Source organism: Curcuma longa, chromosome 8, assembly GCF_044706935.1.
Source record: "Curcuma longa cultivar G26 ecotype Majalengka, Jawa Barat chromosome 8, ITB_CL_G26_1.1, whole genome shotgun sequence".
NCBI classification, from domain to species: domain Eukaryota; kingdom Viridiplantae; phylum Streptophyta; class Magnoliopsida; order Zingiberales; family Zingiberaceae; genus Curcuma; species Curcuma longa.
In genome coordinates this window covers 11951388-12022686 of record NC_133868.1, presented here as the reverse complement: position 1 = coordinate 12022686, position 71299 = coordinate 11951388, and the positions used below count along the sequence as shown (strand labels likewise).

The window sequence follows — 71299 nt, the reverse complement described above, 5'->3', positions numbered from 1 at the left end:
AGTCCAGAGAAGAAGAAACTCATCGATAAGTCCTATTTCTTATTTTTTTCTTAGATTCTTAGAATAGGATGTATTTTTCACTTTCTTCTCTGTATTGTACACTCTCCGCTATAGAGTAGTCCTCCAGATTCTAGGATGTAGGAGGAATCGGGGTTATTGGATGATTGTAACTTGGATTTGTTAATCTACCATGTTCTATTATATGATTGTGTAATTGCTTTGTGGATTTGTGTCTTATACTTGTTTGATGATATGCTTGTGAATGGTATGAATCTATAAGGGTAGAGATTATTTGTGATTTGAGGAATTCTTAGGATCGTACACCCGGGACGCCTCATGACAGGAGGAAAGTCTTTAACCGGACCTTCTGAGAAATTGCTTAGGCTATAATGAGTCTTTATGAGGGATAACAAACGGTTACTCATTGTTGGGGAGAGGTCTTTAAACGGATACCCTGTGACAGAGGGTAGGATTCCAGTAGTATGCTGGGGCGCCTGAGTGATAGCGGAAAAGCCATTAACCAGGCTATCTAGAGTCATCTCAAACCGACAATAGTAATATTAGAACACCATTGATTTATTCCGAGAAAGCCTGACAAGGTCTAATTGGATAATTTGGTTAGAATCCCAACAATTGTGCAATTATTGAGGAATGATAGAGGATCCAAGTCAATCAATCAATACCTCTAGGAATCCGAAGTCCTAAGATCGCCTTCTCACATTCTGTCACAATCGAACTCTCTCTCCGAATTAAGGATTAGGAGCTCTAGAACACTCTTTCTCCCCTACACCAAATCAATTCCTATAAACTCTCCACTCTTATTGTGCTAGATTAGTAACTAATTCCACGGTCCCTATGGATTCAATCTTTTTATTACTTGACGAAATTTCGTATACTTGCGGAACACGCATCAATAGGGAGGTACCTGACCTATGGAAGGAAGCTTGGCTAGAGGGGAGCTTGAAGAACCCTCACTTGGACGACGACAACAAGTCTACAAATTGGTGGGTGGCGGCAATGGAAGAATTGTGGCTGGCAGCTAGAAGAGAAGAGGTGGGGATTTGAAAACTTAACCCTTATGTTTTTAATCCATTAAATATTTATTCTTTAGAGATGTATTTATAGATCTTTAACGAGTTTGATTTGCGAACCAAAAATCCGTATCCGTTAACTCAAAATCCAAACCGATAGCCTTAAGTTTGGTTCAAGATCAAACCGTGTTGATTCAAAATCAAATCACCTTTTAATTAAAATTAAATCAATTTGGTTTATAACACACCACACCTAAGATATCCATATGCCATATAGCTAGCTTGCAATTTCTCAAATATATGTGCCTTATCATGGAGAACAATTTTGATGATATTATATTAAGTAGCACTCAACGCTGATCATCCATATGCCATACTATGACTGCCTAGAGCATATGCCTATACTAGTATATTATGTCATAGTGCCTTGCATTTAACTTTTTTTTTCATTTGATGGGTTTAGTATTTAAGTTGCATAAAATTCCATATTATATAGAAATTATTTTTTAATATATTTTAATACTTTCAGTGTTGATTATTGATTATCTATCTAGGGAAAGGTATTACTCATAAAATTTATTGGCAATAATAAAAAACATAAGATTAATAGCCAAGGCATCACCATGGATGTTACCATAAAGTTTTCCCATCAGTGATATCTGACCTCCTTCATTGTTTGCTCATCGACATGAATATTAGTGGGTGATGACTAAGGTTCTTGTAGTGCTAATTAAGATTTTAATGTTTGCAATATCTTAAATAATATTGCTTCATTTATAAATTCGCTAATCTTTCAAGGATGTTAACAATAGCAATCTTATTCATCATTAAATTAAAATAAAGCATATGGTTACAATCAAACAAATGAAAGCAAATTAATTCTCACATGCATAACACTCATTATTTTTCATGACCATAGCTTATAATATCAAATGAATTATAAGAGGGAATTAAAAAAATCATCAAGAGTAGTTGATAACTCTGCAATTGGCTCGTACATTTCCTTGTTTCCCTGTGAGCACACCAATCTTGCCCATCTTCACCATGGATGTGGCGAATTTCTTCTTGAACAAATTGGGTTTTTTAGCATATTGAGACACCTTGTAAGCAGTTGCAGGCGTTGACATCAAAGCCTGGTCTGAGGTGAAGAGACCACGGTGCGTTGTGACAGCCTTATAGAAGCTAGAGTCAAAGGTGAGGGAACTTTGTGGGTCCATATCCACTTCATTGACAGTGTTCCCTGGAGGGCATTCACGCTTCAACTGTTTAGCATATCCGTAGTCCAAACTTGGATCACCTTTTAGAGTTCCACTATAATTGTAAAGCCTGTCTGCAAAAGAAGGACAATGTGCGACGCCAATGGTGTGTGCTCCTATGCAAACAACATAAAATGTTAGCACTTTTGTATCAAAATGGCCACCATATATGATTAATTAGTATCATATATAAAACAATCTTCTTATCAATTACCTGAGAGAGCAACTAGGTCATCTCGGTTTAGACCTTTGCTAGCAAACAAGGTAGTGAGTTGATTGAGGTTGAATGTTGGAGGAGGGAGATCCACCGTTTCTTTAGCTATCGACTTTCTTCCATCTTTTCTACCTGATGGAACACTGTAGTACTTTCCTCCATACTGCACTCATGAATTTCCATTATCATATAGTTAAAACAATTTCAATAAATAACAAATAAACATACTATAAATTTTGAATTTGTTTACATGCACAACACTGTCTCTAGCCGCGAAGGCAATGATGTCAGCGCAAGAGACTGTTCTTTTGCACGTAGCTTCCAAACGTGTTTTGATAGTATCGATCACATCAAATACTTCATCCTCAAAGGTTTCGTTTGGTGGTGCATCTTTCTCTGCAATGTTGCCCTTTGTTGAGTCGACTAGAATGGAAGCTTCACAACCCTATAATGCAACATTATTGTCAATTGATGTAAAAACAACAGATTAATGATAGTAAGTATATCCATGTATACTAACTCCAACGAAGCAGTCATGAAAATGCAACCGAAGGAGGTCAGCGCCAATGCCAGCACTGGCCTTAAAAGCCTTGTCGAGCTCCTCCTTCACAATGTACTCCGCTGTAGGGCAACTCTCCGAGTAGAACCCTACTTTGATCTCAGAAGCTGAGCCTGCTAAGCTCATGCACAAGACAACAGCCAAAGAAAGCAACATCGAGCCTCCTCTTCCCAAATCCATCTCCTTCAAACTCTCTCTCAGTGATCTAATGCCGATCTCGTGTTGTTGTTGTGAAGGCCTTCCCCTATCCATATTTATAGTCACCAATTTAATCAATCAACTATTAATCTCATTGCTCCAACAACTCCCATATGGTTGCTGTGGCATCCACGCCCACTTGAAAGCAAACCCCCCCCCCCCCCCCCCCCCCCCCTTTTTTATTGTTATTGTTGCTGTATTTCTTTTGACTTTCTTCATTGAAGCGATGCTACTAGCGTGCAAGCCTGTATCCGTCCAACTGGTGCTTTATTCAAAACTGGAACAGTAATAATCCTGATTATTTATTCATCATCTACTACTTGTGTCCTTGTGCACACCAGCTAAAATGCATTTAAAATTTTAATGCAGAGTTGACATTCTGGCATATGGGAACTGGTCAACTTCTTCGTGGCAAAAAAGAGAAAAAAAAAGAAGGAAAAGCTTATGTTAACATGATAAAGCAGCTCAACTACATAAATGATTGTTTCATAATAGTTAAACAAATTGCCAAAGGACTGAATTCCCATGTGATGTTGTATGATGAATTGCAAATTTAATTATATTGATTGACTTGGAATGGTATTATATCAGTTTCATACAATGTTCCTAGCTTTGTGCCCATATATACAGACACCATAATTTCTTTGAAGCATCCTTTTGAAATGTTGGATCAAAATATTAGTAATATATCGATACAATTGATTTACAAACTATGCGTTCAAGTTTTGATTTGCACTTAATTCCCTCAATTTGACAGGCTGAAAGGGTTTCACCGAGTTTAATTCTTCATGCATGTAAATCTTCTTTATATAAATGTTAGTCCTAATAAATTTAACTATTCGTCAAATATTCATATTATATTATACACGAGCTTATCCAAAATGTACTTGTTTAAGTTATTAAAATCCTCTTAATTATTTCTAATGTACCCCTCTTAATTTAATTATATAAATTATCTCTTAATTTTAGAATTGAACTCTTAATAAATTAATTAGCTTTTCCATTAATTAATGATTTCAATTATTTGAAGGTTAATTAATCTAATTAACTTTTAATTTTCTCTTATGCTGTATGCTGTAATTATTTTATCCGCTCCTAAAAATAATAATGGTATACCTAAATGATTAAACTATTCAATCTTGTTAGAAGAATTTTCTTCATCAATTTAGATACAAAATGTTAATTTTTTTAGCAAGACATCAAAATCAAGATTATCTAATATTCTAAAAGTGATCAATACCATAAAAGCTTCCATAACAACTTACTATGCAATTCAATCTTCTTATCAACTTATTTCATAATTTATCCCTAAAAGTTAGACTATAAGATGATTAAGAACTACCTTTGTAAAAAAGGGGTCTCATATCAGATTCAATAGAAAATAATTTTACGACATGATTACATCAATCTACCCATCCTCATTCTCTCCTCGCATTGACGTTGGCATCCCTTACCGCACCTTGGTTCTAGAACAAGAAGGAGCTCAAGCTATAAGGATGAAATAGATCTCAAGAATATATGTCTCTTATATGATTTCTACAAAGTGTGTGTCAAGATTCAAAAGTTTTCTTTTATCTATTTTGGTTTAATCTAATTAATTTGATAAGAAGAGGGAATCATACATGACAAAGTCAAGTTAATAGTCAAACCTAGGTGGAAGTCAAAAGTCAAGACTAGGTGGAGGTCGAAGTTTGGTCAAAAACTTTGATTCCTCATTAGTTTCGGTCAAGAACCCTTCATCCATCAACTCGGTCATCCCCTTTAGACTCCAGAGGACACAACCTTCTCGACTCCTTCGTCGACTCGATCATCCGACTCTAAAGGGTACAACCTCCCTGATTCCTTTGTCGATTCGGTAATCTCGACTTCAAAGAACACAACCTCCCCAACTCTTTTGTCTATTTGGTCACCCCAACTTCAAAGGACACAACTTCCTCAACTTGGCTACCTTGACTCTAAAAAACACAGCCTCCTCAAGTACTACCCCATCGACTCAGCCACTTTGACTCCAAAGGATGCAAACTCCATGATTCCTTCAAAACTTGGTCATCCTACATGGGCCTATTGTCGGTTACTATGAATATTTCTCAACACAACACCACGCGCGAGAATAGAAATAATCATATGAGTATTAAAGTTGGTCCCTAAATGCCCTCCTACATACACGTGGCATGCAATGAATAGAGGAGCAGGTAACGACTATTGGATCTGATGTCTCAGGATTACGGACGTGGAGATGCTCTTTTAGGCAATTATATAAACTCTAGAGAAAGCATGCAAAAGGAGGAGCTAAATTCTATTTTCCTTCTTCTTCTTCCTCCATTATTCTATTGTTCTCACTTTCTCTAAGCCTGTATGCTAATTTGAGCGTCAAAGTGGCCACGCCGAGCTCTCTCAGCACCCATCTTAATTCTTATCAGAATATTACAGGTATCTTTGGCGACTTCCATCTCTCCAGGACCCTCAACATCACCACCTCCGTTGTTCTATCTTGCTGACTCACCAGATAGTGGTCTCAGATAGAAATAAAATTGACATCGCCTATGGAAAAGTTTTCTCATATGAACTAAGACACTAAGATGGTGGAACAGAAAAAAAAAACTATTGAAGGGCCTAGTACTGCAAGAGACGGAGCTTGTGGTGAAGTTATCACCATGTCACGAAAAGATTTCCAAGCATTGGTGTGTCAAGTAGTGCAACAACTTTTTCACAGACTTCCTCCTATGAATCTAGCTCCAGAAGTATCTAACGTCTTGGTCGAGGCACCCCTTTTCCCCAATCGAACGCCCATTGGTTTGATGGGGCCTCTCCCCACTGCCTTCGTTAAACAATAAAGTAAAGCTATAGCCCTGCCTGAGGAGCATTCTATAAGAAATCCATGGCCGAAGAAACTCCAACACCAAACAAAGACAAGGGCAAAGAACCAATACCCGATGAAGTCACACCTTTCTCCACCCAAATCTTAAACAATAAAGTACCCAATAATTTTCGGTACCACAACTTGGGAAATATAATGGGTCAACTGACTCGAAGATCATCTGGGCCTATTGGAGAAGAATGTGATGTTGCATCGCTACATGAATGGTATCAAGTGTACGGTCTTCATAACAACTCTATGGTCTTCTCAGCTATGGTTCAATCGATTATCATCTTCATCGATCCACACCTTCACCGACTTCAAGGTAGTTTCCCTATAACATTTTGTTAGCAGCAAATGGTATTATAAAATGCCCCTCAATCGATTAGCCCTGAAATAGGCGGCTAGGAAAACTTTGAGTTATTACATCCACCAATTCAACAAGATATTTATGGATGTGCCTTCGACCATCTCGGATGTACTCATCAGTGCTTTCTCCTAAGGATTGCAAGACAAAAATATCTTCCGATCCTTGGTGATGGATCCCCCGACGACTTTCGATTGCCTTCTGAGTTGTGCTCAGAAACATATTACCGTAGAAGGAGCTTAGGCTATAAGAAGGAAAGAAGTCTTAGCGTCATTAGCTACACCTACCCGACTTGAGCGAAAGGCTCCCTCTCCGCCTATTTGACACAAGGAAGTAGTCCATCATCAATATGCTCCGGTCCCAAAGGGATGCGGATGGTACAAACTATGGAGGCAACCCCGATTCTCGACTCAACATCATACAGGTCAAAGGGAGGGGAGTAATATTATATCTTCCATCGCTCTTGCAGACACTTTACCCATGAATACCGATAGTATGCACATGAGATCAACTAGATAACAGAAGAATGTCTCCCCGCTCAGATATCACCTCTGAGACTGACCCGACAACCACCCATTTACTACCCTCAGGGTGGGAATGCGGAGCTCCGAATCAACACTCGAAGCGAGTCGCCACACTGACAAGTTTGTTAGCAAAGGGATACACCTCCCTGAAGAAGATCTCGATCTCGAGAGCCAACCCGACATCAACCTACTGCTGGTGTCAATAATATCAGAAGAGATCCTCCACTCCGAGGAGAGATTAATATGATAGCGGGAGATTCAACTAATAAGAGATTCACATTGAGTACGCAAGGCTCACACCCAAAGGCTTGAAAGCTATGGTATCAGAGCCAAATCTAGATTAGAGTTGGGACCTTTTATCAGCATTGGTCCCCCCTATCTAGAGGGGGTCGACACACCCCATGAATGTGCATTAGTGATATAGGTCGTCATCACCAACTATAATGTCGCCAGAGTCTTCATCAACACTAGAAGCTCTATAAATGTTCTTTTCAAGGCAGTGTTTGACTAGATGCAGATAAATTGACATGAGTTATGACCTATCTCAATGGCACTGTTTGGATTCACGGGGTACGAAATTGAACCACTAGGATAAATCAGCCTCCCGATATCCTTGGGAGAAGAATCCTCATGACAGACCCGTATTGTGATCTTTACTGTGGTCGATGCATCATCTAGATATAATGTATCTTTAGACGACCTACATTAAGCTCTTTCTGAAAATGGTCTCCACTTATCATCAAAAGATGAAGTTCTCCGTGGGTGACCAAGTTTAAGGGCGATTAGACGATCTTCATAAAGTGTTATGTGGTAAATCTATTCCTGTCATTGAGTAGACAAGAGAAGTCACCCGGTAGGCAAGGCAGTACACAAGGAAGCCAAAATCAAAGGAGCAGAGACTCATGACAGGAAGCAAGGGAAAGAGGCGACTAGAAGGAAGACACTACAAGGAAGATAGACGTCAGTGCCTGAGATCCGGGAGAGGAAAGCAAAGTAGGTCAGTGGGCTCAGAACCAAACCATTGATTCACACACGTCTCTGAGATACATCTCATCCACTATGGCCTTCCAACTTGACCAACTGAAGGGCACGAAGACGTGTCGATAGAACAATATGGATTGTGGCTAACCTTCTCCCCAAGCTAAAGGAAAAGGTAATCACCTATTTTATCACAACCAAGATATCTTTGCCTAATCAACTAAAGATGTCACAATCCCACCTATTATCATGGAGCATCGACTTAATATCTGCTCAGAGGTCAAGCCTATTCAGCAAAGAAAATGACATGTCAGACCCGAAAAAGATAAGATCATCAGAGTTGAAATAACTAAATTGCTAGAAGCTAGCCACCTTCAAGAAGTCCAATTTTCAGCTTGGTTGGAAAACTTAGTGGTCATCCCAAAGTCTGGAGGCAAATGGAGAGTCTATGTGGACTTCAGGGACCTTAATAAAGTCTGCTCGAAGGATTGCTATCCTCTACCCCGTATCGATCAACTGGTGGATTTGACTTCGGGATGTGAACTCATTTGCATGTTGGATGTCTTTTAAGGCTTTCATAAAATTTCTTTGGCAATGGAAGATCAAGAAAAGGTCAACTTCATCACCTCTGATGGAGTTTTTGTATACTATCATGCCCTTTGGACTAAAACATGTAGGGGCACTTATCAAGGGCTAATGGACTGGGTGTTCAAGTAATAATTTGGGAGCTAAAGGAGTGAATAGCTCCAATCGCTTTGATGATATTGCATAGCAAAAAACTTGAAGCAAAGACAACAAAGCAAAACACAACACTAACATGCTTGATTTTACTTGATTCATTACCTCCTAAGGCGAATATGTTCAAGGTCTAGTCCTAACTATTGATGCAATCAAATCCAAAGAACATAATTTTGATGTTTGATAACATTTTAAGTTAAGGCCAATGAAATGAGATTTCACTTGTGTGACGAGTGTGCATAGAAAAGTCCTCGCAGGTTGGAGATCGGATGTAAGGTAAGAAAAGTGCAAGAAAGTTTAGGATCAGATTCTTGGCAAGATGAAGTCCATGCAAGTCGGAAGACCAGATGTAAGACATGAAAAGTCCAAGGATGTCATAAACCAGATTCTTGGCAAAAGGGGGAACCCCGAGCAGATAGCGGATTGGATGTAAAGGTAGATGAAGTCTAAAAATGAGGAAGCTCCAAAAATGTAAGTCTAGTAGAGAATAGAAGGTTCATCTGACATTAGGTACTTAGGAACGAGAGTAGAGGAGTTTATGCAAATTCAACCTTTAGAATGGCTAACAAAAGAGAATCAGTCGATTAATACAGATATCAATCGACTGATACTCTAAAAAAAAAAGAAGGTTTCTATTTCTATTTCTATTTCAGATCAAAGTATTAGTCAACTGATGGTTACATCAATTGATTGATATTAATCAGAAATCAAATAGAAGCAAGTCAATTTGATTATTCAATTCGACTGATGACATCAGTCAATTGATGGTTGACAACAATCAGCTGATGTTGATTAGAAATCGAATAGAGACTATTTGATTTGATTGTTTGATTCGACTGATGGCATCAGTCGATTGATGATTGACATCAATCAACTGATGTTGATCAGAAATTGAATAGAGGATTATCGATTCAGTTGTTTGACTTGACTGATGATATTAATTAGTCGATTAATGTTTGATATCAATTGATTGTTGTCGATCAGGAGTTGTATAGAAGCAGGTCGATTTGATTGTGAGATTCAAATGATGGCATTTAGTTGATTGCTCGAATAAATCAGTCGATTGATGTTCAAATTATTAATAAAATTAGATAGATTTTAGAAGGTTTAGAAGTCATTCAACGGTATGAATAATTATCAAAGGTCATATCAATCAACTGATGTTGTGTAACAGTTAACTGATGAGTGAAAAGAAACTTGTTGTTTAGTTCGAGTCAAGCATTAATTGTTGTAGAAGGTTTCTCCGCCTTTGAATTTGGTCCAAGAAGGAGGAAATCAATAAAGATGGTAGAATGCTAGATTAGCTTTAGTCGTAGTCACCTTAAGGAGGCAGTGAATCAAGTAACCAACTTGTTATCGTTGTGTGTGTGTTGAGTTTTGTTTGTCTTCAAGTTTCCATTGTGCAAGTTCAATCAATGAAGCGATAGGAGTTATTCAAACCCCCTTCTATCTCGCAAGGTCCCAACAACTTGTATCATAGCAAGTTCGCACCGAAGGACTCATATCCAAAGGAGCAAAAATTTTGAGCTGCAAAAATATATTTGAAAGAGGGTCACAACACTACTCGACCATCTTACTTCAAAAGAAATAACTTTGCCTACTTGAAGAGCCACATCGAGCACTACCTCATGACCAAAATTGATATGTGGTTCTCCATGACCAAGGATTTCAGTGCACCAACCTCGGAAGATGGAAGAATTCTGGAATCTGCAAGATGGGCTACTAATCAAAAGTGGAAGGCACAAGCGAAAGCCAAAGCAATTGTCACTCTTCAATGCGGACTATGCTTGGAGCAACTAAACAAAGTTGGTCCATTCAAAAGTGCTAAAGAGCTGTGGGATAAGCTAATTAAGTTGAATGAAGGCACCAAAGACTCTAGAATTGCAAAGAGAGACCTTCTCATCAACCAAATATAGAATTTTATGATGAGAGAAAGTGAAATGGTGAGTCAACTTCATGGAAGGGTTCAAAGAACTTCTAAATGAACTCCATTCCATCAGAGAAAGGGTAGAAGATAAAGACCTCATCAGGTATGCACTTAAATCCTTTCCAAGAAACTAATTGTGGTCATCAATGCATGGTTGATGCCTATAAGGTTTCAAGGGATTTATCTATTATCAAATTAGATGAATTGTTTTATGAATTAGAATTGCATGAACAAGATAATGCAGACCATAAGGAGAAGGGTATAACTTTGGTTGCAAGTGATAAAAACCAGAAGAAAAACAAAGAAAAGAAGAAGGAGAAGAAGGAAGAGTCCTCTTCCGATTCTGAATTAATAAAGAAGTGATAGTGACGAGGAGCTATCATCCAGTGAGATGGCTGACTTTGTTCAAAAGATGATGAAACACTATTGAAAGTACAACAAGAAGGATGTTAAGAAAATGTGTAATGACAACAAAAGAAGGAGTAAGTCTCCAGTAAGGTCAAAATCAAAATCATAAAAATGTCACTTATAATTTTGATGAGCTTAAGAATAAAAATGCACCCCTAAAATTGTAAGTAGGTGATCTTAGAAAGGCATTTAAAAAATTTTCTTCAAGCTCTAAGTATTTAGACATGATTATAGGAGCTCAACAGGTTGTTTATAACAAAGCAGGATTAGGATATAAGCTAAAATAAAAGGAACTTAACTTTATATCCTTAATCAATAGAAATAATCTTCTAAAACAAAAATTGTGCAAGCTTGGATACCCAAGCAATTTGTTATTGATGCTTCTGGATCTAAAATTTGTGTGTCAAACATTTGGTTCATCGTATTTGAGGAGGCATGCGCTGAGGGGGAGGATCCAAAATATGGTTTATCGATTGTGGATACTCTAGGCACATGACGAGGGACTCATTAAAGTTTTCATCACTTAAAAACAAAAGTAAATGTGCCATTTCCTTTGGTAATAGTTGAGAACTCAAGGTAGTAGGAATAGATGACATTGAAATTTCTGAATAATTTAAGATAAAAATATCTTACTAGTAAAAGACATAACTTTTCATCTTCTAGTTATTAGCCAACTATGTGATTCTGGATATAGAGTTGAGTTTAACTCATCTCAATGTCTAATCAAATATAGTGAACTAAACATTACCATACTCATAGGTCATAGAAAGGAAAATATTTATCAAATTGAATTATATGGTGTTATTAATGTGTTTGCTAATTGTTTCATGTCCAAAGGAGACTTGTCTTTGACACCGAAGGCTTGCTCACACCAATTTGAGGAACATCAAAAGATTATCAAGGAAAGAGTTGGTGCATGGATTGCTAAAGTTGAAGTTTCAAAAGGATAAATTATGTGATGCATGCCAAATGGGTAAGCAAACCAAAGTTGCCCACAAAGGTAAAAATATTGTGAGCACATCAAATGCATTAGAACTTATACATATGGACGTGTTTGATAGTAGTAAATATAAGTCTCTAAATGATGGTAGATATTATTTTGTTATAGTTGATGATTATACTAAATTCACATAGGTATTTTTCTTAAAGTATAAGGATCAAACCTTAGATACCTTGATTGCTTTTTGTAGAAGGGTAGAAAATAAAAAGAATTATAAATAAATCATATAAGAAATGATCATGGAGGCGAGTTTAAAAATGATAGGTTTTCTGAATTTTATTTAAAGAAATATTATAAACATGAACTTTTAAACCCTAGGACACCACAACAAAATGATATTATGGAAAGAAATAATAGAGTTTTGCAAGAGGCAACTAGGAGCATGTTGAATGAATAGTCACTTCCTAGTCACATCTGGACAAAAGCAATAAAGACAACATCTTATGTGCAAATCAAACTTTGATACATAGGTTTTTAGATAAAACACCACATGAGTTGTGGTTTGAAAAAATCTCCACAAGTAAACATCTTAGAGTATTTGGATGTAAGGTATACATTCTAAACACCAAATATCATTTAGAAAAATTCTCGACTAAGGCTAATGAGGGTATTCTTGTAGAATACTCTAATCATAGCAAAGCCTATTGAGTCTACAATAAGTGATCTCTAATAGTTGAAGAATCTCTAAATGTTATCTTTGAAGAAAATTCACCATCAAATCCAACAAAGACAACTGATGTTGAAATGCAATTTGAATTAGAAAAATTAACATTAAACTGGGGAAACGATCAAGGAGGAGAAAATTAAGAAAGTCAGAGCGAAAGGATAAAAGGATCACCTCTTGAGCATGTGGTCACTACAACTCAAGAACCAAGATTCACTAGGACAAATGTTAATCATCCCTTAGACCCCAAGTCGTGGGAGACATTACACAAGGGGTAAGAACTTGATCATATTTTCAAAATGAAGGAAGTTAAGTAGCATTAATCTCCTAAATTAAACTAAAATCTATTAACAATACTTTATTTGATCTGAACTGGATTTTAGCAATGCAAGATGAATTAGCTCAAATTGAGAGAAGTTAAGTTTGGAACTTAGTTCCTAGATCTGAAGAAAACTTAATTGTTGATACAAATGGGTCTTTCAAAACAAACTTGATTATAAGGGAGTGGTGGTAAGAAACAAAGCTAGATTAGTTACTAGAAGTTTTAATCAAGTGGAAGGATTGGATTATGATGAAACATATGCACCCTAGCTTGATTGGAATCCATTAGAATAATGCTAGCATTTGCTGCTCACAAGGGTTTTAAATTATATCAAATGGATGTGAAGTCAGTATTTCTTAATGGATCTAACAAAAAAGAAGTTTATATTGAACAACCACCAGGGTTTGAAAATTCAAAATTTCCAAACCACGTGTATATGCTTAAAAAGGTCCTATATAGGCTAAAACAAATACCTCATGCTTAGTATGAATGATTGCCAACCTTCTTAGTGTCTAAAAGATTTTATAGAGGGTAAATTGATCCTACATTATTTCTAAGAAATTGTGAAAATAATATCTTTGTAGCCCAAGTATATATGAATGACATTATTTGTGGGTCAACAAATAAAGATTATTTGAATGAGTTCATAAGTCACATGGAAAGTGAATTTGAAATGAATTTGGTATATGAGCTAATATTTTTTTTCTAAGACTATAAATTAAGCAAACAAAAGAAGGAATATACATTCATCAATATAAATATGCAAAATAAATCTTGAAGAAATTTAGAATGGACAATGCAAAAGAAATATCTACCCTCATGGCCACTAATACTAAATTAGATAACAATCTTGAAGGTAAAGTAGTTGATCCAAAGTTATATCGTAGTGCTATAGGTAGTCTTCTGTATCTCATAGCTAGTAGATCTGACATCTTGTTTAAGGGTATGTATGTAAGATATCAATCTTGTGCCAAAGAGTCACACTTATGTGTCGTAAAATAAATTCTTTGATACTTAAAGGGAACTCAAAATGTAGGATTATGGTATCCTAGAATCAAAACTTTTGATCTTGTGGGATACTTCGATTCAGATTATATCGGATGCAAATTGAATCAAAAAAAAATACTAATGGAGAATGTCAATTTCTTAGATTTTTCTTAGTTAGTTAGTCAAGTTAAAAATAACATTGTGTAGCACTCTCCACAATCGAAACTGAATATATCGCTATGGGAGAGTATGTATCACAATTGTTATAGATGACTCACACTTTAGAGGACTATGAACTTATCTATAAAAACATACAAGTCCTTTATAATAATGTGAGTACCATAAAGTTGACCAAAAATATAATCTATCATTCAAGAATAAAATATATTAAAGTAAAATAACATTTTATAATCATGTGGCTTAAGATGATATTGTACTTAACTATGTTAAATCAAAATCAAATCTAATCGATATTTTCAATAAATCACTTTTCAAAGCTGAATTTAGCTATTTAAGACAAGAATTGAGAATGAGCTTTATAGAATAAACAAACAATCCTCTACAATCACTCAAGTAAAATGAAAACATTAAAAAATATATGAACTCAAATGCATCTCCCAAGAACTTAAAGAATATATTGCTTGTGTATTGAGGAATATAGATGGGGGTAAGATGCTAAAATCAACTTCTTGGTTCATAATACTTGTTATGATGCATTACCTTGTGTTAAAAGTTGAAAATTCTTCATGAATCATTAATTTGATCAATCATAGGGAAGACCAATACATAATTCATGTATATTTGATCTGAAGATCATGATTTGGCATCCCAACACAAAACACTAGATGGTGAATTGAGCGAAGAATGATCTCCAAAACCTCTGAAATAAGGTTGGAAAACCAATATCAGAACTATGAATTGATTGTGAAACTATGAATCGATTGTGTCAGAAACACAATTGACTGATACATCAATAACCCTATACATTGAGTTTAACAGTCGACTAATATCAAGCATCAATTGATTGATGAGGTTAGGATCAGACATAGAAGTGGATTGGAAAATCGATTGCTCATTAATAGTTGACTGATGAATCACATTAGTTGATTGATGGCGTCGATAATTAATGTCCAATGGCCTCTTATCATGACTTTTAAACCTGCCCGAACCACAAAATCATGGTTTCTCATTATTTCTCCTTTCCAAAACCCTAACTCTTGATTCCTTTATCAACACCATCTCCTCCTTCACCAACTCTTTCCCAACACCATCTTAGCCCTCGTTAACTTAGGTAAGTTGGTCCTCTCTAGTGGTTCGTTGTCCAAAGATCTTCCAGTCGGTGCCATTTCTGCCTCTCTGGGTCGTTGGTACAGGTCTTTCTTTCCAACATAATTTCTAGATTTTTTATGTCTTAATTCAGTGTCTCACCAACGACTAGCATTTCATCTCTGATTTATCTCTAGTGATCTTCCCCTCTCTTAGACGAGTAGCATAGTATTCATTAGTGGCTCTATTTTTGACAATTAAACTTCATCCTCTCTGACGAGTACGTAGAAGACCAGTGCTTAATACCTGCATGCTTCATTTTTTGTACCTACTATTTGGATGTGGTTGAAATCATAGCATATTATCAGTTAGACAAGTTAGTCTATTGTAACACGACATCAACATTGACTTGATAATTGAATTTTATGACAACCTCAGACTTGTCAATGATGGACACATTTATAGGACTCGCATAGCTAAACACGATCTAGATTTCACACCTAACATACTTAGGGTATTTCTAGGATTTAGGCCCTCATATAGCTCATTCGTCTGTTATCCAAATACTCTAATATTTAAGTTAAAGCTAATGAACTTAGATCTCACTTGTGCGACGAGTGTGCAAGGGAAAGTCCTCGTAGGTTAGAGATCGGATGCAAGGCAAGGAAAGTCCAAGAAAGTCAAGGACCAGATTTTTAGCAAGAGGAAGTCCATGTAGGTTGGAAGACCGGATGCAAGGCATAAAAGTCGTCCAAGAAGGTCAATGATCAAATTCTTGACAAAAAGAGGAAACCGAACAGATTGTGGATCAGATGAAAACATAGGTGAAGACCAAAAGATGAGGAAGCTCTAGACACGAAAGTCCAGAGAACATGAGGTTCATCTAGCATCAGGTACTTGGAAACGATGGTAGAGAAGTTTATGCGAATTCAACCTTTAGGATGGCTGACAAAAAAGAATCATTCAATTAATATAGGTATCAATCGATTATACTCTAAAAAAAAAGAAGGCTTCTGTTTCTGATTCGGATCAAAGTATTAGACGACTGATGGTTACATCAATCGACTGATATCAATCGGGAATCAAATACAAGTAAGTCGATTCAACTGATGGCATCAATCAATTGATGGTTGACACTAATCGGCTGATGTCAATCAAAAATTGAACAGAGGCTAATTGATTTGATTGTTTGATTCAATATGACATCAATCGATTGATGGTTTACATCAATCGATTGATGTCGATCAGAAATTGAACAGAGGCTTATCGATTCAGCTGTTTAACTCGATTGATATTTGATATCAATCAACTGATGTCGATCAGGAGTTGAACAGAAGCAGGTTGATTCGACTGTGAGATTCGATTGATTGCTATCAGTCGATTGCTCAAATGAATTAGTCAATTGATATTCGAATTATCGACAAAATCAGACAGATTTTAGAAGATTCAGAAGTCATTCAACGGTATGAATAGTTGTCAGAGATCATATTAATCGACTGATGGTGTATAACTATTGATTAATATCTGAAAAGAAGCATGCAATTTAATTCAAGTCAAGCATTCATATAAAATGCAAAAGGATTTTGTTTCAAGATAGAACTCTCATCTTAAGTCAAAGTTTTCATGCTAACTCTTTGTTGAAAAGTTCTTGAGCTCATCCTCTTTCCTTGGAATAAGCATTTGAAGAAGAAGTCAATATCTCTTAAGAAATTATTGTAACTTTTTCTTGCTTCATCTTTTTTGTATTGTGTTGTAATATTGTTGTAGAAAGTTTCCCCGCCTTTGGATTTGATCCGAAGAGGGAATCAATAGAGGTGGTAGAACGCTAGGTTAACCTTGGTCGTAGTCGCCTCGGGGAGACGGTGAACTAGTAAAATCAATTTGTTAGCATTGTATGTGTGCTAAGTTTTGTTTGTCTTCAAGTTTCAACAGCACAAGTTCAATCAACAAAGCGATAGAAGCTATTCAACCCCACCCCCCTCTAGCTTGTAAGATCCTAATATTAACGACTACCACTATTAATTTTCTCCTTTTCGGATACCTTTCGAAGAAGGAAAAACCTTTTACAATCTTTTCTTGCAACAAATACAAACAATATGAAATACAAAAGCAAATATATAAAAATAAACTACTTTATAAGAATCCTACTTTGGATTTTTTTTTTTTTTTGGAATTGTCTCTTTATGATCTAAAAATATAGCAACACTTTGTAATCTTCTAAAATTAGGAAGGCTTAAAATTTTGGCTTTCATATATAAACCTTCTAATCTTTCAAACATGCATGCAAACAATAGCATTCTTATTCATCATTAAATTAAAATAAAAGCATACAATTGCAATCAAACTAACTTAAATACGACACTCACCCTTCATGACCAAGCTATATAATATAAGTTTGTATCAAATGACTTGTGAGGGAATAATAAAATCACATCAAGATTGGTCGATAACTCGACAATTAGCTCGTATGGTTCCTTGTTTTCCAGTGAGCACACCAATCTTGCCCATCTTCACCATCGATGCGGCAAATGCCTTCTTGAAGGACTCGGGGTATTTTGCATATTGAGACACTTTGTAAGCAGTGGCAGACGTTGACATCAAGGTTTGGTCCGAAGTGAAGAGACCGCGGTTCGTTGCAACATCCTCATAGAAGCTAGAGTCGAAGGTGAGGGGACTTTGTGTGTCCATGTTCACTTCATTGACCGTGTTCCCTCGAGGACACTCGTGCTTCAACTGTTTAGCATATTCTACATCCAAACTTGGGTCACCTTTTAAAGTTCCACTAAAGTTGTAAAGTCTATCTGAGAAAGAAGGACAATGTGCGACGCCAATGGTGTGTGCTCCTATGTAAACAACATAAAATATTAACGCTTTTCTATCAAAATTACCAACACATATTATTAGTATCGTATGGATTTTTTTTTATCAATTACCTGAGAGAATAACTAGGTCATCTTGGCTTAAACCTTTGGTGGCAAACATGGCTGTGAGTTGACTGATGTTGAACGTTGGAGGAGGAAGATCCACCGTTTCATTTGCTATTGACGCCTTTCCATCTTTTCTACCTGATGGCACATTGTAGTACGTGCCTCCATACTGCACTCAAGAATTTCCAATATCATAATTAAAATAATTTCATTAAATAACGAATAAAAATACTGTAAATATTAAATTTATTTACATGCACAACACTGTCTCTAGCCGCAAAGGCAATAATGTCAGCGCAAGAGACTGTTCCTTTGCAGGCAACTTCAAGACGTGCCTTGACAGTATCAATCACATCAAATACTTCATCCTCAAAGGTTTCGTTTGGTGGTGCATCTTTCTCTGCGACGTTGGCTTGTGTTGAATCAACTAGAATGGAAGCTTCGCAACCCTATAATGCAATATTATTATCAATTGATGTAAAAACAACAGATTAATGATAGTAAGTATATATCCATATATGTATACTAACTCCAACGAAGCAGTCATGAAAATGCAACCGAAGGAGGTCAGCGCCAATGCCAGCACTAGCCTTAAAAGCCTTGTCGAGCTCCTCCTTCACAATGTCCTCAGCTTTAGGACAGCTCTCGTAGTAGAATCCTACTTTGAACTCGGAAGCTGAGCTCGCTACACTCATGCATAAAACAACAACCAAAGAAAGCAACATCGAGCTTCCTCTTCCCAAAGCCCACTCCTTCAAACACTCTCCCAGTGATCCAATGCAGATATCGTGTTGTTGTACTTGTGAAGGCCTTCCCCATCCCTATTTATATTCACAAATCTAATCAACTCTATACTAATCCCATTACTCCTCCAACTATGGTTGCTGATGGCTTACACGCCAACTTAAAGGAAAAATCCTTTTTTATTGTATTTTAATTTTGTGCAAGCCTGTATCAGTTGAAATGGTGCTTCATTCATAACTGAAATAGTTGCAGTCCTGATTGTTTATTCATCACCTACTACTTGAGTCCTTGATGACGACCAGCAAATGCATTTGAAATGTTGATGTAGAGTTGACATTCTCGCGCATGTATGGACTGCTCAACTTCTTTGTGGCAAAACAAAATGGTTATATGGTTAATTATGTCAACATGATAAAACAGCCCAACAATATGAACAATGATTGTTTCATATAAAAAATTAAAGGGACGTTTGGTTGGGGGTTATCGTTGATAACCTTGGCAATTATCTAATTAAGATTATCAATGATAACCTTGTTTGGTTTAAGTTATGATTGATTGTTAAATAATACAGGATCACCGCCACATAAACAAATGAGTTTTAACTTGGGAACATGACCTTGGCAACCTAAGGTTTTCTATAATTATGGAGGTTAACAAAAAAAATTTTCATAATTACCCTTCGATTTTAAAACTGAGTTTATTGAAATGTACCATGAAACCTAATTGAAATTAAATTAATTAATTTAATAAATTTTAATTTAAATACTTATAATTTAAAATTTTAAAAAATAAAATTAATGAATTATATTTATTATTTTAACAAATTATTTTATTAAAATAATTATTTTAATGAATTATTTATATTAAAATATATATAAATTTATTTTAAATTTTAAAAATAAAATTAATGAATTATTTATTAATTTAATAAATTATTTTATCAAAATAAAATTAAAATTTATTTTAATGAATTATTTTATTAAAATAAAATTAAAAAATTATATTTATTAATTCAATAAATTATTTTAGTTAAATAATTATTTTATTAAAATATTTATTTATTTATTTTAAATTTTAAAAAATAAAATTAATGAATTATATTTATTAATTTAATGAATTATTTTATTAAAATATATATAAATTAATTTTTAATTTTAAAATTAAAATTAATGAATTATATTTATTAATTTAATAAATTATTTTTTAAAATAATTATTTTAAAAAATTATTGAATTATATTTATTAATTTAATAAATTATTTATTCAAATAATTATTTTAAAAAACTATTTTATTAAATATATATTTTTTAAAATTTTAAAAAATAAAATTAATGAATTATATTTATTAATTTAATAAATTATTTTATTAAAATAATTATTTTAATGAATTAATTTTATTAAAAAATATATAAATTTATTTTATATTTTAAAAAATTAAATTAACAAATTATATTTATTAATTTAATGAATTATTTTATTAAAATAATTATTTTAATGTTTTATTTTATTAAAAATATATAAATTTATTTTAAATTTTTTTATTTATTTTTATATATTATCAATTTATTATCATCATTAATATTATTAATTTAATTTAATTTATTCTAAAAATAAATTGAAATAAGGGTAATATAGTACATGTTAAACTAGTTATTTTTTATTTCCTCTAAATAAATAAGTTGAACTAAACAATATTAGATTATATTTTATACCCTATAACCTTAGTTATGTGATTATCTAGTAATCATATAATTAAGATTATGTATGATAACTTAAACCAAACATACCTTTAATAGCTAAACAAAATGTCTATGGATTGAATTCCCATGTGATGTTGTATGATTACTTGATTAATTGTCAGCGGTCATGTATTTAGGTCCTAATATTCTAGCTACTTTGCCCATCTGTGTGATAGGATACAATTTCAAAGTTAGAACCCTTTTGACTAACAAATCTTATATTATATGAAGAAAACAAACACCATGATTTTAATGAAGAATCCTTTTTGAATACCAATGATTAATAAATTGTGTGTTCACATTGAATTGCACATAATTTTAGGACACAGGGGAAACTATTGCTTCCGTTAATTTGCAAACGAATATCGGAAGTAATCATCTAAAATCTATTAATTTTACATAAGAATACCAAGATATAGGCATCCAAAACTCGAAGCTTTTGGGAAAAGAATGAACAGACGGGTTCATCCAAAACTCAAAGATTTGGCTAGTAGATCGTCCTATGGTTCATCTCAGTCATATATTATAAACTCTGTTGTTGGTGCAATCTTGCCCCAAGTATCATTTGATTTTAATGTTTGGCTAAATGAGTTTAAGTTAGGCAATGTTGGTGATCTAACATGTGTGAATTGAGTATACAGGAAAGTCCAGGTTTGAAGTCTTGGCAAATGATGAAGTCCCGGAGGTGCAGCCTCTTGGCAAAAGGAAAGACTTAGCATGATGAAGCTGATGGAAACATCTCAAGCAAGTGCAAGGATGAGAAGCCATGGGCTCGAAAGCATCCAAAGAGGGCACGAGGCTTGTGGAAGATGTTTGAAGGTGTGAGTCTAGGCTAAGGGATGAAGAAGGAAGCTGAAAGGTGAGTTTCAGCTTCATCAATTGACTGGGATGATATCAGTTGACTGGTGTTCTTGATCCAAAACACACAGAAAGTTTAGTCGAGTGAAAGGCAGAGACCAGTCGACTGATCAGTCGACTGTGTATCCCAGTCGACTGGTATTCGAACGTTGGGGCTGACAGCTGGAGAAATAACACAATCTACAGTAGTCGTTGGAGCCCACCAGTCGACTGGTCCTAAGACAGTCGACTAGCATCGCGAAAATATAAAAAGACAGATTCAAGATTGAAGACGCAAGTGTTTACACTTTTTCATCTTTGCAAGATCTTCAACTTCTGTCAATCTCTCAAATTCTTCCTCCAAACCTCTCTATACATCTGTAAGAGGAAGCGATCAAGTGTTAAAGTTTTTTCACCTTCAAAGTTGCTTTGAGAAGGAGAAAGTTCATAGTGAAAAGTTCTGGTGTGTGTGTGGATCCTTGGATTAATCACCTCGAGGAGGTGGATACCAAGTAAATCCTTGTGCTTCCGCTAATAAAATTGTAGGCAAGAATTAAAAGTTGCTATTCACCTCACCTTTAGTAAATGCAACGGTCCCAACATCTATAAGTTTCCTCTATCATCCCGTATCATTCTTCCCAAGGAAAAGAAATTCACTCTTGAATTATTGATCACATCATCATCAGAAGAATTACCATAGAAAAGAATCAATTGTACCAATAATTCCTCATGCTCACGCAAGTTCATTCTATAATGTGATCTGTTTGGCAGTGTCAATCTTAGCTCCAAATCAATATGATGTTGGATATCACATAAGAGAGATAATTCATCTGGTAACTCTTTAGGAAAAATACCAATTGATGTAGCGAAAGTTATTGGTTCTGTTCCTAATCTATCATAACTAGAGCTTTCCTAATCTATCATAACTAGAACTTTTAGTATGGAAATCATCTGAAAAACTCCTCTCCTTAGACTCTGCATTTACTTTTGAAAGTTCTAAAGAACATCCGCAAATGGAGTGTCAAAATATGATCGGATCCTAACCAAACAGAAGAAAAAACATCCTCATACTTCACCGATGATGAGTTCTTAAAGCCCAACGCCCTATCAAATATATCATCATCATATACCGACTTATCATAGACAGGTATAGTCGATGAGATATTTATAGTGGAATCTACGAGGTCATCAAATAGGCGTCCAAGGATGTCGATGATGAAGAAGTAGCAAAGCGACCACGAGATGATGAATTCAACGATCCCAAGACACAAATGAAGACATAATCATCCGAGATGTTAGCTCCACTATCACTGACAAGGGGGTCGTTCATCAAGGTTGGATTCCATCCGGACCTTACCATACTCCGGGAGGATTTCACATAGTAGGATCCTCCTTGTAGTCCTACTGCCTCAATTTTGGAGGCATACATGGGGATGAACTTATCATATGGTCGGAAACTGAAGTCATAAGTAAATTTATCAGATGCTCTGTGATGCCTATAGGGAGCCTCATCATCAAAACCTTTTCTTTCTCCTTCGAGTTTGTCTAGTGATTATTGTTGCATTGGATAGGACTTCCTCTATTCAAGGGTTCCAACATCGTCGTCATCCTCCCTAGAACTAGGTCAACCGTCTATCAACCATCTAACATGATTCCACAAGATTAATTTAGCTATGATACCAACTAACACAGTGGGAATTATTAATCTCAGTGATTTATGCATGAATACCAAAAGTAATTTTCTAACATCCATTGATTCAACAAAAGAATACCAGGAAATAGGCATCCAAAACTCAAAGCTTTGGGGAAAGAATGATGCAAACGGTGGCCGAAAATATTATTGATTCAAAAACTATCTAAAAAATAACTAAACAGATGTTTAAATAGACTCAAACTCTAACCCTGCGAAAGATGAAGTACCCCTAAATCCTAGACCCGTAAGATAATAAAAATAATAACAAAAAAAATTAAAAAAATATTCTAAGTAGAACAAGCTTTGATTTAGCTGGTAGACTGCCTCGTTGTTCATTCCGAATCATTAATTATGGGCTCTGCAAGTTTGTTCTATTGTCTCACATCAATTTGCTTAATTTGACAACTCGAAAGGGTTTCAACAAGTTTGTTCATGCATGTAAGTCCTCTTTATAAATACGTTGGTTCTTTGATAAATTTAACATTCATAAAATGTTGATCAATCAATGTTATATTCATTAAATTTAGACACAAGCTTAACTAAAATGTACTTTAAGTTATTTGTGACTTTTCTTTAATGTCACAGAATTAATCCTTAATTAATTACAAGGTTAGATTAATTAAAAGGCATTTAAACTATACTATATAATTAATTTAAAAGGTTACCACCTAACGCTAGCAATGCTCTGATTATTCTAGAGACGGAAGATTGGAGGAGAATTGAGGAGAGAACAAGTTCGAGAAATTGAAAAAACGGATAGAAGGTCGTGACGGCGCCGCTTCTAGGGGTTTTTGCCAAAAAAAATATATTAATCAACCAAACTGCTTCTCCCCTAAACATCAACTCATAAGATGTTTATATAGACCCAAACTCTAAGAAAGATTCCTAATAAAAAGAAAATTTTTTTAATAAATTAAAAAAAAATCTGAATAAAAAGGAAACTTTCTTAACAAACTCGAAAAGAAAGATTCCTAAGAAAAATAAAAAATTTTTAACAGACTTGAAATCCTAAAAATCCTAAATGGACTTCAAATATAAAATCCTAAGAAAAATTCTTAATAGACTCAATCCTAAAAATCCTAAACAGATTTTTAAAAAATTCTAAAATTAAAAAAATATGACTTTCAAAACTACTCTAAATACCAAAAACTTAAAAAATTACTAAAAATAAAAATTATCAAAATTAATAATAAAAATTTTTAAATCCTCCTACATTAGTCACCTCAGGTTGAAAAAAACTCATTCTCGAGTTTAAAGTAGCATCAAGGAGGAAGATCCTTTGACATCAATTCGGTAGAATCCATCATTATCTCCATTATCATCGTGTCCGCTACTTGTTGCAACTTCGAAATAGGCGAAGCGGCCTGTTCCTCAAGCTTCTTAATCACCGCAATGACCAACAACCACAAACTCGAACTCCGTATATGGTGACGCACAACGAGCACCACTACTGTGCATGCAATCATAGAGCTCACCACCATCTTTATCACTGCCACTTTCCGCATGATTACTAGAGTCGGGCCTAGCGGATCCGACGAGCCGCTATCCACTTCCTAAGTAACACAACAACCAAGGTTTGGAGCTCCGCTTTCCAAGATCCTTTCGCAGGAGGTCAAAAAAGAAAATGGAACAGTTATAATAATTGAAACTGACAAATTAGTTGACATGTAATTTGAGAAAAAAGATTGGCAAGACATATGTACTGAAGAGGAAAATATTGTTGAAGTGATAGTTGGCTTCCCTTGATTTCCTTCGTCCATAAGAATGCCTTCATTTAAATCACAATCATCTGCAATGTCTTTGGTTCCATTAGTTAAAACCTTTATTTGCATTTGCTCATGTCCTTCTAATATAATCGAAGTATATGTATTTTCTATGTCCTTGGATAAATCTGTTTGATGTGACATCATATTTGTTGAAGTTAAATCATCTGAATGGTCAACAAAGTTCTGGACAAAGTTTGGTGCTTGCTTTGAAGGAGAAGCCTTCTGTGCAATGGAAGCGTCGACGCATCCAGAAGTATTGACAAGGGCTTGATTGAGCAACTCAAACATCGACGTCGAGATAAAGAATTGGATCACCGATTATTTCATCGACAATTTCATCCTCGTCGTATATTGGCTCACTAGTTGACTGAGTCTCATCTTCATCATGATGAATAAATTGGAATGTCGAATCAATACAAGGTGAGACGATGGAGATTGGGACTTCGTCGATAGATGAACTAGGCTATTGATTGTCGTCGAACAAAGTGGGCTTCTGGTCTTCGATCAACGCTTCGTCTAGGTCTATCTCCTCTTCGTCAGCATCATCATAAACTGGATCACCAAATATTTCGATCTTGTCGTCATCTTCATCGTGTCTTGTGATTGGACAATCGAGAGAGTAGGACTGATCGTACTCGATGTTGTCAATGTCTTCATCCTCAAGGTTGTCTCTGTTGTAGGAGAAAGGGGCAACGTAAAGGAGTTGTGGAGCCGGCGTTCTCTTGAAGTTGTAGGTGATAGGGTGGTTGATCCCAAATCCCTCAATCAACTAGTAAAACTCCTTCGTGTGATCATTGACTGATCTTGTATCCTGCCTCAACGTCTGATATCGTTGAAACACAGTCTGAGTATAGTCGAATGGAAGAAAGTAACTCTTCATCTTCTTCTTCATCTTCTCCCAATCGGTGATCTTGATCTTACCTTGTTTCTCTCATGAGCGTCGTAGTTGTTTCCACCAGGCGGATGCTCGGCCCTTGAGTCGGATGGCAACCAACTTTACTTTCATCCGATCGGGCATCTCCTTGTAATCAAAAATGTTTTCTATTTCGTTGAGCCAATCAATGAATCCTTCTGCTTATAAGGTTCCTGAAAACTCAGGTAGATCAATTCAAAAACCGAAGTCTACATACCGTTCCTCTCGATTTTGATGCTCCGAGACCCTATCGGGGTGGTGGTAAGGGTTGTCGAAGGTGGATGCAGAATCACGGTCATAGCTCCTTCGATCTTCAAAATCCCGCGTTATCAAACGCTGGGTTAGTTCTGCAACTTGCCTCCGCAAATCCTCAATCGTCACATCTTGAACGGTACGAGCACGGTATTGGGCTTCCTCCATCAGAATTTGATTATTGCGACCGCAACCGCTACGATCACGACCACGACGACCTTCCATCGGATCTGATGTGCTCTGATACTAACTGACGTCGGACGGGATAGCGATTATCCTGCGAACAATGCTCTGATACCAACTGACGGTGGACGGGATAGCGATTATCCTACGAGCAATGCTCTTATACTAATTGACGCTGGACAGAATAGTGATTATTCTAGAGGTGGAAGATTGGAGGAGAATTGAGTAGAGAACAAGTTCAAAAAATTGAAAAAATGGATAGAAGACTGCGACGGTGCCACTTCTAGGGTTTTTGCCAAAAAAAAAGAAAAATTTTTATTAATCAACCAAACTGCTTCCCCCCTAAACATCAACTCATAAGATGTTTATATAGACCCAAATCCTAAGAAAGATTCCTAATAAAAAGAAAAATTTTTTAACAAACTTGAAAAGAAAGATTCCTAATAAAAAGGAAAATTTCTTAACAAACTTGAAAAGAAAGATTCCTAATAAAAAGGAAAATTTTTTAACAAATTTGAAAAGAAAGATTCCTAATAAAAAGAAAATTTTTTAACAGACTTAAAATCCTAAAAATCCTAAACGGACTTCAAATATAAAATCCTAAGAAAAATTCTTAACAGACTCAATCTTAAAAATCCTAAATGGATTTTAAAAAATTCTAAAATTAAAAAAATAGAACTTTCAAAACTACTCTAAATACCAAAAACTTTAAAAATTATTAAAAATAAAAATTATCAAAATTAATAATAAAAATTTTCAAATCCTCTTGCATCACAAAACTTCTAAAACTACTTATAACTCTTTTAATCAATTTTAAAAATTATTTCTTTTCTAAATCAATTTTTATATTTTTAAAAAATAATTTGAATCTCAAAAAAAGAAAATTATAAACTAAAATGATCTTATTCAATTCAAGTTTACCCCTCTTAATTACATTCATTTTTAAACCTAGAGCATTGAGTAACTTTATTTTCTTCCACCTAGAGCAAAATACATTCATTTCTTTTTTAGACAATTTTTCTTGAGGACGTAATTCTTTTCTAATTTTTAAGTGCATCAAATTTTTGTGAGCATTAACATCATTTTTGAATTTTTTACGTTTAACAATGTGCCTATAATATTCTCGCAGATATTCTTTTCAATATACATCATATCTAAGTTATGACATAACATAAAGCTCTACAAGTAACCATCAACACATTTCATAGATTAGTTCAGGAATATAACAAATTATTAAAAGCTAATGAATAAGAACAAAATAATTCTAATCATCCATATGTCATACTATGCCCATTGCCTAGAGCATATGCCTATACTAAGTATATTATGTCATAGTGCCTTGCATTTACCATTTTTTTCTTCATTTGATGGGTTTAGTATTTAAGTTGCATAAAATTCCATATTATATAGAAATTATTTTTTAATATATTTTAATACTCAGTGTTGATTATTGATTATCTATCTAGGGAAAGGTATTACTCATAAAATTTATTGGCAATAATAAAAAAACATAAGATTAATAGCCAAGGCATCACCATTGATGTTACCATCAAGTTCTCCCATCAGTGATATCTGACTCTTCATTGATTGCTCATCGACATGAATATTAGTGGGTGATGATTAAGGTTCCTGTAGTGCTAATTAAGATTTTAATGTTTGCAATATCTTAAATGATTTTGCTTCATATATAAATTCACTAATCTTTCAAGGTTAACGATAGCAATCTTATTCATCATTAGATTAAAATAAAGCATATGGTTACAATCAAACAAATGAAAGCAAATTAATTCTCACATACATAACACTCATTATTCTTCATGACCATACCTTATAAGGTATGTTTGTATCAAATGACTTATAAGAGGGAATAAAAAAAAACATCAAGAGTAATTGATAACTCTGCAATTGGCTCGTACATTTCCTTGTTTCCCTGTGAGCACACCAATCTTGCCCATCTTCACCATGGATGTGGCAAATTTCTTCTTGAACAAATTGGGTTTTTTAGCGTATTGAGACACCTTGTGAGCAGTTGCAGGCGTTGACATCAAAGTCTGGTCTGAGGTGAAGAGACCACGGTGCGTTGTGACAGCCTTATAGAAGCTAGAGTCAAAGGTGAGGGAACTTCGTGGGTCCATATCCACTTCATTGACCGTGTTCCCTGGAGGGCATTCACGCTTCAACTTTTTAGCATATCCGTAGTTCAAACTTGGATCACCTTTTAAAGTTCCACTATAGTTGTAAAGCCTGTCTGCAAAAGAAGGACAATGTGCGACGCCAATGGTGTGTGCTCCTATGTAAACAACATAAATGTTAGAACTTTTGTAACAAAATCGCCACCATATATGATGAGTATCATATAAAAAATAATCTTAGATCTTATCAATTACCTGAGAGAGTAACTAGGTCATCTCGGTTTAGACCTTTGCTAGCAAACATGGCAGTGAGTTGATTGAGGTTGAATGTTGGAGGAGGGAGATCCACCGTTTCATTTGCTATCGACTTTCTTCCGTCTTTTCTACCTGATGGCACTCTGTAGTACTTTCCTCCATACTGCACTCATGAATTTCCATTATCATAGTTAAAACAATTTCATTAAATAACGAATAAACATACTATAAATTTTGCATTTGTTTACATGCACAACACTGTCTCTAGCCGCGAAGGCGATGATGTCAGCGCAAGAGACTGTTCTTTTGCACGTAGCTTCCAAACGTGTTTTGATAGTATCGATCACATCAAATACTTCATCCTCAAAGGTTTCGTTTGGTGGTGCATCTTTCTCTGCAATGTTGCCCTTTGTTGAGTCGACTAGAATGGAAGCTTCACAACCCTATAATGCAACATTATTGTCAATTGATGTAAAAACGACAGATTAATGATAGTAAGTATATCCATATATGTATACTAACTCCAACGAAGCAGTCATGAAAATGCAACCGAAGGAGGTCAGCGCCAATGCCAGCACTGGCCTTAAAAGCCTTGTCGAGCTCCTTCTTCACGATGTACTCAGCTTTAGGGCAACTCTCCGAGTAGAACCCTACTTTGATCTCAGAAGCTGAGCCTGCTAAGCTCATGCACAAGACAACAGCCAAAGAAAGCAGCATCGAGCCTCCTCTTCCCAAAGCCATCTCCTTCAAACACTCTCTCAGTGATCCAATGCAGATCTCGTATGTTGTTGTTGTGGGGGTCTTTCCCCATCCCTATTTATAGTCATCAATTTATTCAACTATTAATTCCATTACTCCACCAGCTCCCATATGGTTGCTGTGGCATGCACGCCCACTTGAAGCAAAACCTTTATTGTTGTTGTTGTTGTTGTCGTTTTGCCTTTTTTATTGAAGCGAAGTATGTGTATGCTGTCATCGTGCAAGCCTGTTATCTGTTGGAATGGTACTTCATTCTAAACTGGAATACTTGGTGCCTACCAGCAAATGCATTTAAAATTTTAATGCATAGTTAACATGCATTCTCGCTCATGGCCAAAGAAGTTGACCATGAGCAATAAACTAATTGAGAGCTCATCCCCTTGAGGCAAAAAGATCGATGCTCTAAAACTCTCTTAGTATATTTTGCAGTCTCATGGTTCCTATTTACTCTCTTTATCTAATGATAGTTGATTTAATCATCACAAATTGACTTCAGGAAATCCTTCAAACCACGGCTCCATTTCTTCCCATATTTTATTAACGGATGAAATTTTCCAAGATATCCCTTTTGGCTGGAGACTGGATAACTTAGTTGAAAGAGAATAAAATACAACGGACTCCATTTGGGATTTGATAAATAACAAGAATAATGTGGAGGACAGACATCAATCTCGCTGGCATACATGACAACGAGTCTCTTGGGAGATGCGTGCACGACAATAAACTAGCTGACAAGGTTTGGAACACATCGAAGGTCTTATGTAGTTTGATGAACCATAATTAATTTAGTTAAACAATAAGCCCAAGTTGTTGTTCATCACTTTGTGGAAGAAGATAGCTTGTGCATCCACCTCATTTTGATGATACATGCATGACACCATTTTACAGCGATGGTCATTTGAAGATAATCAGAACAGCTGTTGGTGAGGATTCGTTTTTATTATTTTTGGTAAATTATTATTTTTAATAATTTCAAGATTTTTGATAATTAGATATTTTTGATAATTTCTATCTATTGTATTTTATGATTTTGAACCATTTAGGATTTTAGAAATTTTGAATCTGTTAAGATATATTTTCTTTCTGTCAATTTTTTTTCATCTTAGAGTTTCAAATCTATTTAAATAATTATTTAGTTGATGTTAAAGTAATTATTGATGAATAATATTTTTTGATAGTACTATTTATTTGTTTATCTTTTGGTATTCTTCTAAATCAATAGGTTTTAGAAGATTATTTTCGATGTTCACAGTTGATCAACAAAATCAATATTGCTCGTAAAATAATGGCTATCCTATCTGATGTTAGTTGGTATCAGAGCTCTTAGATCCCATGGATCGTCGTGGTGGTCGTGATCATGATCGTGACAGACAGATTCTGATTGAGGAAGTCTTGCATTGTGATCGTAATACCCAACATGAAATTATTGATATATAAAGAAAAGTCACAAAATTAATTCAACGTCTAGCGATGTGAGATCTTAAAGATCGTAAGTTTCGTTATCCTAATTCTGATTCCACTTTTCAAAACCTTTATCACAATTGCAAAAGTCGTGGTCGAGATGAACTATACACAAATATCGAATTTCTAGTTGAACTTTTTGAGTTTTCTAATACATTACGAACTGAGGAATTCTTTGATTGGTTTGATGAGGTGGAAGGAATTTTGTATTATGAGGAAGTGTCCAATCGTGTGAAAGTCAAACTAATTGCCATCAAACTCAAAGGAAGAGCATCGGTGTGGTGGAAGCAATTACGGCAATCATGTGACAAACAGGGCAAAGCCAAGATCATTGATTAAGAGATGAGAAAAAAAATGAAGTCACTTTCTTCTCTTGGCTACACTCAAACTTTATTTTAGGGACGATTAAGTTTCGCTATGGAAGATTATAACTTCGACGCCCGAGATGACCTAGACAGATTCAAAGATGATTTAAAGGAGGAATTTAACTCAAAGTTTGCTTCTAAATCTGAATCAAAAGAAGAAAGTGATGGACACACCGATGTGCGAGAAAGCAAGCACAAACACTCCAAGCAAATTTTCAAGAGAGAAGATCATTGAACAAAACCTGTTTAATATTCATATGTATACGACAATGATAAAGGTTCATACAGGGAGGAGGCAGATGTTGAAAATTGGCATATCTCTCAGGATGGATGGTTTGAGCAACTTATGGAAAGTGCATCAACCACGCCTAGAATATCTAGCGTCAGTGCTTTTTAAGAAAACACTTTAGATTTGTCATCATTTGCATTGGTTTATAGAACGAACTACCATATACATTCTCGCTTGGAAGGCATTCATCTAGAAGAAAAACTTAATATCGAGACATTGCCAGCTAAATGTAGATACAAATCTGCCTCTAGCATGAACTTTATGGTGGCCCTTCAGCAGATGCTCCACATTTAGATGAGGGTGCAGTGGGAAGTACAAATCCCATATATCACAAAGGCATGAGCTAGATCATTGTGAAGATGACAAGATGAATTTCTTCAACTGTTGCAAACTTGGGACGACTAAGTTTGCAAGAGGAAACAAGTCCTATTGAGCCCAATCCTGCAGTGATAATTCCTGAGCATTTAAGGGTTACAAATTCAGAATGCACATGTTTGAGCTTTGGCAGTTTTATTTTTGGTGTTTTTTGTGGATCTTTAAAGTTGAACTCACTAAAAGGCAACTCCGAAATGCCTCCTATTTTGAATGATGTTAAAGAGTTGATGGTCCTTCTGTGAGAAATCATGATCACCATGATGTGTAGCCCAATACCACTCTAACGGAGAACTTTGCTTCCATATCTGCATTTTTTAGGCTAAAGTGTGCCCTTTGGAATTGTCCAAGACCCGCTCAAGGTTCTGAATGGCGCCAAGAGTAGCTTCCATGCAACTCTAGCAATTAATGAAGGTCCACCTAGTATGACATCATTACTATGCCCTGGCAGCCTTGATTTGAAAATGACCCACTTTTGACAAAAATATTAGTATTCCAGTTTATGAAGGTGCTACAATTGCAAAGTCTCCATGGAATATCCATTTCACTATAAAAATATAGGATATTAGCAACAAAAATTTACAATAAAACATTTTCGTCATAAATTTACGACAAATTTAGCGACGAAAAACTCCTTTTATCACAAGTTTACAACGATATTTGCGACGAAACATGTTTAGTCGCGAAATTGCGATGGACATATATTTGTCGTCAAAATGATCACAATTTGACGATGAAACCAGTTTTTCGTCGCCAAATTGGCGACGAATTCTGTATTTGTCGCCAATTTGACAACGACAAACTGGTTTCGTTGCCAAATATCGAAGAGAAACGGATCGGGTTGGTCGAATAAGTTAGGGTTATTAGCGACGAATTAAAATTCGTCGCCACTTGTCGACGAATCTGTGATTTCATCACAAATTTGGCGATAAAATCATGGTTTTGTCGTCAAATATTGGAGAGAAACGGATAGGGTTAGCCAAATAAGTTAGGGGTTTTGACAACGAATCGAAATTCGTCGCCATCACAAATTCGTCGCCATTTGGATTCGTCGCCAAATATGGTGACGAATCTAAAATTCGTCCACAAATAGCAACGAATTTGGCGACAAATCTGTATTCGTCGCCAAAAATCCTAACTTATTACACGCGAGTCGATCCCCTTTCTTCTTCCCTTTCACAATTTTCCTCTTCTCCTTCCCAATTCTCTGCTCCTGCGCCCCCGCGACCTCGATTCCTTGTTCTCCGATCCCTCCGATGACTGCGACGGTGACGATGTTCAACGGTAAAATCAGATTTTTCTTAGTTATTTTCATTCTTTCTTCCTTCTTTCGGCTGGTTTTTGTATAGCAGGATGGTGGCAACGAATCGAAATTCGTCGCCATCACAAATTCGTCGCCATTTGGATTCGTCGCCAAATATGGTGACGAATCTAAAATTCGTCCACAAATAGCGGCGAATTTGGCGATAAATCTGTATTCGTCGCCAAAAATCCTAACTTATTACACGCGAGTCGATCCCCTTTCTTCTTCCCTTTCACGATTTTCCTCTTCTCCTTCCCAATTCTCTGCTCCTGCGCCCCCGCGACCTCGATTCCTTGTTCTCCGATCCCTCCGACGACTGCGACGGTGACGATGTTCAACGGTAAAATCAGATTTTTCTTAGTTATTTTCATTCTTTCTTCCTTCTTTCGGCTGGTTTTTGTATAGCAGGATGGTGGCCGACCAACGACGGCTTGCTGGCTGGTCAATGGCGTGGTGCTAGCAAGCCGGTGTTGCTGGCACTAGGGTGGCGGGCTATTGGCGTGATGGTGGCGCGCAGGGTGCTGGCCAGCTAGCCGCTGGTGGGGTGTTGGCCGACCAACCGCTGGTGGGGTGCTGACCGGCCGACCGCTGGTGGGGTTCAATTTCCTGTATTAATCACTACTGAAATAGATTTTGTAACCCTAAATCATAGACAATGATAATCAAACTTAACCCTAAATAACCATCGTAACCAAATTCAGATTACTATAGGCTACCTTACCACATTGTAATCAAATTCAGATTACTATAAGGTTATCAAACTTTAACCCTAAATTCAGATTACTATATCCTAAACTTTAACCTTAAATTCAGATTACCTTTGAGAGATAAAAGGTCGGATCTGGTGGCGCGTGCAAGGAGAGTTCGGCGAGAGGAGACTTCGCTGGAGGATAGAAAGTCGGGAGAAGAACGTCGGAGAGGACAGATCGTCGGGTGGTCGGCAGAGAGAACGCCACGGGAGGTCAGTTAGCCGGAGGAGTTCGCTGAAGGAGAGGTCATCGGGAAGAGAGCAGGCTGCGCACGAGCAGACCACCGGGAGAGATTCAGTTCACCAAGAGAGGGAAAGGGTCGCGCAGGCGGAGAAGAAAAGGGTCAAAACCCTAAAAATCGTAATATTAGCGACGGAAATAAAAACTTCCGTCGCTAATTTAGCAACGGAATATTAATTCCGTCGTAATGTCGTCGCTAAAAAAGGGTTTGGCTAATGCATAAATTAAAATTCGATCAATAAATTAACGACAAAATTTAAAATTTTATCGCTAAGTCATAATTTCCTTAAATTCGTCTGTTATTTAGTGACGAAATTATTATTTCCGTCGCTAAAATAGCAATGGAAATATCTTCCGTTGCTATATCCATTGTTATTTCGAGGTGTTAGCGACGGTTTAGAGACAGAAATAAATTCCCATCGCTAATATTGTAAGATACTAGAAATTATAGGGTTAGAACTAACCAATTAAAGGATGAGTTTTAATTGGGTCGGATTATAATTAAGTGGATTGAAGTCCCAAATTCGAAAAGCCCATTTAGGATAATGGGTCAGATCTAGGATTAGGTTAAGATTATGATAAAATAAAAGGGATGAGAAGATTCATCTCGCGAACACGAATCAAACAAAACTGGTTTGGATCAAATCAGAGTTCGTTTGGTTAGTAAACCAAGTGAATCAAGATTAAATTTGGTTCGTTACAGTAAACCCTAAGTTTTTAAGCCACCCAAACCCAAACCCCAATTTGAAATTACTATTACCATGTTCACCCGCCTCTTTGCCGCACAACCCGCAACCACCGCGACCTTCTCTTTCGCGCGCGACACGCGACCCGCGCCCGCACGATCCGCGTCCGCACGCACCCGCGTCCTCCGGCGAGGATCTCAAGGAGGAAACCTATAAACACAACCGAGGGATGGACACCCTAGCCGCCCCTTCCCCCTCGCGATCCCCTCCTCTGCTCAATGCCGCTGCTCCGCTGCGTCCTTACCGCCGCGCGATCGCCCTTTCCTCGCGATCCCCTTCTCTACTTGACGCTGCCACCGGCCGCGTGGAGACGTCGCCCGTCGACGCCCATGCCACCGGCTCCTCCCATTGCTAAGGAAGAAGGAAACCCGAAGCCACTGCCCTCTGCCAATCAACGCCGCCGTCACCGTCCTCCCTGAAGCAAATCCACCAACACCCCGCTGCCAACTCTTCTGTCGAAGACGTCACCGCCCTGCCGTCATGCCTCTTCCCCCGCAATCCCCTACCGACCAGCATCGTCATCCTCTGTATCCAGCTGAGAGAAGAGATTAGGGCAGCAAAGGTAAGCTCCTTGTGAATTCAATTAGGATTTGTGGGTTCGGTAGAGTTTAGGATTTGTCCGATTGGGAGTTTGATTTGCTGGGTTTATTAGACTGACCGATTGTTGATGAATTAACTTTGAATGTTAGGGCTTCGTTAGGATTGATCCATGTTAAGTCTTGTTCAGTTGGGGATTAAATGGTTTGGTGGAAGAGTCATTGCTGTTGGGAATAGATTGAGCTAGGTATAGTTTGTTGGCTATTGGGAGTTTTAGTTGGATTTGTTCATGACCGGGTTTGATGATCGGTTGATGTGAGGGTGAGGATTGAAAGGGTTTCATGGCTGGTCTTGCTATGGAATCCGGTTGAGGGAGTGTGACGAAGGGTGGAACGAACTTAATTAAATTCATGTGATTAGTTGTGATTAGATCTAGTTAACGTTAGGATTAACAAATTTAGATTGATCGGTTATTATGATTAATCTATTAGATTAAGATTTGTTGATAGTTAAACAACATTAATTAGATAATTAATGAGTCAGTTAAAGTATTAATTGATTTAATATTTAGTTAATAATTGATTAATCAATTTAATTAGATTAATTGGAAATGATGAGTTGAGTTGGATTAGGGTTAACTCTCTATCCGGTTAAGGTTAACTTGAGTTAACTAGACTGGTTGGGTTAATCCAACCGAGTTGTGTTAATTTGATTAGGCTAATCAGATTGAGTTGTGTTAATTGAACTTGGTTAGGTTAAAATCGATTGAAATGTGAGATTCGATTGAGGTTTACTTTGACATAAAATTTAATATATTGTTGTACTTAGTAGGTGTTATATGTTGTAAATTGCAGGACCTTGATTTATAGATCTTGTTATATGGAGAGGTTCTGATTTTGATGTGCGTCACACTAGGTGTGTACTCCTGTGCTTGGTCAACATAGGTTCTCTTTCATAGTGTATAATTACTTGTTGCTATCCTTATTACAATCGTTCCTCAACTCATTGCTTGATGCTTACCGTTGACCTTAATATGATCTTGTTGCTCTCAATACAGTTTCCTTAAGTGTTGTTTATCTGTGTTGACTTATCATGATTAATGTTGCACATACCTTGATGTTGTAGTAGTTATCTACTGAACTATGCATCGTAGTATGTTGTTGTTGTAACTCTCACTGCATAGGTTGGGTGAGAGTATTATAGCACTGCACAGATTGGGTGCTACCAGGACTAGCTAGATAGCTCTCCTGAAGACTGCCCCTCCCCCTCGCGTGTAGTGGTCTGTTGTTGGAGTGGGTGATTCCTGCCGTGCATCCCAATTCACTGCACAATGTGGGTGTCTGGGGATGTTAACGGCAGACGGTGATATTTTCCTCACTCCCCACTCACGTGTAGTGGTCTGTTCACTACTAGAAAAAAGTTAATAGACAACACGGAAAACGCGTTGTCTTTGTGGATTAAAAAGCGTTGTAAGAGGCCCTGTTGTAAAAGAGGTCCCTCAACGACAACGCTTTTGAAACGTTGTCTTTGTTAACATCGACAACACCTTCGCAACGCAGAAAAAGCGTTGTAAATATTACAATATTTTTTACGACGCTTTAAAAACGTTGTTTGTTATAGGTATGACAACACATTTTGCAACGGTTAAAAAGCGTTGTAATTTTGTTACAAATTGCTTGGGTATTGCAACGTTTTAAAAAGCATTGTCTTTTGATTTTTTTTTAGCAGTAAATAAGAAACCAATATATTTTGTAAATACAAAACCATTGCTTACAAAATTTATTAAATGACTTCCATATACAAAACATTATATATTACATTTACACAAAAACCATTGTTACAGCAGGTTCATAACATACAGGTTCATAACACAGGTCCATAACATACAGCTTATACAAAAGTTGTAGCATCAGGTCCCTAACATCAAGGTGCAACTTCAAGTTACAACATAGCAGGTCCATAACATCCATTGATGGTACATAACACAGCAGCTTCTCCATAACCCATCATGCCAATTAGCAGCAGAATAGAATCACAATAGGTGCATCACCAAGTAACAGCAGGTCTATCTGCCAAAGACCACATATATTCAAGCCTGCCAAAAGATAACACTAACTTATTCCAGTTACTACATGCACAAGATAATACTAACTTATCAAGTTGTAGTAATTAACATAGCATGTCTATAACACAGCAGGTGCATTACCAATTAACAATAGGTCCATCTGCCAAAGACCACATATATTCTAGCCTGCCAAAAATCACATATATTCCAGTTACTACATGCACAAGATAACACTAACTTATCAAGGAGTATATGACACAAAAGAACTACAACACAAAAGAAATCATACCCTAGTTTTGGCTTCACTTTGGAGCTCCTCTGCTTCCAAGACCTGATGTTTTTCTTCTAACTTTGAGTAGTTTTTCTTCTAACTTTGACTACACAAGTAAAGAGCTTATTAGATCCTCTTCAAAGATTCAAGATGAGCAATCAGCTCCAAGGGCTTAAACCCAATGAAATAAGCACCACCTTATGTCTCTTTGCAGGTTCACTGCTCCTGAATGCTGGAGCAACTGCCATTGTTCCAACAACATTGAAAGAGCAAAAGTCAGGTTAGCTTGCAGGGTACTTTAATAACAACAAGAAGATGTTGATAGTTTATTTTCAAACCATCACAAGTACTATGATTTCATGGAATTCCCTGGTACTAATGCATGTTATTATAATCCTAGGTTTGCACCAACAAAAAAAAACTCAATGTTCTGATCCTTGAAGACAACCAATTATCTACTTGCCATTAACTAGTGTTGACATAATTAGAACAGGCACAATAGATCAGCTTTAAGTTTAGTTCCCCATTCATATAATGTTGGTTGTCCTGATTTGGTTATTGTTTCTTTCTTGCTTTAAGTTGTAAATTTGGTGTCTTCCATGATACATAGATTTTGTGTATCATAGATTTTATAACAAAAAAAAAAGATATTTGCAAGTGAAATAAAATATAGTAAAAAATATTACTAAATTTAGCGAGTCAACAGATCTATAGCAGATCAGTCCAAACTAAACTGTGTACCCTAATCCATGGCAGAACAACAGTAGCTTAGAGAATCAATAGAGAAGCAAATTCAGCAAAAGCAAACAAGTTCAATAACAAAGAAACATTGAAACATTTGAATTGAAAAATGACTAAGAAGTTCATGTATACAGACTGAATATGTCATTCATTAAATAATGCAATTATCAGATAAGTCAATTTGATAAATATGTCATCAGATTGGAAAAAATTCTTAAACATATAGTGGCATACGACATATTCCAAAGGTTAAATATGAAGGATTAGTAAAATATGAGGTTTATCATTAAAAGACTAATCCAAACCAAAACCATTTTGTAACTTACTAGAAAATATCATCCAAGGCAAAGCCACAAATGCTCACCTGATTGACTGCTGGCATGATCTTCGCAAACTGAAGTAATTCACTAATTTCATAGTGGATCCTACCAGATGTATCAGTAGTTAAAGCTAGCATCTGCAGCAGAGTTATAGGATGATATTCTCAATCAAAAACCAGTGAATAAGTTTTGCAGGACAAACAGAAGTCACCTGAGAGTAAAGATACACTAGAGCACTCCCATGCTTACAAAAAGAATCATGACGTCCACTACCAGTAACTTCCAATAACTTCTTCAAAATAGAAAGGCTCTGCAGAATCATCAAATATTAAAATTTAGTCCAAAAGATCAGTGTACATTGAAATAATTGTTGATGGTGATGAACTGCATGGACAAAAACAGAAATACTATTTAACCATAGAACATGAATTTTGTGTCTGTCACAAACTCACACTCAGTTTATAATTAATCAGGAAAAATGTCTTATCAAGGTTCAGAAAGACCTTAATGCATATGCCTTGAGCATCCTCAATCTTCACTTCAATGAGGGCAGCAGTGAATTCAAGAAGCACACATATTAGGATGTCAGAAGATGTACCCGGTTGAAGTGTTCCAGAAGCAATTAGATTTGTCAGAATTCTGAATGACTGGCTCACATTGTCGATATTAAGATCCCTAGAAATTTAATAAAAGGCACAAAAGGTTTGATTAGAACAAGAATTATGATTATAAAGAATGCTGAATTGTGACTATAAAGAATGCTATGAAATAATTAGAGTATTTCTATCTTGCAATTTACTGAACTACTACCATGCTTACAATTAACTGAACTACTACCATGTCTAGACTAAGAAAGGTGCTAAAAACATGGTAAGTTTGATCAAATCATAAGTTGTAATAATGAAGGACATAACAAAGCTTTAATACACTGCAAATGACCATGATTCTTTGGTTCAAAAATTGCATTTTTTTTTTGTAAAACGAACTTACTCTTGAAAACCATATCATGCCTTAGAACCAAACATAAAATGCAGGATCAAGGCATAAAAGAACAGATAATAGGGTTATTATGCACAACCAACAATCAAACAGGTGGCGGGCATAGCAATCGAGGGTACCTTTTTGTCAATGAAGTCACCCCAAAAGCGCGCCTGAGAGCGGGCGTATGGGTCCGCCGGTAGAAGCGGTGCGCCGTCAGACCACACCTCGTCGATGTACTGCACGATGATGAGGGACTCGCACACCGGCTTGCCGTCGTGGATGAGGACGGGGGTCTTCTTGTGGACGGGGTTGGATTGCAGCAGCAGCGGGCTCTTGTTGCTCAAGTCCTCCTCCTTGTACTCGTACGCCACCCCTTCTCCGCAAGCGCGATTCGGCACCGCTGCCCGAACGGACTCACCCACAGATCTAGCAACACCACCACCTCTGCCATTGTCGCTCTCTCTCTCTCTCTCTCACTCACTCACTCACTTGCGTTCCAAAACGATGTGGATGGGGAGACGATTCGAGAGCAAAACGAGGAAACGTGACACAGCGGCAACGGCAGAGGAGGAGGAGGGGTGGAGGAATTGGTCGATGTGGGTATAAGGTGTGAACTAGGGCGGGATATGAGCAAGGGTTTCGGCGGCAATTGTGAGGTTTTGAAGGGGGGAAGCAAGCTAGGATTAGGGTTTCAAGTGGAGGAGAGATGGACAAGAGCAGAAGATAGAGGACGAAGATGATAGAAGCAGAAGCGGGCTTGATTCGATCGGGATTTGGAGAGGAGAAGTTGGCTCAATCCTGTGAGGAGTCGGATCAGCTCAAGAGGGACGAAAATGGGGCGGGAGAAGAGAAGAGGAGGCGTACGCCCGAAGGAAATCGCGGACTCGCCCGATAAAAGACTTGGATATAAACCCTCTAAACCCTCAACGACAATGGTCAACGACAATACTTTTTAAAAGCGTTGTCTTTAGCAAAAAAAACCCGCTAAAAGACAACGTTTTCGACAACGATTTTTTAAAAGTGTTGTAGTTGACCCAAAATCAACGCTAATAGACAACGCTTTCTGAACAAACGTTGTCTTTTAGTTTTAAAAGACAACGGTTTTGACTAAAAATGTTGTAAATTGAAAAACCACAACACTTTTGCTAAAAACCGTTGTCTTTGGGGCGTTGTCTATTAACTTTTTTCTAGTAGTGGTTGTTAGAGGGTGTGCAGTTATCCTGTTTGGCGCCCCAGTTCATTGCACAAGTTGGGTGACTGGGGGGTGGCGAGTGCAGACAGTGACCATGCATGCATTTGTTGTTGTTTACTACATTTATAGCTGATGCACTTGTTGTTATATGACTGTTGCATTTGTATGACATGACATACATGATTATTATATTGTATGTTGACCTTGCTCCTATAGTATCATGTTGAAACTGTATACCTTTTAATATCCATGCTTATATTCATTTGATACCTTGTTATATTGTGCACTTTCATTCTAATACCCACTAAGTATTTTTATACTCACCACCCAGATCCTGAGATTTTGTCTCCTCAAGTAGTAGATAAGGATGTTACTTGAAGCTTGTTGGAGTTCTACCGGATTGCCCCCATCTCACAACAATAGGAGACGTTCATTTCTTTTGTGGTTTTCGACTGGTATTTATTTATATCGTTCAGATTGTCTTCGATGTGTGGCTTTGTGGAGTTGATCGTTGGATTTTGTTGCACTATCGATGTGTTTTGGCATTCTGTTGTTATATGTGGATTTGTGGTGGTGGTTGCTATGACTAATGTCTGTATATGTAGTTGTGGCCGTGTGGGTCCTTATTTATGTAGTTCAATCTTGTATTTACTTATATTGGATTGTAGATGGTTGTGTGGGTCTATACTTAGTATGTATTCAGGGAAAGTTGAATTGTTACAGGGGAGGAGATGTTGCCGAAATTTTTCAGACAGTCAGATCGGGACGTGACAAATATAATGACGAAAATAAAATTCCGTCGCTAAATTAACCATTAGCGATGGAAATAATAATTTTGTCGCTAATGTTGGTAACGGAATAAATTTTCGTCGCTAATTCCGTTGTTATTTCAGGGCTTTCTTGTGGTGTATATATATACTAATGACGATCATATTTTGACTAACTTATGGTTGTTCTCGTGCAAAATATGTTTTCAATAGTGTCTATTAATAGAGTTAATTATGTCTAGACCATGGTCTTATTGACACTTAGATGGTAGAAAATTTTTAAAAAAAAACATCCCTAATTATTTATATCGTCAAAAGAGTGTTCCTCTTAAAAATTTTATTAAAACAACACCTTATTATAATTTAATATCTAAAATATCCCTCTTTGCTTCACCTTAGAGCAGCTTTGACAAACTTTGATCAAAACTACTGCACCTTGAAGATACAATGTTTTAAGGGCGTAAATAACTTTGACTAAAGTTGAGCACCTTCGAGCAGCTCTAATCCAAGGCGGTGCAATTTTGGTCAAGTTACTTAACATGAAATACAAATGGATTTTTAGAACATCAAATTATGAGTGAAATGTTATTTTAACAATTTTTTTAAAATAAAAAAAGACACCGCCTTCGATGATATAGATAAAAAGCGTGCCCTTTCAATATTTGCCGATGTAGGTGTACTCATGTCGAACCAAGCAACTTAGGTTGCTATTTCAATCTAGTTAATGTGACTATTATCCTAATGCAGCTGAATCGGTTAATCCAGTTGTGATCGAGTCAACACAATTTCTATATTTATCTAATTAGGTTTATTTCCGTTGACAACTTAGTTTACGTGGTCAAATTATTGATGGAGTCAATTTGCCTAATCAAATTAGTTGGTCTTGTTTCCCATCCCAAGTCCATGCTTTTTGACAGTGCAAATGCAAAAGGTTTTGTATTTTGTATTTTATTTTTCTATTTTTTTATTTTTAAAAGACGTATTATAGAGTGATATGGGTATGATGGAACAAATAAAGAGAGAAAATATTGTCTCTTTCAATGATAATTTCATGTTATATTTGGTTCAGGATATCAACAGCTAAACTGCAAAAGTGTTTTAAAAAAGCTTCTTAATTAATTATCTCGTAATTAAAGATCACTTTTATTAAAAAGTAATTATTTATGAACTTTAAATAATGCCCTCCAATATTGACTAGATTTTTTTTTTTTTGAGTGTGACAAGCTATTTGCTGAAATATTCAGCCCTAGCATTGTTGGCAAACTCATAAGCTCTTAATTAATGAATAAAAAAAACCTTAACTACCAACCTAGCTAACCTAATAATTTACTAAAAACTTATGATATATAATATATAAAGAGTACAATTTTTTTTGTCAAAGTGAGAGTTTACTAATTTACTAAAAAAATTATGATAATATATAAAAAGTACAATTTTTTTGTCAAAGTGAGACTTTACTAATATTGGTCTGTATTAAAACATCATTTAGAAACTATTACAAGCTAAAACAGCTAGCTCCAACCTCCAACTACTGTAGAGTTGATGTATAGGTAATTCAGATAGAGATAGGCGACCTTCTCTTTTTATATATATCTATATATTTGACATTTACACTTCTAAAATATTTTTTAAAGTCTATCTAGCGAGTGATAATTGGATAAATCTAACTGAATTTCTAATTAGATCATTCAATATTTTCATAGATTACTTTTAAGTTATACAAAGATTTAAGATATGACAACAAATAAAAACGAATATGAAAATTTTACTTATCATCATTAAATCAAAATTTTCTATTATATTATTTATTATAGAATTTTCATTTCATGCATTATTAAAAATTATCAATTATATCATAGAAACCAATGACATGCTAAATATGACAAAAAAAATTGCATTTCCAATATAAGGAAATACAAAAAAAATTCAAAACTAATCTTTGAATATCCACTTGACACCAATCGACTTTTGACCCGCTGGAAGAGAAGTGAGTTCCCAGGTGTCGTTTCTTTCAATGGCTCGAATCTCCTCCTCCATGGCTTGTCTCCATTTCTCCTCTTTACTAGCTTCTTCAAAACTCAAAGGCGTTGTTTCGGCCAACAGACAGAACATAAAGACATCATTGATTACCTCCGTATTCTTGTAAAGATCTTGGATAGTTCTCATCCTTCGTGATCCTTCATTAGAGCTTTCACTTGATGAAGATGTACTAGAAGGTGTGTTCGGTGTCGTCGTAGGAACTGCGGGCTGACATGTTTCTTCTTCTTGATTGTCCTCATCGAAGAATGGGAAGAATTTGTCGATGGAATCTTCATGTGCTTCCCAATTCCAAGAAGCATCTTCATCAAACTCCACATCATGACTTACAAGAATCTTCCCGTTGATAGGATTGTAGAGCTTGTACCCCTTTGATTTTCCATCATATCCGATGAACACAAACTTCTCGCTTCTATCATCAAGTTTTGTTCTCTCTTGCTCCGGCACATGCTTGTAAGCAATACTCCCAAAAATCCTTAAGTGAGATACATCTGGCTTCTTTCCGCTCCAAGCTTCAATTGGTGTCTGGTCCTTCACGCTTTTGGTCGAACAACGATTTAGGAAATACACCGCACAAGCCACTACTTCCGTCCAAAATTCCTTTGGCATCTTCTTATTTTTTAAGATGCTCCGCGCCATGTTAAGGATGGACCGGTTCTTTCTTTCAGCCACTCCATTTTGTTGTGGTGATCTTGGAACTGTGAGGAAGCGCCTAATGCCATTTTCTTCACAAAAACGGTTAAAAACACCAAAAGTAAACTCTCCCCCTCTATCGGTTCTCAACGCTCGAATTATATAGCCACTCTCTTTCTCCACCAAAGCCTTAAAATTCTTGAAAGCATAAAAACTCTCAGATTTTTCTTTCAAGAAATAAACCCAAGTCTTCCGGCTAAAATCGTCGATGAAAAGTAAGAAATAATTACTTTTACCATAAGATGATGGCTTGATCGGTCCACAAACATCAACATGAATTAATTCAAGCGGCTTTCGTCGCTTTTGATGTTACTTCCTTCGGAAAACTTCTTCTTGCATGTTTACCTAGAAGACACGCTTCACAAAGTTGATCCGGATGATTGATCAAAGGCATCCCCTTTACCATCTTCTTTTCGAACAACATTTTCAAGCCATCAAAATTGAAATGTCCCATCCTCATGTGCCAACACCACGCTGGATCCTTTACAGACACTTGCAAGCAATTCGACTCTTCGATTTGAATAGGAATCGAGAACATCCTATTCTTCGACATCGTCACCTTCGCAACTAGGTTAGCACTCCCGTCTCGTAGCCAAAGATTATAATCCTTCATTAGAATCTGGTAGCCCCTTTCCATGAGTTGCCCCAAACTCAAAATATTGCTCTTTAATCTAGGGACATAATACACATCGGAAATAAACTTGTGAGTACCATCCTTCAACCGAATCAAAATAATACCTTTGCCTTCAATCTGGATTTTCGAAGCATCACCAAATGTGACATTCCCGGTTGCCTTTTCCTCAAGTTCAACAAATTTTGACTTGTTGCCACACATGTGGTTACTTGCACCGTTGTCTAGATACCATTGGCTTTCTCCTCCAACAGATTCTTGGTTGTGTTAACAACAACGTTGACTCTTCCACTTCTTTCTCCTCGACCAGATTGACTTCTTCTTTTGCATCCTCGGCGTACCAGCAGTTACGGGCATAGTGACCCATTTTGTGACAATTGTAGCACTCAACACGTGATTTGTCATACCCCTTTTTGTATCCGTCACTTCCTCGTCCTCGTCCTCTTTCTCTTCCTCTACCACGACCTCATGGATTTCCTCGTGGCTTTTCATCGTCTACTCTCTTGACTTCTTGATTTCTATCATGACCTCGACTGCCACCATGAGAATAACCGCGACCTTGACCGCGACCGCGGCCTCGTGAAATTGCACTCCCTCTTTCGGCAGACGAATGCTTGACTAGTAAGACTTGCTCCAATGGCTCTTTCTTGTGCTTGTTCATTCGCTCCTCGTGCACCCGCAGCGATCCATTTAATTCATCAATGGACAGATTTTCCAAATCTCTGTTCTCCTCGATTGCAACCACAACATGATCAAATTTCTGATGTAGAGATCGTAAAATTTTCTCGATCACGCGAACATCTTCTATACTTTCACCGTTTCTCTTCATCTGGTTGACGATGGACAAGACCCGCGTGAAATAGTCTGAAATAGACTCCGACGCTTCCTGATGAAGAGCTTCGAATTCTCCCCGTAAAATCTGAAGTCGCACCTTCTTTACCTTATCAACTCCTTTGTGAGAATTTTCAAGAATTCCCCATGCCTCCTTCGAAGTTGAGGCATTTGCTACTTTCTCAAAAACCGCATCGTCCAAACACTGGTGGATGATAGATAGAGCATGCTGGTCCTTCTTTTTGTCCTTCTCAAACTTTTGAATCAGGATCAACGCCGCATCCTCGTCAGGTTCGACAAACCCATCGCTGACGATTTCCCATGCACCTTGGGAACCGAGTATCGCCTTTACTCGGATAGACCAACTATCATAGTTGTCCTTCGTAAGACGCGGATACTGGAAGCTTAAAGACATCCCCCTTGGCTCTGATACCACTTTGTTAGAGAGAATGAAGATAAGATCTTTGTAGAGAAAGTGAGAATAGAGGAGAACTCAATAACAATTGTTATTAATCTGCTTGATACATCTTCAAATGTCAACTACAAAGGCTTATTTATACATATAAAAGTGACTCTTTAAGAGACACATAGGTAACTCTTCATGAAAAGATGTCAAAAATATGCCCTAGGAATATTCTCTAGAGTTAATAAACAAAAAATTTAAGTTTATTTTTCAACAAATCTCCAATACTATATAGCCGGGTTTAATGGGGCTTTCAACAACTCGGGTATTTGGAGATTTAGCAGATGCAGCTACGCCGCCTTGTTGGATGCCGAGTGGTTCCAGTTTCAGACATCTTACATCACCACGAACCAATTGATGCAAATTAACAGTAATGGCTGGGTGCCGGTAGTCATCGACTGGGCCATCGGCAACGAGACGTGCGAGGAAGCAAGTCACAACCTGAGTTCTTATGCCTGCATCAGCAATAACAGTACGTGCATCGACTCCTCCAATGGTCCTGGTTATCTTTGCAACTGTTCGACAGGATACCAAGGCAATCCTTACGTCTCCAACGGTTGCCAAGGTCTGTCTAATTTATTCTGCTTTCAATTATGTTTTGACTTTCTGACTGCAACGGTGCCAAATACTGTTACTCTTGCACTTCAATTTTAGACATCAACGAATGCAATCTGCAACCAAATCCATGCTCAGATGGCATCTGCCAGAACCTGCCCGGTAATTATAGTTGTCACTGCCCCGAAGGCACGCACGGTGACGCTTACAATGGAACATGCATCCCAAATCAGAAGCTTTCCTTGGCGGCGAAAGCGGTTATAGGTAAGGTTCAATGGTTATTTCTCTCTTTCCAAGTGCCTAACATATCAATCCTTCAGCACTTTCTCTTCTGTTGTTTGTTCAACTCTTCGTCTTTTGATCCACTCAAGAATACCCTCTCGATCTGTATATTAGCAGTAGAAAAAGAAGAGAATGAATATGTCCAATTTTCATGTCTTGTAGCTTTGATATCCACCAACTGATCAGGTTGGGTTACTTGGATGGAAATACAGGAGGGAGAGGGAGTTAGGTAAAGGATCACAAAATAGCACATAGAACATGAATATATCACTAGAGTGAATTTTCTGTTACTTTTTTTATCTTATTCTTCCTATCCTATCTTTCCATCCGACTAAAAAGCCAAACATAAAACAAAAGGTTAATTATCTGTCAAAGAATAAATTACAGCATCTTTTCATTGGTTTTATTTAGTTTGGATGCTTACGTTATGTGATGTTGATGGGTACACAGGCACCTCCATCGGCTTGACTTTCTTACTAGTATTTGGCATGTGCATCTGTATGATTTATCAGAGAAGAAAACTTATCCAGTCAAGGAAAAGATATTTCAGTGAACATGGGGGCATGCAATTACTGGAAGAGATGAGAAAACAAAGTCTTGCATTTAGGATCTTTTCAAAAGAAGAATTAGAGAGGGCAACAAATAGATTTGATAAGAACAGAATTCTTGGGCAAGGCGGATATGGAACTGTTTACAAAGGAGATATGGGAGACAATCAGTTTGTCGCCATAAAGCAGCCAAAGGTTATAAATGAGAGACAAAAGAAAGAATTTGGAAAGGAAATGCTTATTCTTTCCCAAGTCAACCATAGGAACATAGTCAAGCTCTTGGGCTGTTGTTTGGAAGTGGAGGTTCCCATGTTGGTCTATGAGTTTGTCCCTAATGGTAACTTGTTTGATCTAATCCACCGCAGGAACATAGATAACCTCCCATTGGCTCTGCGTTTAAACATTGCTCATGATTCTGCTGATGCTCTTGCCTATTTACACTCTTCGGCTTCGCCTCCAATCATTCATGGAGATGTGAAATCTGCTAACATCCTCCTACATGAAAATTACACTGCAAAAGTTTCTGATTTCGGAGCTTCAAGGCTAAATCCCAAGGATGAAGACCAGTTTGCTACTTTGGTTCAAGGGACCTGCGGTTACTTAGATCCCGAGTACCTTCAAACATGCAAATTAACTGAAAAAAGTGACGTTTATAGCTTTGGTGTAATGCTATTAGAATTACTGACACGTAAGAAGGCAATTTATTTTGAAGAAAATAGAGAAGAAACGAGTCTTGCATCAAGCTTCATTTTGGCCAGGAAAGAGGATCGACTCAAGGAACTCTTGGACAATCAAGTGATCACAAGTGAAGGAGATGCAGAGCTGATTGAAAGGATTGGAGAGTTGGCAGTGCAGTGCTTGAACGTAAGGGGAGAAGAAAGACCAACTATGAAGGATGTGGCTGACCAGCTAAACAACATGAGGAAGTTCAAGCAGCACACATGGACACCACCAAATGCTGAGGACATTGAGAATTTCCTTCCTGTTCCATCAGATGCTCAAACGTCGACTGGTAACACTAGTTATATTCCAAAGGTTGCATTGCGCATTGAATATGCAAGGTAAAGAAATGGTCCATAAAGTTGTCGTCTTAAGTGTTCCTCCCAAGTTGAACTATCAGTTCTAGCAATTAAGTCATCTGGTGAGAGTTATATATGTTTGTTCACTAATTAGTGGTAAGATAAAGAAGTGTCTGTTATGGTTCAAATCTAAGAATTTCTCAGTTCCAAAAGTTTTCAGATTTTAAAATTATTTGAAAGCATTTTTATATGTAATAAGAAATAGAATTAAAACAAAATGAATAAATTTGAACAATCCGACCCAAGGGCCCTAATTGGCGCCTCCAAATGAAGGTCCTGCCCGGCCAGTGTTGTATCGGACTTGGCATGCTCAGTGGCACCACTGATGTGCTTTGCTTGTCACAAGAATTAGGCTTTCTTAGTTCGAGGATGATGACTCATTCAAACTATTACTTAACATGAATACTCTCATAACACTAATTCTTCTCAAAAGAAAAAAGAAAATAAAAAATATAGCAAAAAATCAAACTCCAACACAAAAGGTTAAAGACTTGATATGCAATGCTAATCTAATCTATTCAAGAAATTTGTAGAAAAAGTAATTATTTTTTCCTTCGTTGGGTCAAATTGATCACGCTTGGAATTGATCATACAAATATTTTACTTGGAGTGGTTAGAAGCCAATTCTCACAGAGTTATATAATTTCTATTATAATTAAGATTAGTCCGTTGACATAATCTGCAAAGCCGCAAAATATACTAACTTTTGTTCATATATAGCAAATATTGAAAGAACTATTAGTGTGAATCAAGTAGAAGATTAACAGGACGGTGGGAATCACACGTACGGTCCGAATCCCTACTGCAGTTCGAGTTATCATTGAAGATTTCTTTTCCAGCACCTCCTAAATTTTAGATGACCATGTTTTGTATTCCACGGTGCACCAGTTATGTAGAGTTATAAGAGATTCAGTAATCATTTCTATGTACATGTTTTTTACATGAATAAAATCTTTCTCTCATATATTGTTTTTCTTTGAATATGTAATACTGTTTTGACATAGAAAAACAGAAAAAAAAAATGAGAGTGACACCACAATCAAATCAATTATGGCTTCACTGACTAGACAAAAAAATGTATGATTTAGAGCTCAATGAGGTTGATTATTATATGGTCTCGTCTTTTCCTCTTTTTCTCCACGAGCATCATCAACGACTCCTGCTCCGGCATCGATTGCTGCCAGACTTCAATATCCGAGAATCTCAAATACTATAGTGTCGAGTTTGATAACCGGTAGCAGATGCAACTACGTCACCTTGTTGGAGGACGAGTGGCTTTATGCAAATTAACAGTGATGGGCTATCATGCATCAGCAATAACAGTGCTATCGTCGTCGACTCCTCGAATGCCTTTGGCTATCTTAATTTCAACTGTTTAAAGGGATACCAAGATAATCCTTGCGTCTCCAACGGATGCCAAAGTCTATCTATTCAAGAAAATTTGTGGAAAACAGTTGTCTTTTTCTTTATTATTAATTATCGTATCCAAATTAACTACGCTTGGAATTGATCGTGCACTACTTTTCTACTAGGAGTTGTTGAAAATCAATTCTTAGAGAGAGACAATGCTACAACTTCTATCATAGAATTAGCCCATTGACACAATCAAAGCAAGCAAAAATGTAATAAGGTCTCTCTAAAGAAAACGTGTTGAAAAATATTTGTTTTTCTTCATTGCGGAGTGGTTAGAGGTCATTTCTTATAGAGAGTTCTTTAACTTCTATCATAAGATTAGTCCATTGACATCAAATTAATGATGTACTAAGTTTTGCTAACAGCAAATGCCATAAGAAATCAGGTTAAATAGGGTAGGATGATTAATGCAACCCTGACAACAGTATCTTTCTTTTAACAGTTCCATATCCTTCAATCTTTCCACAAAGTAAAATAATTTATTTATCTAACATAATATTGTTCTATCAATTTACCTAATTGAACTAGTCAGCCTAGCTACTATATCAAGTTTGAGTGATTTGAATTAGTCACTGTTTTAGCTAATAATTTACATTGAACTTTTCTTCATTTCATAATTAATTAGTCTTAATTAATTATAGATGGAGTACTATATATATCACAGCTAGCCCCTTCTCCAATTTAACCAATTAAATCAAAATGTATTCAAAACCTCTTCTTCCTTCCTTTCTCTGTTTCCTCCTCACTCTCAGCTCCATTCAACAAATCCAAGGCCAACCTTCAACCAAGGTAACCATTTAATTGTTTTAATCACATTTTAATTAATGCTCCTTGTTAGCCCATAAACTCGTAAATATAAACTTTTATTTTTTTAAGCTTTATATTGTGTATCTTGGAGAGAGGAAACATGATGATCCAAATCATGTGACTGCATCCCACCATGACATGTTATCTTCCATTCTTGGCAGGTGCATGTAATATATTTTATTTATTTTTAATTCTTCATGCTCAATTTTTTAGTTAATGTAAGTTAATTGACTTAAAATTTCAGCAAGGAAGAAGCTCTGAATTCGATTGTTTATAGCTACAAACATGGCTTCTCAGGGTTTGCCGCCATGCTTACTGAGTACCATGCTGATCGAATAAGTGGTAACCTAATAAAGGCTAATTAATATTGAATAGATGATGAATTCTTATTCTGTTGAGGCTGTTCTAACATCTATGTGTTATTATTGAGCTACTAAAAGATTGCTATTAATATATGTTCAATTGGATCTGTTGGGTCAAGATCATTCCATCTAGAAAGCGATAACTAATCTCTCGTGCAGGATCTTCGTGTCTTTCGATAGAAGCAATATATTTCATATTTAAATGCAATTAGTGATGAATGTACGTAGGATTATAAATTCAGAATTGCAATTTGGTAACAATTTTCACTATTTATGCTAAAAATTCTATTAGATGAAACTCCAATTTTTAGTTGTTGTTTGTGATTAACTTCTAGTATACTTTTTATATCATGAATATTGTATATTAAAAATAATTTATGAGACTTAAAACAAGTCGATATTTTGTATAGAATTGCCAGAAGTGAAAAGTATAAAGCCAAGTGAAAGTGTGTCATTGCTCACCACACGAAGTTGGGACTACCTTGGAGTTGGTTTAGACAATACTGAACATAACCAACACTTGGGACTGCTTCAAAAAGCCAACTTTGGAGAAGATATCATAATTGGAGTTGTTGACTCAGGTAAATTACATGAACTCTAATTAGGTTGTTATATTATTGTCATTAATCTTGTGATTATTTGATCTCACTATTTGATTTATGTGTATGTAATATATAGGCATTTGGCCTGAATCTAGGAGTTTTATGGTTATGGACCGATACCTTCTCGATGGAATGGGACATGTGAAGTAGGCCAAAACTTCACAATTAGCCATTGCAATCGCAAGATCATTGGTGCAAGATGGTACATTGGAGGAGTTGAAGCTGTCGATCTCAGTGTAGACTACCAATCACCACGAGACTATCAAGGTCATGGCACACACACGGCTTCCACTGCGGCAGGCTCACTTGTGAGAAATGTGAGCTTTCATGGCCTTGGCAGAGGCACAGTGCGAGGTGGGGCTCCTCATGCTCGTTTGGCCATTTACAAGGCGTGCTGGGGGAACAGCATTATTTGTCCTGCAGCCGCTGTGCTTAAGGCGGTAGATGATGCCATACACGATGGGGTGGATGTATTGTCACTTTCTATTGTTGGTCGATTTTTCTTGAGCTTTGCCACACTACATGCAGTGGCAAGGGGGATTACAGTTGTCTTCTCCACGGGCAATGATGGGCCTCTTCCTCAATCACTTAGCAATGATTTTCCATGGTTGATCACAGTCGCAGCTAGCACCATTGACCGTTCCTTTCCTACTGAAGTTACTTTAGGAAACAACCTAACAGTAAGATTGCATGCTTTAATTAAACAAGCAACAAGCTCTCATATATATATATATATTAGAGTTTTGTATGATCGACATATGTCTCCCGAATATTGCAGGGCCAGTCCATGTACTATGCATTAGAAGATGAAGGATTCAAAGAGTTATTTCTTATTCAAAGGTAGCTAATCATTGTTGGAAAGTAACGTTGAATCAATCAATCTGTTGACTAGTGCCTTCTGATTAAATTAGTTTTCGTTGTTATATTTTTCTATTAATTTTAGTTGACCCGTTGTAGATACACTGACATGAATATGGATGTAAAATGATGCAGTTGCTTTACAGACAGTCTAAATTCCACAAATATGGAAGGGAAAATAGTGGTATGTGCTGATTCAATAAATGCTCCCCGTGATCAATTGTAATTTCTTGATTTACCTCCTTATAGATAATCATAGGGCCGATCATATAGGACCGTTAGATGGCAGATTCTATCTTCTTCCGAGCTCGCACTGTTGAGCGCTGAAATGCTGTGACTTTAAGCTTTCACTCTAGGATTTCTGCCGCTGTTGCTGCTCTCGTTACACGACAAAGACTCGGAAAGTATTTTAAGCTGGTGTTGTTCTGCCCTTGATCTACTTCATCCTTTCATTGACTGGGCCTGGAAGGAAATTGACCTTCATGTGAGTTAGAAATACTGATGAACAACTAACAACTCACGACCAGTCAAACTTAATTAGTCAAATTAAGGCAACTAAAAGGACTTGAAAATAGATTAAGAAAATACAAGGGAACATGAACAGTCAGTCCACCTGTCCACCGCATCGAGACCCATCATAAGATATTGGTCTTACTAAAGCTAGTATTTAGAAGATCGAATCGAGTTATAATCAAATGGATCAGTGAAAATTTAACTTAGTTTCTTTTAAATTTCAGAACTCAAGAAGTCTCTTTAAGAGATAAATCAATGCCTAGCTCTAAAATTGAAATAACAATGATGATAATTTCTTCATAAAAAAGGCGTCTTCTAAGAGAACTTTGCGGAAGAGAAGCCGTGCAAGTTTGATCTGGGAAGACATAATCAAAGTAACTGCGTCATCCCTATAAACCCTCCACCAACCACTCTCAATAGCTCGCTGCCGACACACGTGAAAATCATACAAGATTAACATAATAAATAGCAAAGATCTAAGCTTAAAATAGCCGACCAAATCTGGTTGGACGGTGAATCTTATCACGTTGGCCTTTGTCCATATCAAAATCGACGAAGCCACTGCTCAACATTTTGACAACACATCTTTAACAATTATTGACGATTACAGAGAGGGGAAAACGAGACCAAACAATACACGAATTTTGAATGCTGAAGGAGCAAGCCAGTGTACAGTTGCTGGCAATTAACACCAATGAAGATGCATGGCGGCATGGGTTAGCTTCGATGGTCAGTTGACGCGTCTGCAGTTGGTGCGGACCTCTCCGGGGTGGCCGGTGAGGACGCCGATGGCGCTCATCTTGACGATGGAGGCGGCGAACTCGAGCTGGAAGCTCTTGTAGTTGGATGCGAGGCGGTTGACTTGGCTGGCGGTGCTGGGGCTGGAGAGCAGGGTGTGGTCGGAGGTGAAGAGGCCGCGGTTGCGGAGGACGAGGCGGTAGTAGTGGTTGTCGAACTTGTGTGGTGTGTGCGGATCCATCGACACCGTGTTGTTGCTCTTGGCCGGGCACTGCTTCCTCAGCGACCTCGCGTACTTGCTGTCCAGCGTCGGGTCCTGCGGATCCAGCCGGTTCTCGAAGGCGTCGCAGTGCGCAATGCCCACCGTGTGAGCTCCTGCAAAGTGCAAATTAACGAGTTTAATTAATTTAGCTAGTAGATAACAATGCGGAAGATTGGTAGCGGTTGATTTATAATTTACCAGAGAGAACGACGAGATCGTGCTGGTTCAGTCCTTTGGAGATGAACAAGTCTGTGAGCTTGGCGAGCTTAGAGTCCGGCGACGGGAGGATGTCGGTGTCGGATGCAAGGGAGATCCGGCCATCTTTTCTCCCCGACGGCACTTTGTAGTGGATTCCTCCGTACTGCGCCACGGCAGATTAATGAGTCGTCTAACTAGTTGAATAATAAGAGGAAGAAGCAGGGGAATCGAGTCAGAACAAAAACAGAGCTCCTCACATGAACAATGGCGTCTCTGGCCGCGAATGCGAGGAGGTCAGCGCAGGAAACGACTCCCTTGCAGGCAGCTTCCAGCTTCTTCTTCACGGCGTCGATAATTTCGAACCCCTCCAGCTCGAGGTTGATCTTCGCGTCCTTCTCCGCTTTGCTAGTCTTGGTGGAGTCTAAAAAGATGGAGCCATCACAACCCTGCCACATATCGCACATGCCCATCAGCGTTCACAATTTCCATGGATGAAGATGAAGATGAAGATGATGATGATTGAATTAATTGCTTACCCTGACGAAGCAATCATGGAAAAGCATCCGAAGCAGGTCAGCTCCGACGCCTTCATCATCCTTGAGGGCCTTCTCGATCTCCTCCCTCACAATGTCTTCAGCTCGAGGGCAACTGTGGGAGTAGTACCCAACCTGGAGCTGGCCTTGTGCTCCCATTGCGCCAAGCCACAAGGCCAAGGCAAAGGCCAAGGCCGCCAACATCACTCCTCTTCCTCCCAAATCCATATCGTCTCACACCTCCACTCACAAGCTAAGTACCAGTCTCAATTACTTAGTTCACTGTTGCTCAATTGAAGAACGTGTTTCCATCACCCTCCTATATAGCAATTAGCAAAGGTAGGTGCAGGCATTTTTAATTGGCCCTCTTGCATTGCTACTAGCTAGCCGCCTCTTATCCATCATGTGATTCTCCTCGAGGAGCTGGAAGCCATTGCAAAACAGCCAAAGAAGCAGGTCCCATCACTCGTACGCAAAAGAAAAGTAAACTGTACCAATGAATCCTCTCCGCCATCATAATTAGACCAAAGACAACAAGGTACATGATTAAAATTTCATCATACTTTAATCTCCTTATTTCAATAACGATTATGATTGGATATCACCTAACCATATTTTTCATAAAGCATTATAAGCAACTTGTATAAATATGCCATAAAATCAAGCAAAAAAAAAAATCTACTTAGTCTCTATTTTTACATGGTATTATAGCCATAATTTTTTCTCATTCTTTTGAATCCAAATATAAACTAGACTCTTGTCTACAATAACGTGTTTCCTTCACGATAATGATTTGCATTATGGTAATCTTTGTTGGTATACACTAAATGAATGGATATATATTTCTTGAAATGTTATTTTTTGATAACTATCTCCTCCCTTTACAATAATTTCCTTAGCTTCTTTTTCACAAGCACGTGACATCGCAACTTGATACCACCCAACATTACAATAGACTAGCAACAAGTTGCTTCTTATGTCGTCCGATTGTACCGTAAATACACGATGTCGCCAAGTAATAAAATGTGTATCATCCTTTGACTCTATGTGTTGAGTACCAAACGTTCGCAAAAATAGGTTATCTAAAGAATTAGGAAGTTGTGTCGAAAACGATGAGAAAGTAAGTTTGGAAGGCAATCCTAGGGTTTCGATTTCACTATGGTGAATGATCAACGAAAGCAATGATCTTATCTTGATGAATGATTGTGAAGGGAATCATCCAAGGTAATCGGTGTATCTATGGGATACGAAAACGTTGACGTGTCTATTCTAACAGCAACCCACAAGAGTAGATTAGGATAGACCCCTTAGGCTCTTTGACGAATCATGAAAGCCTCGAGATGGTCTCTTGTCTTCGTGGTAGCATGCTAAGGTTATTTAATGGTCTGACTCTGTCACTAGAGCACCACGATCTTTAGACGTTACCCGTACTGACAAAGTCAACTGCTTTTGAGGTAGTGGTATTAGGGTCATTTTAATGGTTTGCCCTTGTCACTAAAGCACCACGATCTGGCTAAATGCTACTCCTACTTCGAGTTGGGAACCTTCAAGTCAGTTTTAGAGTCTAGAGAATGAGAGAGTTCATCCATGAGGACATTCTCTATTCTCCCTTGATCCAATTGTGTGTTTATATGCAATGATAACGGTTAGGATTTGCCCCTAAGTCGAATCCAACAATACATCTATCGATGGAGAGATGAACAAACTAAAATCGACCACAATCAATACATGTCATAAATAAAACGAGGACAATACTTTTATTTCATCAATACAAACTCCTAGTTACTCCTAATCCTAGATTAAGGTGATTATTCTATGGCGATGGAATTACAAGCCAAAGATGTGATAAATGAAAAGATGGAAGTTAAGTTTAGAAAGAACTCAATGTCTTCGGAAAACCCCAATCTCCACTCGGTGTTGCAACCTCCACTTCTTCACAAGACGGCTCTTCCAAGGAGGATTGGGACTTCCTGCCCCTCGGTCCACCCTGACCTACTAGGATTCCTGCCCAACCGCAACCAGGGCTTCCTGCCCCTCGGTCCACCCTGACCTACTAGGACTTCCTGCCCAGCCGCAACCAGGATTTCATGCCCCTCGGTCCACCTGACCTACTAGGACTTCCTACCCAGCCGCAACCAGGACTTCATGCCCCTCGGTCCACCCGACCTACTAGGACTTCCTGCCCAGTGTCTGGTCCTCTTGATTCAAACACGGGAGCCCCCACTTCCTTTGTTTTTAAGGTTCAACCCACATGGTTAGATCCGGATCATGGCTCATCCGGCGGTTAGTCCGGTGAAGAGCGGCCTCGCTCTGATACCAATTGTTGGGTCCCCAAGGATGTCTGTATCTCCACAATGGCATGATATTGTCCACTTTGGGCCTAAGCCCTCATGGTTTTGCTCTTGGGCTCTCCCCAAAAGGCCTCATGCCAATGGAGATACTTTCCATCCTTTTAAACCCATGGGATTGATGTCACAAATCCCGATCTTCTTTGATCTCCTTTAGCTCTAGTCTCTTGGGTTCTTTTATAACTTTGGAAGGTTGCTCGGTCGTTAACATAATCGATTAATTTGGTGGGAATTGGGTTTGGCACGGTATGACTTGGCTATGTTGGTTTCTGAGCCCTAATACAACTACGACCACGGTTCAACACAGCCGTGCCAGTTGACATTGTCTGGTCGTGTCAGCCCCTGGAAGCTCCAAATCACTTTGTTTGTGTGTCTTGCCTCCAAGAATGGACAAAATTGTGGTACGAGACATGACCGTAGTATGACCCACGGGTAGACCTGTTAGGTGTTGTAAAGAGACTTTTCTATCTCCGAATGAGATCTTTGTATCCTGTCAACATAAAATGCATAAAACTAGTCTCCTAAACTAAAATGGTGAAAATGCATGATAATATTATAAGTAAATGTGAATATGCTAATGTAATGCACGAAACAAATGCAAAACAAGAGTAAAAATATAGGTATGAATCGCACACATCACACCCTAAATTTAAACTTGTGCTTGTCCTCAAGCAAAAATTTACAATTAAAATCTATATGTGTGAATAATATATCATAATCTCTAACAAGTTTAGTTAGTCTTATCGAGTAGTATCACTATAGAGCAAAGACACACAAATAGTTTCACAGAGACCTAACTAGAAAGTTCTCTATGTATGGTGTAGTGCAACTTAGTTTTAAAATATCCATTTCCAAACTAAGTTACTTTGTCATTCCATTGTGTTCCCATAATTACCCACGCTAAAGGCACTTACCTGCCATATGCAAGGATCGTCCCCCCTCCCTCCAACAATGCTTTGCATTATCCACATAAGGTTTCAAAGAAGCACTAGATGTCGAGGAAAACTAATAGGTATTTCTCCAATAATCTCGGAATTTTAAAAGGCTATCTAGTCGGTATTTCCCCAGTAATTACTTTGTCTTAAAGGGGTACCATATTGCTTCTACTCATTATCAAAATGAGTTTTCTTTTTATTTTAAAAAATAAAAATTTTCTTTTCTCTTTTTTATGAATCCTTGACTCGAGTGTTTCTCTAGTGATCAAAATGTGTTTAGAAGTTACCTAAGGATACTAATGTACTAGTCCAATAAGATTATTTATAACTTTTTTTTGATGCTTCAACTTTTTAAATCATGTTTTTACGTGTAAGTTATTAAATATGTAGGCTTATAGTGAAATTTCTCTGACTCAACAATACTCATGTAATATTACTACAAGATAGAAAAAACATGAATTACTAATGAGTATAAGCATGCTATCATGGCAACATTAAGTTTAAACATGCAAAGGTCATACTATAAGATACTATAAGAGATAAGCAATAAATGCATCATAAATAAGACAATTGATAAAGGATAAAATGGAAATGCAAAACATAAAGAAACATGATGCATGGTGAATAATGGAAAATTAAACTAACACCCCAAGACTTAAGCTATCCACTGCCCTCAATGTAAAAATAAAAGAACTAAATCAACTATGATGGAGGAAATGGAGGGAAGTGGGGGGAAAATATCCAATTGTATGTGTCAACTGTACATGTCATCTATCTGCTGACGATAGCGCTACATCTCATGGAAGTGGTCTCTGTCCTCCGATGGAGCTCCTCCTGACTACGATGATGTGGTACCTCCCCGTGGAGGTATTCACTTGCTTGGTTGTAGAAGTCGTCTGTCCTTTGGAAGTACTACTCTACTATATGGTAGCACTCATCAGAGATGCTCGACCAGCTCTACTTGAAGCTCATCCAAAGCTCGACCAAAAGACATCTATGTTCAGCCTGCTCAACTTGGATCCATCGAGGGAGGAACATATCTCTAAGAAGTCATAGCCAAGATGCCCTGTGGAAGATCCATGAGAAGAAATGGAGTGGTGGGTGGGGTTGAGCCCACTGGATGGTCTAGCATGCTTAATTTGGCGAGGAGAAGGCTCAACGGCAAGGGGCTTGGGAAGAGGTACAGTGGGAAAGGTTCAATTGGCATGATCTTGGATGAAGGTGTGCCCAACATTGGGTGGGGATGTGATAATTATATTGAGTCTTAAGTACTAGTCTATACCCCGCTCCCTCTCTAATGATCATCTGGATAGCTTATATGTTTCCAAGTCGATCCTAGTGCTACCCATCGCTTGCTCCAATCTCGTCAGATTTAAATCAAGAGCTCGGGCGATGAGACTAATTAATCCACCAATAATAATATTTCTCGACGGAGTTGTAGCCACCTTAGCAAAGTACTTCACCATATGTGATCCTGCGTCAAGATGCACATTAAATAGCATTGCCTAAATAAAAATTAGTCCGTTTTGCCTAACCACTCCATCACTATCTCCTCAACCAAATAGTATGTGATATAACTCAATGGAGATAGCGAAATAGGGATTCTCAAGGTATGTTGCTTTTGCCCTAGAGGCATCATATCGATTTTCCTTAGTAATTAAGTTTTGTCCAAAATTCTCCAGGGTTAAAATCATTTGGTTCTCATCTAACTCCACCTAAAGGTAACAAATAAACTGAATTGAATTGCGCCAAAGTCCAATTGTATTCCCTATTAAGTAACTAAAATGTGATCTTTCCTTCCCCACATCCTTCCCCATGCAAAATATTCTCCTTTAAAGAGCTAAGGAACTTGAGAGTGACCTAATGTAGGTAGGAGATTTCATATTCATAAACATATCCCATCCTACCCAATTAAGCATGTAATCAATGCCATCTTTAAGCCCCAAGATAGTTAAAACCATATCATCTATATAACAAGTGTTCATGATCTTTCTTTTAGCAAGCATCTTATATCTATGATCGTCATTATGAAAAATAACAGACTAGAGGTTAAGATCACTACCCTCATCGCACATCTTACCCTTGCATTTCCTCATCTCTTTGGCCTTTTCCTTGTTGCTAGTGCTTGAGCCTTCTCTTGCACGCCTTACCCTTGCATTTCCTCATCTCCGTGGCCTTTTAATTATTGTCAGTGCTCAAGCATGCGCGTCATCGTTTCCACATGGTTCCTGTAAAAAAAAAGTATTAGAAAACCTTTAGGAGGGGCTATGGAGAGGTATGATGTTGTTGAAGCAGGGAGGATGACACTAGGATTTTGGTTGAAAATTAGGGTTCGAGGGACTAGATAAGATCACTATAGAGAGGGAAAGATGAGAAAAAGGGGTTTTAAGGATGGTGGAGAGAATGAGAGGAGAAATATCAAGGTTTGAAGGGTTTTTAGGGTTAGCAGAGGAGAGATTTGGGGTTTGGGGAGGAAAAAGAGTGTAGCCATGCTAGGGAATACAACTTCAAGAAAGGTTTTAAAAACCCTTCCCCACAACTGACATGGCCATGTCAAACGACACGGGCAACCCATGTCAATCCCTATTTTAGGGTTTGAGAGGCGGCATAGGCATTGCCGTGGGCACGACTAGCCTGTGGGGGCCCTTGGAAGCATTGGACCCCCCCCCCCCCCCCCCCCCCCCCCCCCCCCCCCCCCCCCCTTTTTGGTCAAGAGAGGGCATGGGCATGCTGGCTGTAACGACACAACCATGTTGGATAACACGATTTGCCCATGTTGGCTCCTGGAACTCTCAGTGGGGGAGGTATTTCACAATACCCACAAGTAAAAAGATGACACCTTTATTGATGTTCGATCAAAGGTCATTGACGTAAGAATATAAAATGTATTACTGTTCACATTTAACAATGACTAGCTTGATTAATTTTATATTAGATAATACTAATAATATTTTTTATAAGATGATATGACTGATCGAGTTGCATAGGCGTCTCAGCCTACTATAGAGGAAGAGGACATACAGACTCTATCTTCCAATGTTATAAATGATATATATTATAATTTTATCGATGGAGCAAAATAAAACTCCCTTTATGACCTTGGCTCCCAAGCATATGCAGATTACTCCTAGGACTAGAGGTCATGCCAGTTCTTCATCTACTCAAGTGCAATCGTTAATACAAGAAAATCAAAAATTAAGGGATCGAACCATGATATTAGAGTGGTCGAAACAGTCAATGGATGATCGGGTCATGATGGCAGTAGAGTGGCAAATGCAAGAATTCTTTTCTCGCTATTCATTAATGAGTCCTTCTATTTTTTCAACGCCGTATGATTTTAATTCACAAAAGATCCAAGACCCGACCGCTACTGATAAGTAATTTTTCTGAGATGAGTTGACTTTCAACTTAGTTTTTTTATTTATCACTTACAAACATGCAAAATCATTCTATTCATTTTGATAGTATATGCAGCTCTAATTTTTATTATATTAGCACTTGAATACTCGACGATTTAATACTATATTCTATCATTAAGATATGTATTCTTTTAAAGCATATTAAATTTATATTAATGATTTAGTTTGTGCATTCTTCTTATAATCATTTTAGCTTTGTATATATCTATTTTAATTTTAGATTCATATATGAGCAGGATTCTTTTAAAATATATAATATAGTGAAGTTTGAATCATATACTGTTTTATTTTATAATCTATCGTATTGTACTTGCTACCGGATTGGATGATGACTTTTTTTTTTTTGAGCAGGATGAGACATGATAGATTTGCACTCTATATATGCTTGTTTGTGTGATGTAAGTGATGATTGTATTGTTTATGAACTATGTACTTTTTATTAACTATGATTTTGTTGTTAAACATATATTTTGTTTTTGAATGTTGCTTTGTTGTTGAATGATAAAACTTTATTGTTAAATGATGAGATTAGGTTTCCATCGTTAAGTTTAGCGATGAAAATTTTATTTCCATCGTTAAATCCATTTTAGACCTGATTTTTTTCTAACCCTTTGTTTTCATCACTAATCGGTAGTTAAATGGATTTAGCAACGGAATTTCCTCGCTAATCTCAGTATTTCTTGTAGTGAAATGGTAAAGTATTAGCTAATAATTTTTTTTATCAAGTTGGCAATTAGACCCAATGATTAACATCCTATTCCTGTTTGATTTACAAGGTAATGATTGTAAAATTAGCTGTAGTACGGATGCAAATCACAATTAATTTAAATCGACAAGGGTTTATTATCGAACAAATAACATGTTGTACTACAATTGTAACTATCATTACTTAATCACTTTTGTTAATTTTTATAACAATTGTGATTCTATCATATTCACGATGAACATATATTTGTGATAATATTTTCTATCAAGTAATCAATGAATTTGTCTTTTTACTTCTTTTTCTACGTACTTTGAACTTCCAGCTGTAACCGCCTCTATCCTTCCATGTTCCTGATCTTGAAGAAGCCACTACACAACAGCCAAATAATTAGGCATGGTCCCATCGCTCATATTACAAAAGAAAAGAAAAGTAAAGTAAAGTAGACCGAAGCTTTATACCCCTCCCTGTCCATACAAATCGTAAAGGATTGAATATTAATTAATCACTGCTCTTTCTTTTTAGCCCATTTCTTTATTTATTCTATCCTTCTCCCGCACACAAAAGACTGAACACAGCCATGATATAACTGGACCCATGCCATGCAGGTGGTTGATTGAAGCATATGCAAGCATACAAACGCGACGTAGAGGAAGATGCAATATCGTCAAAGTAATTCCCTACATGTTCCACTCCACCAACCAGATAAATTAATTAAATGGAAGTCAGTTGATGAATAAATACACTGTGAAATGCCCTCCAGAATAAGGACAATGACACTTCATCTGATGAGTAGTTTATCAGTTTCACTTTGGACGTTTATTCATTTATTTATTGTTCATACCTAATGGGGGCAGGGTCGCCTACGTATCTCTCGTTAAATAACTTGGAAACTTCCATCATTTATAAGTGTGACATTGATAATGACTGGGTGTAAAGTGTAATCAGGTATTTTTTTCCTTTTATGATTTGATTATTATTGGTTCTCCTTTAATTTCTTTGTGTTCTCTATTTTTGCTTTGGTTGTAATCAAATCCCTGAGACATTAATATAATGCAAAGTGGGAGTTTCGTGTGTTGCTTCTTTTCAGGCGATTAAGGCGGGCGGGTTCTTCTGAATTTAATTATGAACAGTCTGATAATTAGTTCACTGGGTTGCGTGCGTTGACTGAGGAACAATAACGTGAACTGATTGATCAGCTATCAAGTCGAAATCAAAGTTGAAGAAGAAGAGGAAGAGATAGAACTCCAACAACACGTGGTACGTAGCATATTAATTAAACGACGGCAACTCTCTCCGTCGTATATATATGATATATCAGAAGTTTCCATGAAGAAGATCACCATGCTTACTGACGAAATGATGACTGGGACTATTGTTTTAACTTCTTCAAGTGAACGTGGACCACGCCAATGGGATAAGATTTCTTACGTAGACGTCTAAACGGACAAAAATAAAATTTTATATAATTTAAAAAAAAACATTTTCAAAATATGTCAGAACGAACTTATAAATCGCATAAATTTTATAAACTGAATAAAAACTACGATAATTGAAAATATAAGAACAAGCATCTAGTTTTCACAATTAATATGACACAAAAAAATTTGATTAGAGAGTCATTGTCTTTATCTTGCAGCGTCAACTGCTCGATCTCCGTGAAAGAAGATGAAACGAAAGCAAAATGATAATCTTCCAAGAGAATTAGGGTGACAGTGCCGTAAAACCTTCGTCAATGAAGAACGAAGACAAGATGTCATTAAAATCCTAAACCCTCGGGGACTAATCCTATATATAGAAACTGATCTATTATCAGCCCATAAATAATAACGGATCAAACTAATGAGTTCTACATATTTAATCTACATTCGATATTATTTATGTATTATTTGAGGATGATAGATTTGTTTTTTTAAAGAATATGCATTTGATATATATTATACTCATTCTCATGGATAAATTTTAAATCCTTATAATTAAATATCAATAACATTAGTTGACATCTTAGGTAAGATGATCAAATCTAGAATACATAGATGGAAATGCATAATCTCTTGGGTTAGGGAAAAATCAATTTTACATCACACAAAGATTATAGGATAACTTGTGTGTATATTGAGACACATTAGGTATAAGTGAGATGTTAGGATGATGAACTAAGTTTAAGTTACAATTTGATGTATCAAAATCAGCTTTAGTTTCATCAAAATAAATTAATTTCTTATTGACCAATTATGGGGAAAACTAATATCCAAGTCATATGCATTTAGCCCATAGATCATGATTAAAAATTAGATTTGAAAATCATTTCAAAATTATTTTAGAAAACTTTGGTGAAGTATATTTGTTGATAGAAACAGGGGCGGCTCAAGCCCACGGAGGGCCCTAGGCGAAATTTTTTTTAAGATGATTGTTATTATTTAAAAAAAAAATTTCTCATCCTTTTTTATTCGGACTTGAGACCAACAATAGTGGATTTAAAAATTATTTAAAATAAATTAAAATTTTAATTATAAAAATAAATTTTTTATATAAAATTAAATTTTCTTATTTTTTTAGTTACAAAATTATTAATTAAATTTTCATATTTAATTTCGGCGTAGAGTAGCAAGGAAAACTAAGAACTAGTAGTATAATTTGAAAGAACATGGAGCAAAAATAGCAAAGACTATCTCAAAATAGCTAAAAAGGTAAATGTATGGTAAAAATTGGGGGGAAATCAGAGATGGGATGAATCTGGATGTGGATTGATTGAAATACAAAGAAAAGGGGAGGGGAAAGAGCAAGACGACAAGAACAAAATCCTTGAGAACGGGACAAAAGTTCACAGGAGACCCTGCTTCCGAATCAGGAACCTGAGCCAATATCGCAAATCAACCGCCGTTAACTAATTCAATAAAAAAATGTCGAGAAAAGGTAGAACTCATGGGAATCGACAGGCGATTAGGGTTCGGAACCTGGAGGAGCGAGTGCGAAGGATGGGAAGGGGCGCAGTGGGGGCGAGCTTGAAGCCTCGCGGTTTCGCCGGCGAGGAACGGAGGAAGACGGTCAGTCCAGAGGGGCGAGGCGGCAGGGGACGACGCTGTTTCGCCGGCGTCGGTGAGGAAAACCCTCAGGGGACGACGCTGTTTCGCCGGCGTCGGTGAGGAAAACTCGAAAACCCTCAGGGGATCGCTGTTTCGCCGGCGTCGGCAGGAGATCGTTGTTTCGCTTTCGCCGGCGTCGGCAGGAGATGAAGATTGAAGAGTCGACAGTCGGCGTCGGCAGGCCGTTGGTGTTGAACGAGAACGAAAGAACGGGTTACGGGAGAAGGAGAACGCGGAGAACGAGGCGAGAGAAAGAGAACGGGAGAAGGAGACGCGGAACGAGGCGAGGGAGATAAAGGAGATATCCGTATTGGGAAGCGGCGAAATTTTCGATCCGATTTTAACCATTTATTATTTATTATCTCTAAATAATTTAATAATTTAATTTTTTTTTTGGGCCCTTTTAAACCTGGGCCCTAGGCACAGGCCTTACCCGCCTATGCCCAGAGCCGGGCCAGGATAGAAATCATCATTGATTAGGTTAATACAAAGTTAAAGTGAAATATTAAAATTTTTAATAGTTTTCAATTTTATACCATTCTTTGAAAATAAAATATATTTTCATATAAAACTATTTTCCCCTAATAGCGTTTGATATAAGTAATATCTATATAAAATTTTATAATTTTTAAAAAAGCATAGAATTACATATGCATTTCTGAAGTTGGTCTAAAATTGAGGTATAGTTTTTCAGACTATCAATCGACTGATGTAGAATATCAATCGACTAATTTCTATATTTTTTGCTAAAATAAGATGTTTAAGCCATTTAAGCTCACCCCTAAATATTATAACTATCTCTATCCTTCTGATATGCTTGGATAAATATTCAAAGATGATTTTGTTGATAAAAATGAGAGAGGGATGTTAAAAAAAATATGAAATTGAGGAGGAGATTTAAATGTTGAATTTTTAATTTCATGACTTAGATTTTAGAAATTTTTTAAAGTTTTAGGAACTTAAAATCATTATTGGTGCAATGATTGAAGTTGTAGCAGACTTTAATTAAGGCCTTCCTCAAAGGCATAATTTTGATATGTAAGTCAGAGAATACAAGAATTTAAGGATGAGTGAAAAAAAATGAAGGATTGTGTGCTAAGTTTGAGCATTGAAGACAATGGAAGGTTGGGAACCTCTATTGTCATGTCGGAAGTTAGGAATAGAAATAGAGAATGGATTTCGGAAGAGGATTAATTTAATATATGCCAAAAGGAGAGAATGAAGGATTCAAGTTAGCAAACTTTCATTCATGCCTTAGCATAGGAAGTAGGGTGTTGGGCAAATATTTTAGCCTAACTTAAATATATTGTCAAATATCAAAAAGAGAGATTGTTGGTGCAATCGACCTCTGATCAAGGTTGACCAAGGTTGACCAAGCTTGAGTTAATTCGAGTTGGGATTTTAATATTTGATCAATATGTTAGGCAGTAAATTAGATGTCATGTAGGTCATGGTTGACCGAATACTTGATGATTGGAAGCATAACATGGAGTTGGCACGAGATGAAAAATTCAAGTGGGTCATAATTAACCGGACACTTGGTGATTCAAAGTCCAACGGGAGTTGGCAAGTGGGAAGTTCAAGTGGGTCATGGGTAACGAAACACTTAGCGATCGAAAGTCTAACATGGAGTTGGCACAAAAAGAAATCCAAATAGGTCATGATTGATCGAACACTTAGCAGTCAAAAGTTCAATAGGAAATTGATATGAGGCATGAAATCTCGACAAGTCAAGGTTGACTAGATGTTAGGCAACGATGAAGTCTCGGTAGCTCAAGGTTGATCAGATACTAGGCAATGAGGAAATCCTGACATGTCAAGGTTGATCAAATGCTAGGTAATAAAAAAGTACCTGTAGATCAATGCTGATCGGATGCTAGGCAACAAAGAAGTCTTCAAAGAGCAAACTTTCGAAGGTCATAATTTTTGACTTGGTTATGAGAATGAGGTGATCTAAGGTGTGAAAAGAGCTCGTTTAGAGATCTATATTTTTACTCAATATCAGTTGATTGATTATTCGTATCAGTCGATTGTTTATGATCAAAACCGAATAGAAACGAATTGGTTCGACTGATCAGAGTCATCAGTTGACTGGTATTATTTCAAAAGCAAATAGAAAAGAATTGATTTGACTTGTCAGGATCATCAGTCAATTGGTATTATTTCAAAAGTGAATAAAAAATAATCAATTTGACTTGTCACTCGATTAGCCTAATCAGTTGACTAATTCACAAATTGATTCAACTAATATTTAAAAAATTAATAAAATTAAATAGGATTTCAAAAGGTTCAGTGGTCGTTCAATGATAAGAATAGTGTCGGAGATATATCAGTTAACTAATGGGTAAGATCAATCGACTGATAGGTGAAAATTAACTTCGACCTAAAGGCTTTAAAAGAAAAGTTTTGAGGAGATTTTCAATTGATTCTTTAGGGATTGAGAACCAAGTGATGTTGCATTTCCAGACCAACAAGAGGCATTCGAAGCAACAACAAGCATGCAAAGCAAAACTTGTGTAAATATGTTTGTTTTGATTTCTTGTGATTTTATTTGTATCTTTGTATTTGCTTGTGTTTGTTGTAAGAACAACTTGTAAAAGGCTTCTCTGCCTCAGGAAGGTATCTGAATCCAATATTCGATTAACCTTGACCTGTCAGGACTTCTTTTATCTAGCATCCGATCAATCTTGACCTACCAAGGTTTCACTGTTGTCTAACATCATGCCAATCTTGATCTATCGGGACTTTACATTTGCCTAGCATTCGATCGACTTTGACATATTAGAATTTCACCACTACCTAGTATTCGGTCAATCTTGACCTGCCGAGACTTTACCATTGTCTATCATTCGGTCAAGCTTAACTTGTCAGGACTTCACCATTGTGTAGTATCTAGTCAACCTTGACCTATCAGGATTTCTCTCATTATCAAGTGTTTGGTCAACCTTGATCCATTTGGAGTTCCAGTCTCATGCTAATTGTCTAATTATGCATGTCCTATTTGGACTTTGCCTTTGTGAGATTTCTATTAGACTTCCAACCATCAAGTGTCTGGTCAATAGTGACTCACTTGGACTTCTCTCTCGCTAACTCCTTATTGGATTTTTGACTACCAAATGTCTGATTAATCATGACACACTTGAACTTTTTCACTATTAAGAATTCAGTCAATCTTAACCTACTGAATTTTTCGCTCAACCATCCACATCCAAATCAACCTTGGTCAATCTGACTTGAGGTCGATTGCACTATCCTCCTTCTCTAACAAACTCTTCTTCTATTTGACGTCTCACTATCATCAATAAATATATTGATCAAATATTGAAACTCAACTTAATCCAACTCAAGCTTGATCAATCAAGCTTAATCAATCTTAACCAGAAGTCAATTGCACCAACATTTCATTCATTAGTAAACCACATTGTAGAGTGATGACAGTCTTTGCATTTTTCTTGAAACTTCTTCTCTATCTCCCCACTCCATCTATCTAAGTTAATTGGTTCATCATCTCTATGCATCAAAATCTCAAAATCTTTTCTTTACGTTCATCTATAAATAAAAATCTATCATAAGATACTCTATTCTTGATTTTTAGTAAGTAAAATTTACTCCATCAAAAGGCAATGAGCTTGTAGTGGATTATCCTTCTTACCTCCATCAAAAGACTTCAATAACCGACCTTAGGTAGATCGCCCTACTACTTAAACAACCATATATCAATACAATTTAATCCAAGAGTAAGCTTAAGATTATATCCATAAAATCACAATGTAGGAATCACAAGTTTTTTATTTTTAGATGTAGTGGATTATCCTCCTAAACTTAAGTTATGTTGCCTTGAGTCATCTGTGGACCTCCTTGATTCAAACTATTTCCTATTGATATCTCTAAGACTTTTCTTATCTGAGCTACCTACCTTCCAATTGTTTGAATGTCTCATCAATATGGAATACTTGCTCAAATTCTTTAAGTTCCACCTCAATCTAAGTTACGTTGGGACCAATGACATTGTTAAAGGTGGTGAATAGCGACTCACTTAGATCGTGTTCATTATTTATTGTGCTCATCTATAAATGGATTAACACGCAACAAAAAATACAAATGATAAACACAAAATAGAATAAGAACAACACACAAACCATCTCTACTCCATTGCCGACCGTCCTAGCGATTGCACTCTAGCAATTACACTACTATCTTTCTTTGTCAGATGCGTTCTGAAAACGGAGATACCTCTTACAATTTCTGTTCTTACAAAGAAGCACAAAATAAAGACAAAGATACAAATAGAAATGAATACAACTGAAACAATAAGTTTATGCTAATGGAACTTTGTTTTGAGCACTTTTAGTTGCTTTAATTTGCCTCTAGAGGTTTGGAAATGTAGTAGCACTCTCCTCAAAAACTTTCAAAAATTATCGTACAAAATTTTCCACGAAGCCCTCTCTTATAGGTTTTAAGTGGTGACTGAAAATCACCTAAAAGTCAATTACTCATCATCATCAATCAATTGCTTTAGTTAAAAATTGAATGTTGCCTTGCTTTGCCAGCCCAACGACTCTGTCCAGATCAGCATCAATCAACTGCTATTAACCATCACTCAACTAATGCATCTTCCATCGAGTTCCTAAATCTGCTCAGAAATTTTATGTTGGCTTTGCAACTTCATCAATCGACTACTCACACTCAACAGTCGACTGTGTGCAACAATCTATGTTGGTTGCAACCGACTGCTGAGTTCAAGTGGATTGAGGTCATAGCCTTCCTAAGTGTTGATTGGGTTGAGGTTGTGACCTTCTCGAGTGGCCGAGATTGCGATCGACTATCGAGTGCCTGAGCTTGACTATTGAGTACCTCATGCATCCCGAGCAGCCCGAGTCCGAGTGGGTTCAGATCACGACCTTCCTGAGTGTCAACTGGGTTGAGATCGCAATCAACTACTAAGTTCCTGAGCTCGACTGTTGAGTAGCCCACACACCCTAAGCAACTCGAGTCCGAGTGGGTTCCTGAGTACCGAATCACGTGCATTCACCCTAGTAGCCTAAATTCGAGTGGGTTCCTGAGTCACATGTGCATGCCCAAGCAGCTTGAGTCTGAGTGGGTTCTCAAGTACCGACTCTCGAATCACTTGCATGAGCCCAAGCACCACGAGTCCTCTTGTTCTAGAATCAACGAGCCTCCTTTCTTGGGCTTGTCTCCATTTGTGTTGAGGATGAATCTTCATAGAGTTTCACCAATTTTCTCCATTGTTCATTTGCCTCCTTATAATTTCCTAATTTACACAAAATATCATTAAAAATCAAATTAATTAAAATTTTGATTACCTTGTAATTTATCTCATATTTTCAGATTTACTCCTCGATCTATTTCTTTTTCTTGAGGAGTCTTCCTTTGCTATCCTTCAGGACTTCAATTCCTCTATTAGGATGAATCAATTGTCAATGGCCATCATGAGAAAATTCTCTATCCTTGATTTTCAATAAGACAATCCTCCTAATCCAAAAGGCG

General features: G+C 37.0%; 7 protein-coding genes, 1 long non-coding RNA gene and 1 pseudogene across 8 annotated transcripts; 2 read left to right on the top strand and 7 right to left on the bottom strand.

Annotated features, from left to right (window-relative positions):
* Window positions 1-1993: 1993 nt before the first annotated feature.
* LOC141834109 (peroxidase 5-like) lies at window positions 1994-3249 on the bottom strand. The gene is made up of 4 exons (XM_074721556.1): window positions 3022-3249; window positions 2752-2946; window positions 2502-2664; window positions 1994-2403 (listed from the first exon to the last, which is right to left on the bottom strand). The coding sequence occupies exons 1-4, from the start codon at window positions 3238-3240 to the stop codon at window positions 1994-1996; spliced, it is 987 nt and encodes a 328-aa protein (XP_074577657.1). The 5' UTR covers window positions 3241-3249.
* A 14480-nt stretch (window positions 3250-17729) lies between these two features.
* On the bottom strand, window positions 17730-18948 carry LOC141834040 (peroxidase 5-like). Its single transcript, XM_074721498.1, has 4 exons — window positions 18754-18948; window positions 18478-18672; window positions 18230-18392; window positions 17730-18139 (listed from the first exon to the last, which is right to left on the bottom strand). The coding sequence occupies exons 1-4, from the start codon at window positions 18946-18948 to the stop codon at window positions 17730-17732; spliced, it is 963 nt and encodes a 320-aa protein (XP_074577599.1).
* A 9282-nt stretch (window positions 18949-28230) lies between these two features.
* Window positions 28231-29481, bottom strand: LOC141833834 (peroxidase 5-like). Its single transcript, XM_074721331.1, has 4 exons — window positions 29260-29481; window positions 28986-29180; window positions 28738-28900; window positions 28231-28640 (listed from the first exon to the last, which is right to left on the bottom strand). Exons 1-4 carry the CDS (start codon window positions 29476-29478, stop codon window positions 28231-28233), a joined length of 987 nt encoding a protein of 328 aa, XP_074577432.1. The 5' UTR covers window positions 29479-29481.
* Window positions 29482-37405: 7924 nt separating this feature from the next.
* LOC141833495 (uncharacterized) lies at window positions 37406-37982 on the bottom strand. Its single transcript, XR_012602210.1, has 3 exons — window positions 37913-37982; window positions 37765-37809; window positions 37406-37653 (listed from the first exon to the last, which is right to left on the bottom strand). It is a non-coding gene; the product is annotated as an uncharacterized LOC141833495 (long non-coding RNA).
* A 1080-nt stretch (window positions 37983-39062) lies between these two features.
* LOC141833494 (glutathione S-transferase 3-like) lies at window positions 39063-40619 on the bottom strand. The gene is given in 5 exon segments (XM_074720958.1): window positions 39063-39092; window positions 39167-39265; window positions 39459-39630; window positions 40074-40309; window positions 40312-40619. Coding segments are annotated over 3 exon segments (321 nt in total). The 5' UTR covers window positions 40388-40619; the 3' UTR covers window positions 39063-39092; window positions 39167-39265; window positions 39459-39621.
* A 5103-nt stretch (window positions 40620-45722) lies between these two features.
* LOC141834039 (uncharacterized) lies at window positions 45723-46502 on the bottom strand. Its single transcript, XM_074721497.1, has one exon. It carries the CDS (start codon window positions 46500-46502, stop codon window positions 45723-45725), a length of 780 nt encoding a protein of 259 aa, XP_074577598.1.
* A 186-nt stretch (window positions 46503-46688) lies between these two features.
* On the top strand, window positions 46689-49000 carry LOC141834038 (wall-associated receptor kinase 3-like). The gene is made up of 4 exons (XM_074721496.1): window positions 46689-46698; window positions 46753-47115; window positions 47205-47369; window positions 47838-49000. The coding sequence occupies exons 1-4, from the start codon at window positions 46689-46691 to the stop codon at window positions 48998-49000; spliced, it is 1701 nt and encodes a 566-aa protein (XP_074577597.1).
* Window positions 49001-51126: 2126 nt separating this feature from the next.
* Window positions 51127-53491, top strand: LOC141834037 (subtilisin-like protease SBT3.9; annotated as a pseudogene).
* A 698-nt stretch (window positions 53492-54189) lies between these two features.
* Window positions 54190-55616, bottom strand: LOC141833246 (peroxidase 5-like). The gene is made up of 4 exons (XM_074720644.1): window positions 55304-55616; window positions 55025-55213; window positions 54768-54930; window positions 54190-54682 (listed from the first exon to the last, which is right to left on the bottom strand). Exons 1-4 carry the CDS (start codon window positions 55526-55528, stop codon window positions 54300-54302), a joined length of 960 nt encoding a protein of 319 aa, XP_074576745.1. The 5' UTR covers window positions 55529-55616; the 3' UTR covers window positions 54190-54299.
* Window positions 55617-71299: the final 15683 nt, after the last annotated feature.

Excerpts from the sequence above, each read along its gene's own strand:
- LOC141834109 (XM_074721556.1), bottom strand. The coding sequence starts at position 3,240 with ATGGATTTGGGAAGAGGAGGCTCGATGTTGCTTTCTTTGGCTGTTGTC. Across the intron at positions 2,947-3,021 it reads TTCATGACTGCTTCGTTGGA|GGTTGTGAAGCTTCCATTCT; the intron begins GTTAGTATACAT and ends GTTGCATTATAG. Across the intron at positions 2,404-2,501 it reads TGACCTAGTTGCTCTCTCAG|GAGCACACACCATTGGCGTC; the intron begins GTAATTGATAAG and ends TTGTTTGCATAG.
- LOC141834039 (XM_074721497.1), bottom strand. The coding sequence starts at position 46,502 with ATGTCTTTAAGCTTCCAGTATCCGCGTCTTACGAAGGACAACTATGAT.
- LOC141833834 (XM_074721331.1), bottom strand. The coding sequence starts at position 29,478 with ATGGCTTTGGGAAGAGGAGGCTCGATGCTGCTTTCTTTGGCTGTTGTC. Across the intron at positions 29,181-29,259 it reads TTCATGACTGCTTCGTTGGA|GGTTGTGAAGCTTCCATTCT; the intron begins GTTAGTATACAT and ends GTTGCATTATAG. Across the intron at positions 28,901-28,985 it reads CTAGAGACAGTGTTGTGCAT|TATGGAGGAAAGTACTACAG; the intron begins GTAAACAAATGC and ends TCATGAGTGCAG.
- LOC141834040 (XM_074721498.1), bottom strand. The coding sequence starts at position 18,948 with ATGTTGCTTTCTTTGGTTGTTGTTTTATGCATGAGTGTAGCGAGCTCA. Across the intron at positions 18,673-18,753 it reads TTCATGACTGCTTCGTTGGA|GGTTGCGAAGCTTCCATTCT; the intron begins GTTAGTATACAT and ends ATTGCATTATAG. Across the intron at positions 18,393-18,477 it reads CTAGAGACAGTGTTGTGCAT|TATGGAGGCACGTACTACAA; the intron begins GTAAATAAATTT and ends TCTTGAGTGCAG.
- LOC141834038 (XM_074721496.1), top strand. Across the intron at positions 47,116-47,204 it reads CGTCTCCAACGGTTGCCAAG|ACATCAACGAATGCAATCTG; the intron begins GTCTGTCTAATT and ends CTTCAATTTTAG. Across the intron at positions 47,370-47,837 it reads GGCGGCGAAAGCGGTTATAG|GCACCTCCATCGGCTTGACT; the intron begins GTAAGGTTCAAT and ends ATGGGTACACAG.
- LOC141833246 (XM_074720644.1), bottom strand. The coding sequence starts at position 55,528 with ATGGATTTGGGAGGAAGAGGAGTGATGTTGGCGGCCTTGGCCTTTGCC. Across the intron at positions 55,214-55,303 it reads TCCATGATTGCTTCGTCAGG|GGTTGTGATGGCTCCATCTT; the intron begins GTAAGCAATTAA and ends GATATGTGGCAG. Across the intron at positions 54,683-54,767 it reads CGATCTCGTCGTTCTCTCTG|GAGCTCACACGGTGGGCATT; the intron begins GTAAATTATAAA and ends TGCACTTTGCAG.